The following is a 50,598-nucleotide window of genomic DNA, read 5'->3' as shown; positions in this document are numbered from 1 at the left end:
AGCCACAGATAAGTTGCAATAAAGCAGTATTAATCTTTGTTAATATCTACAAAGGCTACTGAGTAAATTTTCATATAGGTCAGACACCTGAAAATAACAGGCTCGTTGGAAACAAATCCTTCTACTATGAAACTGCTTAAGCAAACAGAAACTTGATTTGGACGCTCTGTGCTGAGTAACTGGACAGCTAGCTCCATTTACCTGGACTCAGAAAAGCCGCCTGCATTTAGACACAGAGAAAACCAAATGTACAAACTCCTAGAGACTAGGGAGAGTAACTCAATTAGTTTACAGTGCTCAGAAACATAAACCATGTGTTACTGAAAATCTGATTCTAAAATATAAGTTTGATACGTTCAAAAGGTATATTTCAGGATACTCTAACACCACGCAATCACTGAATAAATGTATGCTGCTAGCTTTTTGTGTACAATGTTAGTGATGTCAAAAAAAAAGACACACCCCTCCTTTTTGTTTTCAATATATTAAAAAGCAACATAGTACAAATGTTGTAGTTAATATTAAAAAGAATCCAAATTTTTCAAGGAATTAATTTTTATAAACAAGTTCTACAATGAAAGGGAAACGGCATATTGATACATAAAAGTTTTGTTAAACAAGATTTTAAAAATTTTAAATCAAAGTGTTTTAGACTAAATTCTTTCAAATGTTCAAACAAAAAAGAACCCTGTACAATCTCCATAATAAAATGTGTCCTTGCACTTTGAAAATGTTAAAAGTTTAGAAATTTGAGTGATAAGAGGCGTCACTTAAAGGTTTCATGAACCTTTTTTCCCAAAAAAGAATACTTTCAGTAAAACATTTTACTATTTTATCTGACTATGCATTTACATTTTTGTTCTTCCAGAAAAAGATTTACATTAACACTGTATTTTTACTGTAAAAAAAATACATTTAGAGATATTTAACTTCCTGAGTGACTTCAGTCATACATCGAACATGTTTGTTTTTTTTTTTTTTTTGTGGTATGCGGGCCTCTCACTGTTGCTGCCTCTCCTGTTGCGGAGCACAGGCTCTGGACGCGCAGGCTCAGCGGCCATAGCTCACGGGCCCAGCCGCTCCGCGGCATGTGGGATCTTCCCGGACCGGGGCACGAACCCCTGTCCCCTGCATCGGCAGGCGGACTCTCAACCACTGCGCCACCAGGGAAGCCCATTGAACATGTTTTAATGAGCAAATTCTAAAATTTTACAATGAAATAGCATGTGTAGATGTATACTTGTATGCTCACTTACAGTAAAACTCAAGATCATGTCACAGAACTTACACTTAAGTTCTCTAAGTTAAATAATATGATTTATCCCCAAACTTGACCAAAAGGTTTTCTCAAATATTAGTAAAATGAATCACTGAATTTACATTTTCTCGTTTAGTAACAAAATACTGAGTCATTTCAGACTATCAACTTGAATGTTTTCCATTATATACACCAAAAATCTGATTCCCTAACAAGAAATTTCTTGTAATACAAAAAGGTAACAGATAATTAAAATATTTGCTTCATAATACAATTAATCCAAATAATACATCCCTTCCTCAACTGTCTAAAATGATTAGGAATTGTGCACTTTCTTTAGCATAAAACCCTTTCCTCTTCTTAAAACCCTGAGGTGAAAGGCTATTAATGTAATAAAACTAGAACCACAATTCTCATTTCTGTATTGGACTGCAATTAGGTTTTAAAAATTTTATAAAGAAATGTGCCAACTTGTAAAGCTGCTCTATAGACTTTTTTAAAGAAAACATTCCCAGAAACAACTTAACAAAAAGGGCCTAGAATGACACTATGAAAACATCCTTTTAACACTTGTTAGTGTCGAGATGAGCGCCATTTTCCATCTCTACCACTGTCTCTTCTGTTATCATAGTCATGGCTCCAGCCATCGGGATTTCTCTCTTCATAGAAGAAATCATCTCTGCTTCCTCTGTAATGATGGTCGGACCCATGATCAGTGTAACGCTGTTCACGGCTATAATGTCTATCCACTGTGTAGGTATGAGAATTCTGTCTGACTTTTCGCTGTGATAATGGTGTATCTTGGCGCCACTGGGAGGTTGAAGACCGGTTAAAAGTGTGATTATGTGACTGAACTGATGGGGAAAATCCTGATTGATCCAGATGTGGAGAACCAAATTTCCCTCCATATGACATCTGTCTCAAGACACTGTTCATCTGAGCGAAGAGAAAAAGAAGGAAATGTGTTAACCACAAATATTTCTAGATAGCAAAGGCAACAGGTATCAAGCCATGGTCAAACGAACACAATAATGGCAAAGCAAAATCATTCTTGCCTAGCTGAATCTTAAGGTAAACACAACTAAAGTAGTACCATAGCTTCATTCATTCCAATGCACCCTACAAATATCTGTACTACCACTCTTTGTCCTCCAGAATATAATTTAGAAGGGAAGAAGTAATACAAAACGACTATAATGTAAATCACTGTATGATGAACACATTAAAAGCAAAAGCGCAGTATCTTTAGGAAGGATTTAATGAAGGCGACATATGATCTGAGTATTAAAAGTATGGATGTAATTTTTTTTTTTTGGCCATGCCGCACGGCTTGCAGGATCTTAGTTCCCCAACCAGGGATCGAACTCACACCCTCGGCAGTGAAAGCGTGTAGTCCTAACTACTGGACCACCAGGGAATTCCCTGGATGGAGTTTCTTTAAGGAAAATATTTTAAGGGGGAGGTATGTCAAGGAAAGAAGACTGCACAAACAAAAATAACAGGGAAACACAGAATAGTTCATAGAATAGCAAGTAATTCTGGCTAAGACAGGTTATAGATCTCATGAGCCATGACTAATAGATGGTAAAGCTAGAAAGGTTTACTGGAATCAGATAATGGGAGCAAAAACACAAGGCTAGGGCTTCCCTGGTGGCGCAGTGGTTAAGAATCCGCCTTCCAATGCAGGGGACACGGGTTCGAGCCCTGGTCCGGGAAGATCCCACATGCTGTGGAGCAACTGAGCCCATGCGCCGCCATAACTACTGAGCCTTCACTCTAGAGCCTGTCCTCCGCAACAAGAGAAGCCACTGCAATGAGAAGCCCGCTAGCCGCAACTAGAGAAAGCCTGCACGCAGCAACAAAGACCCAATGCAGCCAAAAATAAATAAATAAAATACGAAATTTATATTAAAAAAATCACCAGGAAGATAAGCAAAACAGAGTTATAATAGTAATTTTGAAATGGTGTGTGAGATGGACTAGCGAGAAGAAAATAGATACAAGTACTAAGTGACTAGACGAGTGGTTCCCAAATTTTGCCTGTGGACAGACATTAGCTAATGATGATTTTTTTTTTAATGGTCTACAGCAAAATAAGAAAAATATATAATATGTTTATAAAAGTTGATATCTCTTTATATTGGTTTCTCAATTTTATTTTATTTCACTTATATTTTTATTCTGTAGACCTGTGCAATACAAAAGCCTAGGGACCACAATTCAAGATTGTGATTTGGGCAAAGAAGATAAAAAGGAAGAAACAAATGTAAGAAAAAGAAAAGAATGAAGGATCTGAGACTGATCAAAGACAAAGATGCAACAGCAAAAGATACTTAAGATTTTATCATTGGTGATATCATTACAGAAAAAAATGGCATGTTCACAAGGGAGGTGGTCTAGAAGACTGTAGTATATTAACGTATTAAGTATTAAAGACAGTACGTGATGAGAAGTTACTCGGCACAGGTTGCAAGAACATCGGAGAATGAGTATCCAATATTTGCAACACACACACACATCACACCAACAATGGTTAAAGAAAAATACAAATGTGACAAGCAGTTCTTCTTTTTATCTTCAATCTTTTAAATATATATTTCAGCCCAGTGAAAACTAAAATGAGTGATCTACAAAGATCATGCTAGTCTAACTAAAATTTAAGAAATGAACTTAAGAATTAAGAATGAATGTTTTAACTAAGTACGAGTTTTTTAGCAACTCGAGTTGAACAATCAGCTTACCACTGCTTGTCTCTGAAAATTTTCTGAAGAAGAAAAAGATCTTTGAATTATTGGTGTTGATGGAGTCATGTTATCCACTGTCCTTTCGTACCTGTGAAAAGTAAGAAAACCAACATATAATCATTCATTCAGTAAATGTTTACTACATACCAATCCTGAGCAAGACACAGTCTTCAAAGACAGGAATGAACAAGACCAACAAGGTATCTGTTCTCATGGAGCTGGGGTAAGGATTCAGACAAGACAATTTCACATGGATATAAAGACATAGTAAGAAATGACTAAAGAGCAAGTTGAGGTGAGAGAGATAGGCGGTTCTATTTTAGCTCGACTGGTCAGGACTGGCCTTTCTAAAAAGGAGACATTTGAAGTTACAGCTGAACAAGATTACCTGGAGGCAACACACTCCAGCTGAGGGAAGGACTAGTGCAGGGGGAAGCAAACTATAGCCTGTGTGCCAAACTCAGTTTGTGTAAACAAAGTTTTACTAGAACTTAGCCAGGCTCTTTTGTTTTGGTATTATCTGTGTGGTGCTACAATGGCAGAAGAAACTAGTCCTTTATAGAAAAAAAAAAATTGTGTCAATTTATAGAAAAAAATTGTCAATACCTGGGCCAGTAATACAAAGGCCTAGACTGAGAACTAAAATGAAAAGGATTTGATCAATTAGACATAACAGGTGCGGGAACCAGAAGAACTAAAAGATAAAAATCTAGATTTTTGGCTTGAGCAATTAGGTAGACCTCTACTGAGATAAGAAGAAAGAATAATAGGTTTGGGGGAGTAAGGAGTTCTGTAACATAAAAAGAATATTAATCTTAAGGACTTAAACCTTATTCCTCACTTCCTATAGAGGTAACTTGCTCTACAGAAAAACTCAGAAAGGTTTTAATTTTATTTTAAAATATGCCTTTGGAATCAAATCACCAAGATTTGGAATTAAATCACCAAGAATCAAATCATCAAGATTTATCTTACAGTTTAGATCTTTTTATTTTGGGTTTTCTTCTCTTTTTTAAGCAGAACTGATTTTATTTGTATGCTGTAAAGAAAGCTACTTTTTTTAAAAAGAACTTTTATTCTTTATATATATGTATATAAATATATATATATAAAATAAACCCGTGCCCCCTGCAGTAGAAGTGCGGAGTCTTAACCACTGGGCCGCCAGGGAAGTGCCGTATTTGGGTTTCTCAAATCGGATTACGTACCTGTATGCTAAGGGGATAAAAAGTATAATTTTACTTACAGAGAGTATAAAAATCAGGTACACTCTAGTGTTTGATTAAAACTACAGTATTTACTTGCATATTTCTTTCCCCAAGAATTTCTAAGAAGGGTTAAAAACTCTTTTTTCCCCTCCACCTAAGATACCTTTCAAGAGTCCATAAAAGTGGTTAGAGATGCTTCGAATTCCAACTACACTGAAAAGCATTTAAACACAATTAACTTCAGCTGGCAAGAAAAGACTCTAAGAGGGTACCCTTTTCACATTACTGCTCTCTTACAATTTTCACCTTCCAAACTCTTCATATCCGCCCACTTCTCTCTAGCTCTTGGCACCACCCTAATCCAAAGCAGCAACCTCACTCCCATAGCTTCCTTGCTACTAACACCAATACCTTGCTACCAACAGCTTCCTAGTCACCCTTGTCCCCTTCAATCCATTCTCTCCCAGTACAACCAACTAACTCATTAAAATACAAACCTGTTCCTCTTACTACCCTACTGAAAACGGTTCAATGTCTTCCTACTGTTCTTAGGGTGAAATTCCAAAATCCTAATTATGGCCTATAAGAAAGACCCTGTAACTTCTGCCTCTATCTACTTCAACAGTATCATCTACTACTCTCCATTTTCTATTCATTATGATCTAGGTACACTGCCCTCTTTCAAGTCCTCATTCACCTACCTCTCCTTGTTAAAACTTTCTAGAAACTTTCTACTCGTATCATGGTGGGTGTGCTCAATCACACTGCCTGGGTTTGAAAACAAGCCCACTGCTTATGAGCAGTTCACGCTTGAGCAAGTTAACCCCCAACCTTCATTTTCTTCATACATAAGGTAGAGATAATAATAATCCTTGCCTCATAAATCTACCGTGAGGAATAAATGAGATCATAGGTGCAAAGGACTTGGTGAAGAACCCGACAGGTGACAGGTATTTGTTAACTCTTTCTTGAATGAAGCCATAAATTGATAAATAGCTCTATGGACATACCGGGAAGAAAACGTCCCTGGCAAAATATCAGCCTCCCCAAAGAAAATTATTAGTAAATATAAAGATGGTACCTCTTCCAATCCTCAGTAGCTAAGAGGTATTTCAGAGATCATTCAAATCAACTTCTTTTCCTTACAAATGGAAAGACAGGGACATAGACTAGCTCAAGATTACACAATTGGTAGAGACAGATCCAGAATCCGATTCTATGAACTCTTAGTCCAGTAGTCTGTTTACTAACAGGTATTTTTAAACTGCAAGCAACAACCATTTAGTGGTCATAAAACTAATGTGATTTTTTGAAAAATAAAATAAAATAGAAAATAGAGGATACTACAAGTAGTAAGGCTAAGTAATGTTTTGAGAAATTTCGTCTCAGTTATATACATGTATGTGGGTATGGGTATGTCTTTACAAATGAACATAAATATAGTTATGTACGTATCTATTTTAAGGGAACTATATATAATGGGCCTATAGTCCCCTTAAAATAGATACATATATAACTATAATCCAACATAGCAAATATAGCAGAAGAATAAAGAGGTAGGAGCATAAAGAAAGAAACCAATCACTCATTATGCATTTTGAAGTCACTGCCTAAAAAAATTCCTGATAAATGATTTTAAAAATAGGTGAGAAATATTACCTGCTAGGAGATGTGGAAGTAGGGCTTGAACTTCCAACATGATGCTGGGGATATGACGAACTGACCTCCTGTGAGGCATGGCTACTTCCTAAAATGAAACAATTTGAGAAATTCTTATTGATAAAAAACTTAATTTGAAATTTTGTATCCCTCAGCCCAATCACTCCGAAAAAGGTAGACATAGGCTAAAAGTGAAAACCTCAAATTTCAGTAAATTGCTTTATAGTTCATCAGAGTGAAAACTGTTAAGTGTTTAATACCAAATATACCCAAAGCAAAGGGTTCCAAATAAGGTACTTTCCAATGTATAAATACCCAGTCTGGCCATAGTATTCTGATCCCCACACTAAATTGTAAGAATGACTACAAGGAAAGTTTCATCCTTACATGGTCACACATCAAAATTTGTAAAAGTAAATTACAAAGCAGTCAGGAAAAGTATTTTCAGGAAATAATCCTTGTGCTTTTAGAGTGTGAACCCAAACTCAGTCATTTTAATAATAAGGTTTATGTTCTTTTCACAAACCCAAACTGAAATGTTAACTCTCATTTTAAAAGTACAGCTTTCAAAATCCATACTGTCAATGTTACCCATTTTCAGGGATATATAAAGTTTACTATTCATAAAGCTTAAAGCATTTTCATCCAAAAATAGGTTCTTTAAATAACAAAATTAAAAACAAAGCGGCAAACAACCTCTCTCCTAAACATCATCAGTGAATAGTTACCTGATCTAAACTGAATTTTGATGGGCCTTCCAAAAAGTTTGATTCCGTTAAGCAGATTCATGGCATAAGGAACAGATACTTCATGTTTGAAATTCACAAACGCAAACTGCTTTGGTTTACCATCCTTATCTTTTGGAATTTTCACTTTTATTACTGGCCCAGCCTACAGACAAAAAAAGTTTTCAGAATTTCAGTAAGGCAGTTTCAGGAAAATAATCAAATTTTACAAAGTTTAAAAAATTCAAAAATGTAACCAGGGACTCTAATTTTAAAAATGGATACACTCGGATTTCCATCTCGGTTAAAGATCCTATAGATATGACCGAAAATTAGATTAACTTACTTGGAGGGAGGGAGCCCATAAGGAACCGGAAACCCAATCACCGACTGAATTTACATTTCACAGTACTTTATGACTTTAACAAGGCCACCAACAACCATCATTATCCCACTGCGTGGAAATTAACCTTTATCAAGAGAAAGTAGTTTTCTTGGACTAAAAATTCACTTTTGTATCGACTAATCAAACATTACCAGTTGTTGAAAGACAACTGGAGGGAACAGGTTTAACGCATCTTGATACAGATTTTAATACATAAACAGTACAGTGCCGCTCTCCTACAGAGTATTTATGAGTCTGTCTTTGCTGCAACTTCGTAAGAAACTTAAGTGGAAAACGGATACTAAGAAAGAAATTGAAATAAAATTTACAAGCGGAAGATGAGAAAAGCAGGAAGAGGAAAAGCACAGCTCAACGAAGGACCCACGCGTACGAGGTCGCTTAAGAGCACTGACTCTTTACCACGTGAATGCCCGACAGAGGACCCTCCACCACCTTTAGTCGTTACTTCGGCCTGAACTAACCAGGATCCTTCTAATAAAGCGACACGTAGCGAGCGCCTCCCTTTCTAAGCGCGACCCCCACCTCCAGCCCGCCCACCTGTCCGGTGCCGGGACGAACCGTGCCGCTTGAGCCAGGAAAGCGGGGATGGCCATTGGGCCGGGCCCTACCCGGGCCGGAAAACGAAAGGGAAAGGCTGATCCCAGCCGCTTACCTGGTGGAAAAGCTCGAAAAGGAGCTCCTCTGTCACTTTCGTTTCAAGGTTGCCCACAAAGAGAGTACGATCCGCTTCCGCTGCCGCCGCCCCCATCTCAGCATCGCCCCCTCCCGAAAAAGGCCGAAGGGTCGCCGCCGACGCACCCACTGCGCACTCTCAGAAACCCCACGTCCTCGCGCTCCCAGGCGTCACAGACGTAAACGTCAATCACGTCGGCTCTCAGCGGCGTCAACGTGCGCTGACGGACTGCGCATGCTCGGGAGGAGAGCGTTGGGTTGAAGTGGGTCTTTGATCTGCAGACGCTCAGGTGATGGCTTCCGATGAAGTCGGTCTCAGTGTTGGAGACCGGCTGGACTAATCAGTGGAGCCGCGAAGAGTCTGCCTTGACCGTGGGACGTAACACAGATACTGCGGGCAGTGTTTGAAGATGGCCCTGAACTATGTGTCCCTGTCTGCCGGCGATCGAAGAGGCCTGGTGGCCTACCGCTCTTCCCACGGCGACCTCAGCTCGTCGGCCTTAGCGTTGGCGATGGTCTCTGGAGACAGCTTCCTCGTTACCAGTCCCGAGGAGATTCTTCCAGAACCTATTCTTCGGTCCACTGTGCGGCTGAGCTTCCGGACCGAGAGCCGTCGGGCGCCTGGTGGCGGAGGGAGCACGACCCGCTTTACAGAGGGAAGGGAGCAGGAGGCGCGGAGCCGAAGCCGCCAAGCCAGATTCTCACCTTACCCGGGCCGTGGGGTTAAACTCGACCTCCTAAGAAGTGTCCTGCAACAGCGTCTGGTGGCACTCGGAGGTGTTAGCGCAGCCCGTCTTTCAGCTTAAAATGAATACCTCTTCTCCGCCCCTCAGCTTGTGAACAAGGCTTCTCTAAAATACACTTTTGGTGCAACCGAAGTCTTATTTTTAGAGGACGTCTTTTCAGTTTAATATAAAAATGCGTGGTAGTCCTGTTACTCTAGCCTAGCGCAAAGTAAAATGTTTACAGTTACTTGATTCAGATGGTTTTAAACAGCCATGATGATGAGATCGGAAGGGAGGAGCAGCAGAGATTTTTTTTGAGGTAGTCACAAAGGATGGGATCATCCTTCCCAGAGGTCAGTAATCCTTTTATCCTCCCAACAATGGATCCAAATTTGTCTTGCTTTCCACAAGTCTTACACCTCCTCCCTGGCAGATTCTCCTACTTTGAGACTTATATTTCCGAGTTTCCTTACATGCCTACCCTTCTACCTCAGATTATTCCCTCTGCCTTTACTTCTGTTGGTTTATTACTGTGGCGTATCCTCCCACCTATGGCCCAACACTTCTATCATCTTGTCTTTAAGACTTCTTCCATTCCCCTCCTCCACTTTTTCTTAAGGAATATCTACAAACTTCAGTCTCTACTAAACCAACAAAAGCAAAACCTAAACCTTGCTCCTCTCTCAAATTATTAAACCAATTTACATTTCTTTATTTGCCAAAAGTTCCAAATGAATTTTTACACTTATATTTGTCACTTTATTGCTCACATTCAATCCCAGCTTCCTTAATCTGAATCTTGTCCCAAACTATACAAAAATTGGAAACCTTCATCTTACAGTTTCCTCTTAGGAAGCTGCTCATCTGTTCACTCTAGCATCTTCCTTAAACTTTCTCGTTTGTCTTTTGCCATTCCACTATTAAATAGTATTTGAAGATCTCCTCAGTGCTAAGCACTGTGGATGAACTTTACATAGCCCTGCTATCAAGGAGATCAAGGAGTGTACTCAAGATGGAGAGGCTAATAATCACCACACTGGACTGTTCATTAGGTGCAGTGATGAAAATAAACCTTGGTTGCCATGGCTCTCCGTAATACTGCACTATCCTGGTTCTTCCCTTATCTGGCTGATCGCTCCTTATCTGCTCATAATTTTGTCTTAACCATACATTCTCCAAGGTTTAAAGGGTGGTATTGGGAGAAATCTAGTGGGTTTTGTAAGTGGCAACTCTTTATGTAAGCAGGCAGTGTAGCTTTTTCCCAGCGGACTGGGGTCTGTAATTACGTTCAGATAAGCAAAATTACCACACACCAAACAATTGAATTGTGAGAACTGCATTTTAAGAATATTGACAAACCAGAGAGCTTCTGTAAGAGTGATCAATAGAGTGAGAGGTCTGGAAACCAGGTCATAAGAAAATCGTTTGAAAAGATAGTAGCTATGCGTAATATGTGCAAGGCAATGTGCTAGAGGCGATTATTCATTGTTTATTCAGATATTTATTGAGCACTTACTCTGTGCCTGCTAGTAACTGTGCCTCCTAGTAAATATGTTAGGCACTTAGAATAAAGTGGTGAACAAGATAGATACGGTCTCTGCTCTTATGGAGCTTTATGTATGTCATCTAGTTCTCACAACAGCCCATAACAAAAGTATTATGCTTTCATTTTTTTGCCAAGAAACCAAGGCACAAAGAGATGAAGTAAACTTTCCAAGGTCATACAGCTAGATAGAGCCTTGTAGCCATTCAACCCAGGTTGCTCATTTGAATCACGAAACACCAAAAATGACTTGAGTGACTTTTCTCAATTCTCGCAAAGATAGTAGCTAACTAATGCTATTCTATCAATAGATATCTGAAAAGAAGTTAATTCATAATATATGGATTCCTTAGGCTGGGTGTGGTTGAGAAAGAATCCCAAACCTACATGCTAAGAATTTTAGATTGGGAAAGAATAATAAAATTAAGGCTGAAGGTAAGAAGGATTTTCATAAAACTTAGAGATGCCTGATGGTGGAAAATACCACCTCACAGGGTAATAACTCTCCAAAGTTCACGTAGAGGCTAAATTCTGTCAAGTATGAAATAAGACTTCTTATTTTATAAGATGAAAAGTTATAAATGACTTCTTCAGTTCTTTCCCATTTAACCTTTAATTCTATACCTTAAATCATGAACTTGATTAAAATTGAAAATGGAGAATTGGGGGGACGAGAAGTGAAAAATGAGGTATACATTTTTGTATAGGATGTATACATCCAATACATAGGATGACCATATTTACTGTGTAAACCAGGGCACTTGAGAGGGGAAGGCAGGCTATCAATTAATTATGCTTAGGCAATAGGCATAAATAGGGGCTGCCCTAGGCAGCCACGTTGGATCATATCACCCTAGGAGATGGTACAACATTAAATACACCTTTGAAGCCATATTCCTTAGCTTCAGGGAAAGAAGGCTGAGATTTGTAAACAAAGGAGCAAAAGTTTGGCATAAACGTGCACAAAAGCACACAAGAGGAAGAGGATCCAGTGGGAGTGACTTGATTTCTGTTTGTTCTCACATAGGGTCATCAGGAGTAGGGCTTTGATTGAATAATAAACAGTGTATATGTGCCAGAAAGAAAATGATATGAAAAAAATTTGTTTGATGAGAACCTTGTTCACATTAATGCTCCATCATTTTATTTTTTTTGGCTGCAGCACGCGGCATGTGGGATCTTAGTGCCCCGGACTGGGATCGAGCCCTCGCCCCCTACAGTGAGAGTACGGGATCTTAACCACTGGGCCGCCAGGGAAGTCCCGATGCTCCATAATTTTAAATCTGAGCCGATGGATGTCTAAATTCTCCTTGTTCTTAACATCTGCACTGGTGTCCAAGTTACAGCATCTGCCTAGAGTCACAAAGACTATTGTGGAAGCAAGGACCAACATAAACCTCTTTAAATGAAACAACTAAGTTTTCCCAAGAGTAGTCCATGTTATTAAAAATCCATGTTAGTGTACAAAATTACTTTTAATTTAATATCACTGCTTAAGTATAGCATGTTGTCATTCTAAAATAGATGAATTTTCTAAGACAAAAAATAGTCCCCCAAATTAATACTTCCATAAGTTTTTAAAAAGCCATGGTAACTTCCTTTTTGTTCTAATTGGCCATTTTTTTTATATCATACTAAGCAACTGACTAGTATGTGTCAAAGGGAAGTCCTATTAGTATATTTACTTCCTCTATTCATCAGCTCTAAAACTCTTAAAAAGAATGCCCATTTGGGGTATAGAAAAAAAGGAGGCCAAGGAGATTTTCCCTTAATAGCCAGATTTGGTGCTAAGCCTAATTGTAAGAGGGGTAACTCAGCAGGAAGAAAAGAAAGAAAAGGAGGAAAGTCCTATGGGAGGGAAGAGTAGGTAGACTTAATGGTGAGGCTCAACTGTATTTCGAACAAAATTGTGTCGTTTATTCCTTTGATGAACCTGTCTAGATCCCACTTAGGTGCAGCTTTTGTCTTCCTAATTTCCATGAAAAGTACTCTCATTTTCCTAGCCAACCAAATGTGTAAGTTTGAGTATCTACAACTTCATACCACCTATTTCCTATCTTTATCGCCTGTGTCAATTCGACTGCAAAGTCCTGCTCATTTTATCTTCACCAATGTATTTATGTTATGTTTCCGTATATACTTTCATCACCTGGACCGTATTTACCTGGACATCTATCCCGTTTTGTTTGCTTCTGTCTCTCTGCATCCTAAATATATATAGCTCCAGATCAATAAGCCCAAAGCATCTCTCTCTGATCGCATAGTTAAACTATAACTTTACAGTACCATAAACTCTTCCAGTGTTTCCCATAGTATATTCCATAGAACCTCTACTAGAAATACAAGATACTCTTTGGAAAAAAGACGAGGTCGATAAAATTGACAAATGCATGTTTTATCACCTTCTTAGGGTGCCATAATGTGTAATAACATGTTAAAGGGTCTGATAATTCCTTTAGAAAAGGAAACCTGTGTAACTTCATTTTAACCAATGATTCACAAATGTATTTGTCCATAAATTAAAAAGTTTTGCATACTGCCTATCTTCCTGAGGAGCCTCAGTTCTACAGAAACAATTAGAAATGCTGCGTGCCTAAGAAGCTCCATTGGCTCCCCACGTCAGGTATTAGAAATGGATTTTTATATGGTGTGGCAGAATTTAATAAGTTTCCAGAATGTTATGAGTTATGCAAGTGGGTTGGTTTCCTCACTCATGATTTGACAAAGTTCAACCCCATCTTTATTCCACATGGTTTCTGGTACCTGTCTATGTCCTTGGCGATTAGGTGGGAGGATGGAGGCAAGCGTGCAGCTGCAGATTCCCAGCCACTGAGGATCAAGGCTGGCTTTGTCACTAAGGAAAGGCGTTAGGAACTTCCCCTGATGAATACGGGTAGGTGCAGTTATTAAGTATGCTAATAGTGTAATGTTAAAAAAATAATTGTTTACTTGGCTTTTATTTCACTGGAATATCTGAAGGCAGCCCTACTTCAAAATACACTTCTTCTGAATCAGAGGGGAAAAATAATTGTCTTCATCTTCCCAGAGACCTGAAAGTAACTGAAGCAGTGCAGCTTTAAAAACTGCACACTCTATAAACAGACTTTTAAGACTTTCCATAATCTGACCAAGCTATATTGCCAGCCTTCTTTCATGTTCTTAATTCGCCCGGGTGGCTGCTGCTCTTTTCTGCCTCTGTGTCTATGCCTATCCTAGACCTTTTAACTAAGTTGCTTGTCCTTCTCATTTTCTGCCAGTTAAATTTTTATCCATCCAGATTGGTTAAAGTTTTTACTGTTGCAAAAAATGGACTGTATTGACTCACAGAACTGGTAAAGTGTGGTGACTTCTGATATTCTGTCTACCCAACAACTAGTTATCCTTCATCTGTAGGAGCACCTTGGTTTTTCCTTTCCTTGGAAACTTCTGCCTCATCCTCTGTTCATGTATTTGGGGTGAGGCTTCACACCTAACTCCAGGGATAGAGGTATAATCTATTTCTTACCTCCCCTACTACATTGTCTGAGGGCAGACAACTTGCCTAAATTTATCTTTGTATTTATTCGTACCTATTAAGTGCCCAAAGAGTAGATATTTCATAAATGCCTGTTAAATGAATGAACGAACTTCACAGATAGGCTATTTCTCCTTGGAATCAAAATCGCAAAATGGAACATTCCAGGAAGGCAAGTGCAGGAATAAGAGTAATTGTGATAAGATAAAATAAGCTTTCTTCAATTAAAAAAAAAAGCCATGCCTTTGTAGCTTACCTGGTTTTATCTTGTTAGACTGAGAACTACACTCTTTTCACTTTCTGTATTTTAATTGGAGGCCAAATGTGAATATTATTCTGACCTATAACTATACCATTTATTTAACCATTCTCCAAGAGCTGAGTATTTAGTATTGTTCTAATTTTTCACTATATTAAATAAACACCTCAGTTTATAAGTAAAAAAATAATAAGTTTTGTTTAAAAGTGTGCTTTGATTTGAAATCAACCTGCCTCTAGGAACATAACCTAATACAAGATGTGGACAAATATTTATGCACATAAATATTTAATGTATTAATTTTTTCCCTACCTATAATTTTTTTAATTAATTAATTTTAAAATTTATTTATTTTTGGCTGCATTGGGTCTTTGTTGCTGCATGTGGGCTTTCTCTAGTTGCTACGAACAGGGGACTACTCTTCGTTGCCATGCGGGCTTCTCATTGCAGTGGCTTCTATTGTTGTGGAGCACAGGTTCTAGGCGCATGGGCTCAGTAGTTGTGGCTCGCGGGCTCTCGAGCACAGGCTCAGTAGTTGTGGCACACGGGCTTAGTTGCTCCGTGGCATGTGGGATCTTCCTGGACCAGGGCTCGAACCCATGTCCCCCTGCACTGGCAGGCAGATTCTTAACCACTGCACCACCAGGGAAGCCCCCCTACCTATAATTTTTAAAATAGGGAAATTATGTGTCCAAAATAGATGACAGGTAAAGGAAAAAAAAGAAAAAAAAAAAGAGTGCTTACTACATGCCAGGTCGCTACTGATTATTTCCACAAGGATTATTTTATTTAATCCTCACAGTCATTCTATGACAGGGATTGGCAAACTTTCTATAAAAAGCCAGGTAGTAAATATTTTAGACTTTGTAATCCAAGAGGCAAAATTGAGGCTATTATGTAGGTATTTATGTAACAAGAAAAATTTCTGGAAAATTTGTATTGATGAATTTCAAAATATAATAATTGATACAATTTTTTGTAATGCTAATGTAACCGGGGAGGACCCTATGGGGCCTTCCCAGGACAGACTCCTCCCCCATATCCTCTGCTTTAGATCCTCTCTGAAGTACCTAGATAATAGTAACTGATGCATACTTCCTGAGTTGTTTTACAGATGCTAAAACCACCAACAAATGGAAGAAATTAACTACTTGATGATCCTGAGCCCCAGACCTACTGGAACCTAAGGATTGGTAACGTTAACCCCTGTGACACAGCCCTGTTACCACATCATAAACCAATCAGAGCATTGTGCACGAGCTGACCACATACCCTGTGACCACCGCCCCCCTCACCTGGCCTTTAAAAATGCTTTGCTGAAACCCTTTGGGGAGTTTGGGGTTTTAGAGCACAAGCCACCATCCTGCTTGTATTAGCGCATTTACGATAAACGCTGCACTTTCCTTCACCACAATCCAGCGTCAGTAGATTGGCTTTACTGCGCACAGGCGAGTGGACCCAAGTTTGGTTCAGTAACACTAATACTGTTAAGGAGAAGATGGAATTCTTTTTGCTTAACTGGAATTCAAAGTTGGTATTCCCTATCATCAAAATCAATAGCAAATGCTCATCTGAAAATGCTGATTTTTAATGAAGTTTATGTATTTTATCTTTGAAAATATCTTTGAAATTTTCTTTTCATGGGTACTGCCAAATACTGATATCGGTCCATGAACATATGGTTTTAATTGAGCATATTCATTGCTTGGAAGGCATTTATACAATTCTATTAAATTCTGATCTTTGCCTTTAAGCATGTCATTACATTGTAGATTAATTGCTTTCAATTGAAGTTTAGGTGGAAGCTCCTCAACTGCACAGTTAAATGGATTTTGAAATACGGGCATTTTCTTTGCACTTAGATCTAGGTCCCGAAAGACTGTTGAACAGTAGTCTGAACTCAGAAAATATATCTACTGCAAATTTGTTTGGATATGGAGATCTTACTTCTTAACTTATTAACAGCATAGTAAAGTATATAAACCAGCTTGAGATTGCATGTGATTCAAACAAGGTTAGTTGTTGAAATGAGTCTACCACAGTATAGGTATGGTGTAGAAATGCTGTTTGGCTTTACAGCTTTACGTTTAATTCATTGAGAAACATTATCAAGCCTGTAGCAAAAGCTAATTTCCAAAGCCATTTACAGTTCGATAACAGTGGTCTAGGGCAGTTCTTCTAACCACTTAAAAATGTACAATCCATTCTTAGCTGGAAGGTTCTATAAAAATTGGCAAAGGGCTGGGTTTGATCTTTGAGCCTTAGTTTGCAGAGAATTTTAGTAACTGCCCAAGGGCACAAAACTGTTTAGTGGTAGAGTGGAGATTCAAGTTTGACCAGGCAGCCTGGCCTCAGAGCCCATACTCTTGGTGACTATGCTATACTACTTGTGCTAAGGTAGCCAGCTAGCAGCTCGTGGCCAAATCCAGAGGGAAGTTTTCTTTAGCTAGCAGTTTGGGCGTTTTTTCCCCTTTAAAATATGCAATAATACGTACAAGACAGTGTAAGTAAAATGCAACCAATACCCATGTGAATGAAAAACGTTGCCTATCATATCAGTAAACGAAGGATGTTACGGCCATCAGGTCACTGCAGCCACACTGAACAGTGAGCCCTAAGGGAACTCAGCGTGGAGACAACCCAGCTGCCTACTGCCAAGTCTTTAGCCATTGCAGCCCCCTAACGGTGCACCCAGAGGAGCCTCAGGATGGGAAAGCACGGGATACTGGCCCTAGATAGCCAAGGTGCATATCAAAGGAATGTTTTCAGTGAGCCCAGACTCTTACATCTTCCCATACATAGAAAAGTGCTAAATTCACTAACTTGAGATATCTGGTTTTCTTTAATTAACAATAATCTTTTGATGTTCTGACTACCTGGTCTTTATTGCAAAACTCCTATGTATCCTTGCTCCTCCCTTACCTCTTCAGAGCAGTCCCTCAGAGCTATCTATCTGAGAGGCTGCCTCTGGGGCTTGAAGTCCTCAGAAAGTCTGCCAAATGAAACAATTCTCAACTTTTAGGATGTGCATTTTTTTCAGTCAACACCTGGGTGCTTACTACCCAACTTTAAATATTACCCCGCTCTTAAAAATCTCTTCTGTTTATCTCGCTTTGATAACCTTGTGCTCACATCACTTCCTCCCACCTGACATAATCACTGTCCTGAATTTGGCGTTTTGCATTCCCTGCTTTACTTTTTAGAACTACTTTCATTACATGTGCATGTCTAGCGTATCTCTAAGTGTAACACAGAATTGTTTTACCTGTTTTAAAACAATATAAATGGTATTGTACTGTACATATTCTTCTGTGGCTTGCTTATTTTCTCCACTTGATTTTGCTGTCATATATTTAAAAATAAAACTAAATTTGAATACCTTTGGTGGGATATATGTTTTCAGTTACCCCCTATGTCTTATACCCTTACATTTCACATATTTTAGTTACCTACCTGGCCCCTTACACCATTTGAGCTTGCAACCTCTGACTTAAGATGGCATTCCATTTATCCGTTCAAATATGAAGTTTTAGATAACATAGGAATTTATTTGTGTAATGACATTTATGTTATATATGACAAAAGCTGGATGTAAAATTGTAAATATGATATGCTCTAACCTATATAAACAAAATATATAGAGAAAAGACTAAGAATAGTTGTGCCAAAATGTGATTTTTGGGTGATGACATTTTGTATAATATATGCTGATTCTGTTTTTCTGAATTTACAAAATAATTGTTAATTTTTATCAAAAAATTGTTTAAATAATCTGTAAAGTATTTTAATAAAGACATTATTCGTCTCTTTATTGTTTAATCATGTTAACTTCAATTAGGTTATGTTCATATTTTTAACTACAAGACATCAATCAATCAATTCCTGCATTGTTCTCCTGGTGGATCATTTCAACATAATCATGGATGATAACCAGGTACAAGGGATACTCTAGGGTAATGAACAACTGTATTAGCTCTGCTGAATCATTTGTCTTAAACCATATCAAACAAAGATTGCATTAACAGAAAGGATAGCCTACGTGGTATTTCTAAAAAAACAGTTCAATAGGTAAGAATTTGCTTCGCTTTCTCCTATGAAAGGAAGAGTGTCCGCCAATGTAGGAACATGAATATCTGATCCATAGAGAAGAATACAAAGCCAGATAAAACTGACAAGTGAGATCCATTAGCTCTCCTTGCTCTGGCTCCAAGCTGACCAAGCAAACATCTGTGTAGCATGTCTTTAGGAAGAGAATGTATTCATCAGCCCACCTGAGCTTTACAAGGTCCTGTGATTATTGGCACTCTGCTTTACGCGTTTACTTTTTGTGGGTTTGGTTAGCATGAAACAGCCCAGAGAATCTAATTACATTTGGAGACCCTTACACAGATTTCCTTGATTATGAAGCTGAAGATTAGATCCTAGAACGTGAGGTCCATATCAATGTACCGCTGTTTCTAGGAAGTCTTATCTAGACAGTCCTCTGGGTCAGCATCTCTTAGATCACAGTCCCTTCACACTCCCTTCTGTGCTTCACAGCTTCAATCTGATGATAATACTCAATTCTATCTATCTCCATTTTTCAAACTATTAACAAGCCTATATGTCCAAAGCGAAGACTTGGCGATCACAGGTGCCAATTTAAGTATATTCCAATAAAATCCTACCATTTACCTCTTATTAACTGAGTAAATGAACACAACGAGGTATTTTTCGCCTGGGTTATCTGGTTATACCTGACCTCTGACAGTATTTCACATATAAAGTATTATTCATAGCCTACTTCCTTTCGGGTAAAGCAAAAGATGTTGCCATAGCACAAAGAATTTTCAGATTGTTGTGGGGGAATTCTGTAAATCTTGCCAAATTAGGGCATACCAGCAATTTTGAAAATAATCCAATATGTTGATGTGGGAAGACTGTGCATATAAATTCTTTAATTATCTCTCCTTTTGGCTTAATTTTAGCTTCGTGGTGTGAGAGTGGCTCTGCATTTTGTACTGCTGCCATAATATTGGATGGCAGTTCCACTTGGCTCCTTTCTCGGCCTGAGTTCAGAGCAATACAGCAGTTATGTGATGTGGACACAGTTTCTATGCTAACACCATCCATTTTAATAAATAAAGGTCTAGCCCACTGAGCCTAGTTGAATACAGCTGTTGCATTGATCTCTTCGGATGCTACAGCCGTTGAGTTCATTTCCTTAATCACATTTTCCATACGGGTAAAAGCATGAAACTGCTTGGTATCTTCCAGAATGCATGCATTCTAATTTCAGAATTTAATCAAATGTAACTGGCTTCCTGACAGAGTAAACAGAGCAAAATACTGCATCCAGACCAGCTGCCGAGCTAGCAGCCTGAATTTATTTTTCCTTTGCTTTGCTAAATGCATCTCGAATTTTAGAAAACATAGTCCAGGTTCAGGAAATTTAGCGTTTTTGAACCAAGACCAGTCACCTCTAATATTCTTCCGTAAATACATCCATTAAATTTCAAAAGTCAGGTAGCTGAGTTAATCCTTTCTCACATGTTTATGGCCAGAGAAGAAAACATGTTCCTCTTTTCTACTGAACACAGGGATTGTGTACATAGACCCTTGTCATTTGGGCTAATCTAATAGTATAGAGTACCTGTAAATATCTATACATTTTTTTCTGATTATTACTTCTGTACTTCACACTTGAGTCTTATTATCTAACCCATATCTAAAATCTTTCTAGATATTTTCTATGCCACTTTTTATATATCATTCCATATATAAATGTCAAAACTTTATTTTAGTATAGACTCAGTGTAGCAACCAGGACGCGTAGAAATGAACGAGTTAGCTGGGTAGACTACCTATTTTTCAAACCACTTGGCTTGTGAAAAAGGGCTTGAGGAGGTACAGAACACATTACCAATTCCTTTGTTATTGATAATTCTAATTTTTCCCTCTGCAAAACAGACTCCTTTGTTGCATGTGTGTCTTTTATTAACCGCACACATTTTATTTATATTTCTGTTTCAATTTCATTTATCCTTTAATACCAGGAATGGCCTTTGGAGGGGGTGCCTGTATGGACTGAGAACTTTATCATTCACTCAGGAGATACTTAGAAATACACATGGCCTCAATTCAAACAGATACCAGTTTCCACAAGTAGTTTATTTACACCCTAAATTCCTGAAGTCCCTGGAATTCCTCCCTCCTCCCCCAGCCCAGTTCAGTTCATATCCCCAGCTCCTTTTCCAGACTAACTCCCAGTCCCATACCAACATTTAGTTCAGCTATCCCTTCCTCCCAGAAGCCTTTCTTGTTCTCTTGTCTTCTTCACATTCTTTCTTGGTTTCAAATACCATCCCTATGCTAAGGACCCCCAGATTTAAATCTCCAGCCCAGCTCTCTTCTGAGTTTCAGACATTTATGTATAGTTGTTTACTCAATATCTCCACTTAGATGGCATCTTAAACAAAATATGCCCAAACCAAACTTACCACCCTTCCTTCAAAAAACCCCAGCTGGGCACTAATGTTGAATTAGTTATCTAATGCTGTGAAAAAGACTACCGCAAAATCTAATGGCTTAAAACAACAATAAACACTGATGATCTCACAGTTGCAATGGGTCAAGGATTTGGGGTTAGCTCAGCTGGGTGATTCTGGCTCAAAGTCTCTCATGAATTTGCAGTCAAGAAGTTGGCCAGGGAAGCAGTCATCTGAGGGTTGAATGGGGATGGAAGATCCCCTTCCAAGATGGCTCACTCATATGACTGGCAAGTTGATGCTCTCTTTTGGTGGGAGATATCAGTTCCTCCCCACACAGGCCTTCCTCTGGGTGCCATAGAGAGGCTGGCTTCCTCCAGAGCAAGGTGATCCAAAAGAGAACAAGGAGAAAGCTGTTATATCCATCATGACTTAGCCTCATAAGGCAAACACCATCAGGTTCTCAGTATTCTATTGGTCACCCACGCTAGCCACGATTCAGTGTGGAAGGGTACTACACAAGGGTGTGAATACCAGGAGACAAGGATCAACAGGGCCATCTTTGAGGCAGGTTACCACCACTGTCTAATCCACTGCTCATATCAGAAACCTGAGAGTCATCTTTGACACCTTCCCTCTCTACCACCTTCAGTCAATACCAAGTCTACCTCATCTATGCTTTGAATCCCTTCTCCTGTTATCACTATGTTGTTTTCATGTGATCAGATCCCACTGAGACTATAACATCTCACTGCATGAAGCCAAGTGCTGAAGGGGAAAGTGGGAGAGAGTTTGATCTCTTCTGTAATGCCACCTTTTTTTTTTTTCCTACGCCACATGGCTTGTGGTATCTTAGTTCCCCAACAGGGATCGAACGCAGGCCCTCAGCAGTGAAAGCGTGGAGTCCTAACCACTGGACCGCCACGGAATTGCCTGTAATGACGCTTTATATTTTATTATGGAAACAGTCCTGGACCATAATTCAAGAAACCACAGTGTTGTTTGTCTAAATGGTACTACTCCCTCCAAATTCTTTACCTACAGGATGTTGGAAAATGAGGGAAATTAATAATTATTGAGTGCTGGACACTTAACATGTGTTATAGCTTTTAATTATGACACCAAGCCCCCAAGAAAGGGCTTTTTAGCTCCATTTTACATAGCAGGAAACTGAATCATGAAGTAATTAGCCCATGCTGTCACAGCTAGTGAGTGGCCAAGCCCTGGCTCCGGACCCAGGTCTATCCACTGTGGATCTTGTTTCAGGTTCTGCTTTCCCAGAATTTCTCCTTCAAGGCACCTACCTAAAGTCAAAGCAGGAGCCTGTCTGATTAGTGTGGTCTTTTGATAAGGAAGTTTCTATCTTGATATAGAATAAGGTGAAAGTATGAGTTAGAAATAGGCTTTTAGATCTCCCTTTCCCCTCTAAAGAGGTAAATAACATCTGCCTCAAAGAAAGGTCAAGTGATCATAGGCTAGGAGGAGAAACTGGTCTTTAGGAGAATCAAGGCCTACAGCAGGGGGAGAATTTAAAGAAAGATCAGAAGCTAACATGAGTGTGTCAAATTGAAAGTTGGAGGGAAAGAAAAAGATTTCTGCTTCCAAAACCAGTCTAAAGCATTCAGACTGTGCCTTGTTTGGTATAAATTCGTCAGTAGGTAGATGGCATGTGAATCAAAGGTGAAGTTTTTTAGAGGGAGCAACAATGGTGACGTGCCCAGATCAGAAACATGCTGGTCTTTTACTGCATTCAGAGGTCTGCATTCTTTTTTCTCTTTAGCTCTTTCACACTGCTGGGGCTACTGGAAAAGAGTCTGTCATTTGTACAGCTCGGTGACAAACAGGAAGACCTGACGAAGAGACAATGAAACAGGGAAAATAAGACAGAGAATTCTCTGAAGCAAAACTCTGTTTCTCGGGAGGTTAAGTTGCAGTTCACAAAGGGGGTTTCAGAAATTGGACCCAATTAATGTTCTTGACTTGTGTCCTCCTCAGCTCTGGGGACCAAGTGTGATAAGATGGCAAGAGCCTGCCTGGGCTTTAGGGTGGGAGAGAAGTGGGTTCCACTCCCATTTCCGTCATTTGTAGCTGGGAGTTCTGTGTGCCCCTCCCCCAAGGGCTCAAAGCCTCCATTGTGATTCATCAGCTCAGGTGATAATGAAACACGTGGGGCCCCTCCCCCAGGGCTTGTTGCATATTCCAAAAAGAGAATTCCGGGGAAGTACAAAGAAATGAGTCTTTAATCTCTGACAGTTGAAATGCCAAGTACCTTGGCCCAAGACTGGGCAGAAAAGACACTCTTTTTAGGTAGACAGTGGGCCCAGCAGCCTCGGTCAGATGCAGTTGCCCAGGGCAGCTGTGCAAGTTCTGTTTTGTTCCCGTAGGTCCCCCTGTGGGCTGGCTCATTCCGTCCTCAAACATCTGCTTGCTGTCATGTTAGGAAATCTGCACCTGCTTTCTCAGGGATGTTGGGAGGGTTCGTGAAGGGCTGTAACGAAGGGAACTGGTAGATTCTCAAGATAGATATTGTTTAATTGCTTAAATTGTGTCTGTGAGTAAGCTCAGGTGTGGAGAGCTGACAACTGCCCAGGGCATCAGCCCAGGTTCTTGGCAGTAAAGGGCAGGCCCAGGTGAGGTCTGGTTTGCTGAGGCCACTTTGCTGAGTGATGGACGTGAACTCCGGCCATCCTCATATGAGGCTGAGTGTGCGCAGAAGCAGAAAGAGGGGATGTGGCCCCTCAGGCTTTGTGGCCACTACCTCCAAGACTCCAAGAGAGATTTGGTGTTAACAGGAAGACAGGATCCGATATGCGACACCCAGACAGCAACATTGTGTCTGTTACCCTTGTTTACTTTGCTCTGTGTAGGAAGATTAGACTGGATAATCCAGTTTGGCAGTTTTTCTGAGTTTGGGGTACTTTCAGTTTTTCAGAATTCTTCTGTTGATGGCTCATTCAATTATGTGGCCACCGTAGTCTGTTTGTAAATCACTTGAGTTCACAAGGGGATGTCACATCCTCTATTTTCTTTGGCTTTTGACAGTTCTGTGAGATCTACACAACTTGGATAAGGTTAAACTTTAGGGATCCCCAAAATGCAATAGCTCAAGCAAGACACCTATTTCTTCCTCACATAAACAGACTAGCTCAGCAGGCTGCTTGCCTCCCTGCAATTATTCTGGGCCCTGGGTCCTCTCCATCTTGTTTCTTTGTCTAGTTTTGAGTGGGCACCTTATCTGGGGTGCAGCCAATGGAAAGGGGAAAGCATACGACCTCGCCTGGTCTGGTCTCAAGGCACCATGGTGGCTGGGAATGGGACACATCACTCCTGTCGCACATTACTGGAGAGAACGTAGTCACATCTGCACAGAAGGTGGTGAAAGGCCAACTAGCAGCTCAACCTTGTACCTTGCTACACTTCCATTACTCTGGAAAAAGGGAGAAATGAAAGACAGAAGGCTGTGTCATCCTTCCATAAGATTGGTATTAGTTCCTTTTTCTACAGACAAGGAAACAGATTGAGAGAGAGAAACTTCCTCAAAGGCATGCAACTGGTTAAAGGCAGCACTGGAGCAATAATATTGGTAGTTTGGGGCTCCTCAGTTCTTTTCTTTATCCCTACCGCTCTCCCAGGACAGTGAGAGAGATCATTTGAAATTAGCGCTGCCCCAAAAAGCTAGGGTGTGTAATTAACATCAATATATGCAGCCATCGGGGTAAATGCTAGCTAGTGACAGAACTGTATCCAACTCCTCTGCCTTCCTTCCTGACTCTCAAGCACAAAGACTCTGAGGTCATAAGTGCTCTGCCTGCTGGGGTCTCAGCCCCCCCGAGAGTGGAGGTGAGCGGACATAGAGAATCAGACAGTGTCTTTACCCGCCTTCTCAGGTTAGCTACCTTTGCCACAAAGGTTTTTCTGTGGCCATTCCTGTTCCACTGGCTTCTGTTAGTCCAGAGCACCTCATGCTCTTGATTGCTGGCTTCCCCAATACGATCAGTCTGTGGAGAGTGTGAATTCAATGGGCAATAGAGACCCAGATTGAAGCAATTCCGCTCGGCCATCTCCTGCATTGGTGCACACAGCCATCACCCACCCAGCCACCTGCCTCCTGCCGGGATGCCTACAGGAAATCAGCGATGTTGTGTAGTGTGACTCAGATCTCTCTAAGCATCACCAGCCTGTGGGCTCAAGCTTGGCTTTCCTTAGGTTTCATACATAAATCTTGTAATTCTTGGCTTTGATGACTCATAAAAGTAATTCTGGTGGGTTTTTTAAATAAATTTATTTATTTATTTATTTTTGGCTGCATTGGGTCTTTGTTGCTGTGTGCAGGCTTTCTCTAGTTGCGGTGAGCAGGGGCTACTCTTCCTTGTGGTGCGCGGGCTTCTCATTGCAGTGGCTTCTCTTGTTGTGGAGCATGGGCTCTAGGCGCGCGGGTTTCAGTAGTGGCATAGGGGCTCAGTAGTTGTAGCTCATGGGCTCTAGAGCACAGGCTCAGTAGTTGTGGCACACGGGCTTAGTTGCTCTGCGGCATGTGGGATCTTCCCCGACCAGGGCTCGATCCCGTGTCTCCTGCATTGGCAGGCAGATTCTTAACCACTACGCCACCAGGGAAGCCCTGTAATTCTGGTTCTTTGTCAGATCGCAGCCCCAAAGCCCTTCTGAAAGACTTGGAGTTGGCAGGGGGGTGTATTACATGTGTTCATGTTTTAGGGCTAGCCTCTCTAGCCTCTCTTGCTCTGACATGTGCCGTCTCTGTGGGCCTCTGCCCTGCTGAGGTAAAGATGCTCAGCTCCCAGCTGTCTGAGCCTCAAGCCCCCTGATCTGCCAAGAGCTGGGATGGAGAAACATCCCCTCCATCTGTTTCACCACAGCAGAGTTGCTTGGGCCCCAAGGTGTTGCTGAGTCCAGTAAGATGGCTTGTAGTTACAAGCACTTCCAAGAGTGTACGAGCACTCCTAGGATGACAGGGCCTGGCCAAGTCCAAGAACCAAGGGTTATGTATGTGTGCATGCCTTCACAATGAATTCTGTGCCCTACCTTTATCTGGAAGTTGGATCCCTTAGAGAGTCCTTCCATCCCTAGTTTGTCAGACAATTCAGTGTGTATCTGATTCCCAGGCATTGACATGATTTAAGCCTTTTTTTTCCAGGAGAAACCTTGACTATTAGAGCCTAGGGAATAAGGCAAGAAAACCTCAACCATAAATTAAAAAATATAAATAAATAAGCAAATTAAACCTCACCCAAAACTGTAATCCAAATCTCAGCTCAGGTCATCACATCTTCAGTGCCACCAGGAAGCAAAAGTACCACCCCCGCCAGTCTCTGGCCACTGCTGAGGTGAATGCTTTCCTGCGATCCAATGCTTTATTAGTGTTTTAGATGTGTGGCATTTTAGTCACAGCTATTGCTTTATTTCTAGGCCTCATCCTCAGATCTCAGACACGCTGAGACACGCTGAGATAAAGGAAGTATTTATACACAAATTTGTGTGGCTACAGAAATGACCAGGTAGCCCAGACACCTGTCTTTATGGAAAATTATTAAATTGTTCTGTCAATCCCCCAAAAAAATGACTGGAAAAAACTTCCGATCAAGCAAAGCTAAGTTTATTGAACTCACTGCAATAAAGGAGAGGACCACCTTGAGTGTCTTAGTCGTAACTCAGAGGAGGGAAATTGGGGAAGGATATTTTTAGTGTTTCAGAGCCAGGGCTGGATGATTTAAGGCAGGTCTTGCAAGGCAGAGAACTAGTTTGGATTGAGCAGAGTTAATGACATGAGAGCTTTGGACTGATGACCCCACAAGTCAAGGGTCTTAGAGTATCAACAGGCAAGCTGTTAATCTTGACAAGTGAGCTATTTTATTTAGTTAGTTAGTTAATTTATTTTTAAACATCTTTATTGGAGTATAATTGCTTTACAGTGGTGTGTTAGTTCTGCTGTATAACAAAGTGAATCAGCTATACCTATACATATATCACCATATCCCCTCCTTCTTGCGTCTCCCTCCCACCCTCCCTTTCCCATCCCTCTGCATGGACACAAAACACCGAGCTGATCTCCCTGTGCTATGGGGCTGCTTCCCACCAGCCAACTATTTTACATTTGATAGTGTATATATATGCCCATGCCACTCTCTCACTTCGTCCCAGGTTACACTTCCCCCTCCCCATGTCCTCAAGTCCATTCTCTATGTCTGTGTCTTTATTCCTGTCCTGCCCCTAGGTTCTTCAGAGCCATTTTTTTTCTTAGATTCCATATATATGTGTTAGCATACGGTATTTGTCTTTCTCTTTCTGACTTACTTCACTCTGGATGACAGTCTCTAAGACCATCCACTAAGTGAGCTATTTTAGTTGTTCAGTACTAACTTCCAGAAACCAGTCTCTCCTGGAACAAGTAGCTAAGTTTCTTTTGTCTAGCCCCAGGCCTACGTAGCACAGAAACAGGAAAATAAATTTCAGTTCCAAAAATGTCAGTGCCTTTGTATCACACATGTAACTATAGGTTGTCTTGTCTTTTTTATTTCATGCGTGTCTATCTTATCTCCTTGGCTAGATTCAGAACATTTTCAGGACAGTAGCCATAGCTTACATTAGGTAACTTGACTGTATATAGCACAGCGTTGAGCACAAGTATCCCACTCAACAAGCATCACCTCTTCCTTGAAATCTCCCATGATGCCACCTCCAGGTTCTCAGTCATTTCACAGGACTGTGTTCATACCATGATTTTGGTGCCTGTTATCTGGGGCAAGATGGGCCTTTCTTCCCACATCTTTTTCTCGTTCACACTTTTTTGGGAGAGGGTCTTTGGTAAAATAGAGTGAAGAGTCAAGGATGTGGGTCATAATAGTTCATTGAAATTAATCCATAAAAAGCAATCGTATTAGCAAGAGAGGAAAGGTGTATTTATTTAAGAATGTGAAGGAAGGAACGAATAAAAGCCTCTTCAGCAATTTGAAGACATGAGGGATTTGATTCTGCCTCTCCAGGTGGAGCTGGGTATTGGGGGAAATTGGAGAAATCGAACAAAATCGAGGATGCTGTAGGGAAGAACAGTGAGGGAGACTGGAGGAAGAACGGTCCGCCTGATCCTGGCAGGTGACTCAGTGGGAAAAGCAGAGGAATGTTCTGCTTCAGCCTTTGGAGCTACATCCAGCTAACCCGTGTGTCTGCCTATTCCTTTGCTAGATTATGAGATCCAAGAAGGAGGGCCAGGACTATGGCCTCTTCATTCTCATGTCTACTGCCTCCCAAGGTGACATCTCTTCACAGGGGGTTTTGAACAGAATTGATCATGAGACTGACTTCCTCCAGTTACGGAGGGAGAATCAGCCTACCTGTCAACTGCATCACAATTTGATATATTTGTTGTTTCGATGTCCAGATGTTTGTAAAAATGATCGTACCCCATCGTATCTATCTTCATGGTCTAAATTTGGCAGTCATATACATTAGCCAGCCTATAATCCCCTCTGTTATGTCCTTCATTAAGTGTCTCTTCAAAATGTCTTTTGAAGTGCAGCATCACTATATCATTTTTATGGATACCAGTCTCAGGACCAGTTTTCCCTCCAGCAGTTTCCTTAATTGGTGATTTGGCAACATTGGTTTTTTTCCTCCAACCTGCCAGTTTCCTTCATTTAAAGCAAAGTCTGTCAAATGAATAAGTGGCCATAGCACAATTACCAAGCACAAAACGAAACTGCAAACATGCATTAGCTTACCAGGGTAGTGCCAAGAATATTAAAAAGAAAGAGATAAACATAAGAGATTGACAAGAGAATGGAGCATTTCATTTTTTCATTCTGTTTTATTGTTGCAATATCCCATTTGATGGCCTCCAGCTTTCAGAGCATCAGCTTCCTGCAATGACACTAATGAAGAAATGTTGCTTTTTGTTCATTCTTTAACCAACTGTGTTGCTCCTTAATGGGAATATAGCACTTTCCCCCCTGTTCATGCAGAGTTATGAACAGTCTAGTCTCTAGGGTACCTCTGATGTGTAGAGCACTCTTTTCCCTTTAGGATTTCTCTGATTAGATGGTAAGTACACTTTCCATCAATAAATTCAATGTTCTAGATATTTCAAAATATGGGCAGAAGGGCTTCCCTGGTGGTGCAGTGGTTGAGAGTCCGCCTGCCGATGCAGGGGACACGGGTTCGTGCCCCGGTCCGGGAAGATCCCACATGCCGCGGAGCGGCTGGGCCCGTGAGCCATGGCCGCTGAGCCTGCGCGTCCGGAGCCTGGGCTCCGCAGCGGGAGAGGCCACAGCCGTGAGAGGCCCGCGTACTGCAAAAAAAAAAAAAAAAAGGGCAGAAACAGGAATATTTTTCCAGCTTGGAAAAAAATTAAAAAGCCCAAGGGGGAAGAGTGATCACTTTATTTTTCATCCCATTTCTCTGCTTTGTAGAATATATTGTTTTCCTTTTAATTATTTCCTAATCATTTTCTTCCATCCTCATTAAGTGTTCTTAAGTCCTTATTAAATATTCTTCAGTTTCTTATCAAAGCACCTCCATTTATAACCACTTTGGTTCATCATTCGCACGTGACTGACTTCTAAATAGTTTTTCATTTAAGCAGAAAGTTATTCTGCCACTTGGACTGAATGTCCACACTGGCTTGATTTCCCACGGAGCTCAGTGAGTTTCTTCTCTGTTTTCTTCTTTGGGGTTCCTTCTGCTTGCCCAGAAGTGTGGAATTTGATCTTATACCAGTTCTCTGAGACTCCAAAATAAATGAGGGCTGGGTTTAAGCTTCATAAATGGTGAGGGCAGTGAGACGCACATACTGATTCCCTATCATGAAATCTAATTGAGTCCTAGGTTAGCTGATTCCCTATCATGAAATCTAATTGAGTCCTAGGTTAGCTCTGAACTGGCCGGGACATAACCTAAAATCACTAACAAAGCAGACCTGCTTCAAGATCAAGGAGCAAAGAGAATATCTTCTGGAGAGTAGAAAACAAAGTGGTCGCCCTCCGACCCCACCCCTGGCCTCCTTTGGAAGCGTTTTATTTCTAAAGGATAATGGACAGATTTTGATGTTACCACACAATAAACGAGTCTATCACATGAAACATCAAATTGAATAGAAATAGGTATTTCAAAGGAAGTTCTCATATTATATGAAAATAGGTCAATAGATTAAGAAATTTCAATTGTGGAAAAAAGTTGATACGATGTTTTTAAATATGACTTTAGTTTTCAAATAGTACTGAAACTGTTGAGTGTTAATGATAGCAAAGGTTTGCTAAGATTCCTACCATGATTACTATTGCTACTATTAACAATTCAAATCATTGAAGCACTGTTAGAAAAGATGGCAGGAAAATAAAGGAAAAATTAAATGGCATGGCCGGCCTTTGAATTAGGAGGCCAGCATGACCATGTGGAAATAAACATATAAATGGCTAGAAAGAAAGCAGGGTAGAATGGCCTAAGTTCTAAGTAGGCTACATAGAGGAAGGAACAGGTCATTCCGACTTGGGGTACTGGTGAAAGAGGCCATACTTAAGCTTGGTACTGAGGTATGTGAAAGGTTTTTTTAAAAATTTATATTTTATTTATTTTTATTTTTGGCTGTGTTGGGTCTTCGTTGCTACACGCAGGCTTTCTCTAGTTGGGGTAAGCAGGGGCTACTCTTCGCTGCAGTGCGCGGGCTTCTCATTGTGGTGGCTTCTCTTGCTGCGGAGCACAGGCTCTAGGCGCACGGGCTTCAGTAATTGTGATGCACGGGCTCAGTAGTTGTGGCTCCCAAGCTCTAGAGTGCAGGCTCAGTAGTTGTGGCTCATGGGCTTAGTTGCTCTGTGTCATGTGGGATCTTCCCAGACTGGGGCTCGAACTCATGTTCCCTTCATTGGAAGGCAGATTCTTAACCACTGCAACACCAGAGAAGTCCGATGTGAAAGGTTTTTGGTGGTGAAAATTTGTTGGATTTTTAGATTGAGGGAACTGCATGACCAAAGCCATAAGGGCAGGAAAGTAAAGCCAGGGAATGATGAGTAGCCTGGAGCAGAGGGTTGTAGAGAAATACGTAGGGAAACAAGGCTGGAGACATGGCTTTGGGCCCTGAGTGCCATTCCATACTTTCTATTTTAAGGAGGTGCTGTGATGGGCTACAAGGAGACTAGCAGAGTGGGTAAGACTTCAAACCCCAGCTCTGATACTTGATAGCTTCGTGCACTTGAGCAACAGTTTTTTGATCCATAAAATGAAGATAATAACAGTAGTTACCAGCTAAAGTTGTGAAGATCAATGCATGTGAAAGAACTTAGTACATTTCTAGATGTAATATAAGCTCTCAATAAAGGGTAGCTATTATTATTATAAGTACTTTAATATGATAGATCATTATAGCAGATATTAATTGGAAATACAGGAAAGATAAAGGAAACAAAAAGAATTTTTTTGGAAGTTGTTGCAATGGCCAAGATGTTAAAGGAAAGGTCAGATGAGGGATAGAGTTAACAAAACATGGTGGCTTATAGGACGTTAAGGGTGAAGAAGAGTATAAAATGAATCCAACTTTCTAGTTTGGATGAGCAAGACTGTAGACTGTAATGCTATTATTTGAAAAAGGAAGTTAGGAGAAGAAGCAAGTTTGGGTTACTGGGGAGGAAAGGGGGCATTCTGTTCAGTTTGGGACATGATGAATGTATCCATTTCCTAGGGCTGCTGAAACAAAGTACCACAAATTAGGTGGCTTAAAAACAACAGAAATTTATTATCTCATAGTTCTGGAGACTAGAAGTCTGAAATCAAATGTCAGCAGATCTGTGCTCCCTCTGACACCTGTTGGGGATAACTCTTCCTTGATTCTTCTAGCTTCTGGCATTTGCTGGCAATCCTTGGCATACCTGGTCTTGTAACCTCATCACTCCAATATTCACTTCCATTATCACAAGTTGTGTTCTTCCTGTGTGTCTATGTCTCTTCTCTTCTTATAAGGACACCAGACAATTGGATTGAGGGCCCAACCTACTCCAGTATGGTCTCATCTGAACTAATGATATCTATAATGACCCTATTTCCCAATAAGGTCACATTTACACATACTGGAGGTTAGGACTTCAACATATCCTTTTAGGGAACTCAGTTCAACCTACAACAGTGAGTTTCAGATACCTATGTCCCATCAAGGTAGAGATGTCCAATGGGCAGCTGAGTGGTGCTGGTCTGCAGCTCAGGAGAGAGGTCAGCGCTATAGACGTGTGGTTGAAAAATCATCATCTTAAGGTGACAGTTGAAACATGGGAGTGACCATATGAAATTGGTCAGAGAAAGAACATAGAGTAAAAAGAAGGAAAAGGATACAACCTTGTATAATTCTTCTCATAATTAATGCCAGCCTCTGTTCCAGGACAGGCCAAGAATTATTGAGGGTGGGTTTGGTGGTACATAGTTGTTGAGTAAGGACTGAAGCAGAACTGGCGTGGGATAAAAGCTAACACCAAGGATAAGCCCTAAGTGGTCTAGCTAGGTATATGGGGTTGGATTGCAACATCAAGATTTCTGGGTAGGGCCTCCCTGGTGGCGCAGTGGTTGAGAGTCCGCTTGCTGATGCAGGGGACATGGGTTCGTGCCCCAGTCCGGGAAGATCCCACATGCCACGGAGCAGCTGGGCCTGTGAGCCATGGCCGCTGAGCCTGCGCCTCCGGAGCCTGTGCTCCACAACGGGAGAGGCCACACAGTGAGAGGCCCGCGTAACGCAAAAACAAACAAACAAACAAACAAAAGATTCCTGGGTAATAGCAAAGTCACATGGCATAGGTAACCACATGCACAACAGAAAGCCAATTTCTGCTTCCTGGAAAGAGCAAGACCAATAGTTATCCAGAGCAGTCATTTCCTGGACCAGCAGCAGCTGGTCCCAGGTATTAGAAATGCAAATTCCCAGGCCCCACCCCAGACCAACTGAATGAGAAATTTGAGGCCAAAGCCCAGCAATCTGTGCTATAATAAGCCCTCCAGGTGATCCTGATATGCATGAAAGTTTGGGAACCACTGATGTAGAGAGCGCTAAGCATCAGTTCACAAACTGAGAAATTAAAGGTAAGAGGAATATTGCTGAGTGGGGCATTTCACAACAAGCTTTTGACCAGAAGTGAAGTTCAGAGCTTTGAAGATTATTTTCTCTTTAAGTCAGAACAAAGAAGAAGAGTTTTAAGTTAACAGAATGATTAATAACAGCTGAAAATTAGTGCAATGGCATCTAACTGTATCTTTGTATATCAAATTATTGTAATATAATGGCAATCATAGTTATTATAGATTAGCCTTTATCATGTTTATTAGTATAAACAAGGTCAATATTTTATTAGGGACATAGTATAATGTAATTAGGACATAAAGCCATTCTTTTAGAAAGCAGAGGTGGCATATTCCTGGAGGTGTGCAACATCTTCCATTCGGGGGCTGAAAGAATATGTTAGGACTTACATATCTTAAAAAAAAAAAAGAATTAATCCTTAATATGCAAATGGACCCTGGCATCTTTGGTTAGTCCATCTGTCAATGGACACATTTCTCTGGTTTCCTAGAAGGAAAGTGGGAATTCCATAAGGTGAGGGGTTTAACAGGGTAGCCCTCATTCACTCTGTCCCATTCGTTAGATGGCAGTATACTCTAGTATATTGCATGCATCTAGTTAAGTGGAGTTTTGGACCATATTACTTAGTTTTACCTAAGGTCACCATACCCTAAATAGACAAGTATCTTTCAAATATCCCTAAAAAGAAAGTGTGGACTGAAGTTTAATTATAATAGTGAAAGTTTAAGGGAATAGCAAAAAAGTGGGAGAGGCAGCCTAGTTCAGTGGATAAGAACAAGGATTCTGGAGCCAGCCACCTAGCAAAAGTGTGGCTTTAGGCAATTTACCTAAATTCTCTGTGTAAAAATGGGTAATGATAGTACTCACCCCATAGGGCTTTTATGAGAATTAAATAACATTTTTGGAACACTTAGGAGAGGGCTTAGCAGAGTGCAAACAATATGAGCTTGTTAAAATGAAAAATAGTTTGAATTCTTTGCCAGTAACATTACAAGACATAAATAAAGATCTATTTGGGTCTAATAAAAAGTTAGCCAAACAATCTTGAAATTACCAGGAAGACCAATTAAATTATGGATTTAAATCCACTGTCATTAACTGTGAACCTAGCCCTCAGTATATAGTGTACTTTTAGATCTTAGCTAATGATAGTATGAAGTCATCACAATTAAAATTATACTTGAAAGCACTATTGTATCTATATCTCATTTTTTAAAGTTCTATTTTTGTATATGTTTTATTTTTAAAAAATATTTATTTATTTACTTATTATTTATTTATTTATTTATTCTGGCTGTGCCAGGTCTTAGTTGCAGTACATGGGATCATTGTTCCAGCATGCAGTCTCTTTAGCTGCAGCATGTGGACTCTCAGTTGCGGCATGCATGCGGGCTCTAGTTCCCCAACCAGGGATTGAACCCGGGCCCCCTACATTGGGAGCACAGAGTCTTACCCACTAGACCACCAGGGAAGTCCCTGTGTATGTTTTTGTTTGTTTGTTTTGTTTTATAAATTTATTTATTTTATTTATTTGTTTTTGGCTGTGTTGGGTCTTCGTTGCTGCGTGCAGGCTTTCTCTAGTTGTGGCGAGAGGGGTCTACTCTTTCTTGCGGTGCGAGGGCTTCTCATTGTGGTGGCTTCTCTTGTTGTGGAGCCCAGGCTCTAGGCACACGGGTTTCAGTAGTTGTGGCTCGTGAACTCTAGAGTACAGGCTCAGTAGTTGTGGCGCACGGGCTTAGCTGTTCCGCGGCATGTGGGATCTTCCCAGACCAGGACTCAAACCCATGTCCCCTGCATTGGCAGGCGGATTCTTAACCACTGCGCCACCAGGGAAACCTCCTGTATATGTTTTATAATATACAAAATATATTAGCACATTTGTCCTTGTATATAATTTATACATAAATAAACATTTACTGTGGATATATATTTTAAAGTGTTTTGGGTTTTAATGTGTGTTTTGCTTTGTTTGAACTGATAGCATACATAATCAAGAGCATTAGAGACAACTTCTATAGAGCAGGGCTTAGCAAACCATCTCCCATGGGCCCAATCCAGCCCACTGCCTATTTTTGCAAATAAAATTAATTGCAACAAAGCTACACTCATTCGATGTGTGTATCTACTTACACACTACAACTGCAGAACTGAATAGTTGTGACAGAAGCTGTATTTCCACAAAGCTGAAAATATTTACTATTAGGTCCTTTACAGAAAAAGTTTGCTAACTCCTGGTCTAGACCACTCCTTGCCTGCCAATAACTTGGCTGAATTGTAGACTTCAAATCTAGGATGAATCAGGTAACCTCAGAAAATCAAGCCTTGCGAGGACAAACCTGCGAACTTGAGGCAGACAGCACACCACCAAAGGTTAAGGCTGTGACACTGTGGCAGGGAACACAAACATCGGTTGTCCCCAGCCACTGGCTTCTCCTTGGGAGGAGAGCTACTCCAGCAACTGGTAAATTGCAGAGAGAGCTCTGCACCAACACAGGTTTTTCCCTGAGTCTGGGAAGGTTCTCCCTAAGGACGTCTTTCATATTCAGCCTGCAGGTTATCAGTCACAGGACAGTGATCTTCTGCTTGGACCACATGTAAGGAAGAGTTGGAACAGAAATGGACTGTTGGCAGAAGGAAGGTTTGCTCCTGTCATTATTATGGTACCTGAGGTGTCAGACTAGAAAAAACATGCCTCAGCCTTTCTTTGGGTCATTTATTAATAGGACAGTTCAGATCACAGATAAAGTGTTCCACCACTGTTTACAGACGATCGAAGATAAACTGGAAAGAGAGGAAGTGAGGCTTTTGGCCACACCTGTGCGTGTTTCAGGGAATCTACTGTTTTAGAGTGTTTTGTTTTCTCAGTGGCCTTGGCCTAAGAAATCAATCAAACAGAAAGCAAATATGAGTTCATTGCCAACAAAAGGATTGATGATTCAGTAACTGATGGATTGCCAGGCGGCGTGACCTTTGGGTGACTGGGGAAGTGAACCAGCTGAAGGACTTAATTCAGTGGTACCATATCCACAGTCTGGGACTCCTGAGAAGTTGGTCCTCCAGCACTCAGGTAAATAAAACCACAGGAAATTCACTTGAAAAGTAACCACCATTGGAATTGTTCTTAATCACATCTTTCAAATGTTAGTAATAGAGTGGTTTCATTTTTTTGTCAAAATCCATCATTTATTAGATCACAGATCTACAAGAGACCGGTTTTTTAATGTATATGTTCTTTATTTCAAATTTAGCTGTACAAATGGAAATATTGAGAATCAAGACTTCACTTAGTCTCAGGATGCCACAGAAAAGATTATCCGTGACATAATGACAACCCAATTCAGCTAAAAAGCATGAAAAGTAAAAACTCTGGGACTTCCTGGGTACCAGACATGACAAGAATACTGTTTGTGAATCTTACAAAAAATCAACAACTCTTTTTGCACTGGTCTAGGGGGCATGCTGTGTAAACTCAGGAGAATACACCAGAGCTAGTGTAAGAGAAAACTTACATATCAGGCATAAACGGTACTCTAGAAGGGCACTGTTTCTTAGGCTCTGTCAGCACAGGGAATGGGCTTTGCTCCTGAGAGAAACTGTCTGCTGTTTGTTCCTAATGATGGTTAATGTATGAACAAACCAAACTCCCAGAGCTATAACTGATATCATCAAGGATGCTGGGACCAAAAGGCGCTAATGAAACGGAGTCATGTGACTCGTGCTTTGAAAATGCCTGTGGTGGAGGGGGGAGAGGGAGAGTTTGGCTAAATGAAGTCATTTCTAAGAGCAGTAGATAAAAGGGCAGGGCTAGAGCAAAGCAGCTGAAAACAATTACATATTTAAATTCCCTTCACCCTGTGTGGCAGGAAAATTTTATTTTATCGCTTTCTCCTCTGACATGTCAAAATACGTAAGCTTTTGCGTCCTTAGGGCCTCTGTTCTCCGGTGGAAAAAAAATAAGAAGCTGGATAGCCAAGCGGGCATTTTGGTACCAAGTGATGGACAGGTAGGACATTCAGGAAACAGCTCTGTCGTTCATCTTTCCTCCTTCCGTGGAGCTGACTGCATACGTCATCTGTGCCTGTCTCTCTGCTTAGCTAACAGCATGTTCCATGTTGATGCTGCCGCCTCAGTGACTTATTCTGCCCAAAGGCCATTACAGTTCTGAGGGCTCCAGAAACAGAGCTGTTCTATGGGGCCGGGGCTGGGGGTTCGGGAGAAAAAAAGGAAAACCTGAATCTCTGCATGTTTTGCCACTCAAAAAAAAAACGCTGTCCCTAATTACACAAAATGATAGAGCAGTTGACAAAAACCACTGCAAATGACCGTTATTTCTCTGAATAGCCTAAAAGAACAGATCACCCTAGCTAATACACTAAGTGTACTTCTCTGTATATGCAATTTCCATCACATTCTCTGAATGCTTGGGTGTTGTGCTGGCTGACATCTACGTTGAGCAGGGAAAGAGCTTTTTTTGTCTTCCCGTGCAAACTTCTAGCAAGGCATTTGTATATGGGCTCCATGATTTGTTCCAGCAAGTAAGTCATGTATCTGTGGTAGGAAGAAGAAAGATAGTTTTGAATTAGAAAATGAGGGCTATACAGGCATAAACAGAGCCGTATCCACGTAACAAAATCTAAAGAGGTAAGAAGGGGGAGGCATGCACCTCCTCTCTCTGTTTGCACTCCACATACAAGATGATCGAGAATTGTCAAGTGTTGGTGTTTCAGCCCTCTTCATTCTAATCTACTGGACAAGAAAGTAAGGATTGTGCTGAAAAGCGGATCACTGGTTGATTTCAATATCATCTCAGTACAGATGCCTCGCCTGGACCAAGTTTCTGCATGTGCTACTAGATCAGAACTTGGCTAGAATCAAACAAAACTCCAGTCCTGTTTGTCACAGAAAATGCAGTGGTGGTGAGGGGTTTAAACACCTCACTCTTGTCCTCTTTAGGTCAATGGCTCCATTTCCAGGAACATCAGCGGTGGTCAGTGTGGGCTGGCTGCCTCGGGCGAGGTCCCTTTGTCCCTGGGGACACAGGGCCCTGGTGAGGGTCCCTAGAGAAGGTGCCACAGGAACCGATCTAGGGGTGCAGCTCCTGCTCTCCAGGGCTGCACAGCGGGATCTTTGGGGTGATGTTTGTTACCGGCCAACTCAGTTCAACACACGTACTGAGCGTCTGTTATGGGCTAGGGATGGGGAGAGATTAGAACAATAAACATGTTTTTAAGATAGTGTTTCTCAAGTGTCACTCAATATGCTCCCCTGTTAAGCAAGTGCCACCTGTTACTGCCTCCAGGGGAGGTGTCCCACTGAGTGGAGGATAGTAAAGAACATAATGATCCCTGCCACTAGGAGCATTAAGTCCCGGATGTCAACCCGCTGCATGGTTTGCAGGTGTCAGTGTTGCCAAGAAAGACACGACTCACACAGGCACTGGATGGAATGATGCTTTATTCACCTAGAGAACAGACAGAGCGAAATCAGGTTCAATAGTGTGGGCCAGTCTCCCATGGCTGGCAGGTCTCATCCCAGAGCAGGGAGATGGTCTGCATGCACCCCTCTTGTCTGCAGGCAAAGGACCCCGTTGCCTCCCACTAGCAAAAGATATAGCAGTGGGATTAGCCCGGTGCCGTATAACACACATGCGTAGGCACAACAAAGGAGCACACAGCAAGCCCAGAACAGGGAAAGATTCTCCCAAGCGAGGCCATGAGGGCTTCTTAGCTCCACATAAGGAAATGTTCCAGGCCCAAGGCACACTCTTATGCAGCCATGCGAGGGTGTAGCAAATTACACCTGACTGCCTTTCCCATCATTCCCCCACACCAATGAGTGGTAAGTTGGTGGGCAGGATATATGTAAAAAAGATATTAATTTTTTTTTGTAATATAGACAACAGAAAGTGAAGTTCAATGTAGGCTTCCTAGCTGGTGAGGACAGAGGCAGTGATACTCACGGGGAGTGTTTTATCCAAAGCTGGAAGAGATACTATCTAGTGGAGGAATCTAATAAATAAACCAATGGAGGACAGACTGAAATCAGGGCAGGAAAATTTTGCCTCAGGAAAAATATACAATTAAGTATCAAGAATGCCTTTTACAATGATTTTTAATAGTAAATTTTCCAACAATAACACCCATCAGGGAAAAGAAAAGAGAGAAAAACCTGTGCACTATAATATAAATATACGTAATTCTGATGAGTTTAAAAGAGTAACCATGAATCCTCTCTTATTTTTTGTATTTTTTTTTTTTCAGATTCCAGACTTTCTCACTTTTTTCTTTTTTTTTTTTTTTGCGGTACACGGGCCTCTTACTGCTGGGGCCCCTCCCGCTGAGGAGCACAGGCTCCAGACGCGCAGGCTCAGCGGCCATGGCTCACGGGCCCAGCCACTCTGCGGCATGTGGGACCTTCACGGACCAGGGGAAGAACCCGTGTCCCCTGCATCGGCAGGCGGACTCCCAACCACTGCGCCACCAGGGAAGCCCCGAGACATTCTCTTTATTACGTGTTTGATCCAGAGGAGAAACTATGTGCGGGAAGCGGGGCTGAGTGGGGAGGGGCCACCTTGTCTGGGAGCCCACTGATCGCCACCCTCTTTGGGAGCCAAGTCTTGCCCTCCCCTCCCCTCAGAGCACCCTGGCTGTAATCCTCTCTAATTTAGTTTTAAAACTCATCTGCAATCTCAAAGACTTTATCATTAGTGTCAAATTTCTGGGGAACTCTCACTGAAAGAAAAGGACAAAAATGATCGGAAAGACATAGCCTATCAACAGTATTTGAGTCCACGTTTCTAGTTCCCGTGGTGTCTAGCACATCCTTGAATCCAGAGATTGTTCCTTGATTCTGTGAACTACCTCATTATCTTTCCAATATATTCCATTTGGGGCTTAAGCTACTTTTCATTGGGTTTCTTTTCTTTCTTTCAAATAAAAAATCCTGAATAACAACACATCTTTATAGATAAGCCTCTTAATTCTGGGCTGCGAGTTAAGACGCTCTAATTCTAGTTCTCCTTCCAGTTGTAGATCATTACAAGTCCCCCAACCTCTCTGCCAAAGTCTACTGGCTGAGGAGAAGTCCACTTGGTTTCTTATAGATCTATAATCCTGTCATCTGTGAAGCCTCATCTACATACTCAGTTAAGGAATTCTGACATTCTAGGATGGACAATTTAGAAGCCTGCTTGCATAAGGACCTAATGTAGGAGCTTATAAATCCACATTATACTGGGAGAAATTATCAAGAGGACTTTGAGACAGATGGTTAGGCCTTAGAGCACCTGGATGAAGACTTTATTGAGTTTCTGCTCCATGAACATGCTATATCTCTCCATTTGTTTGGGTCTTCTTTAATTTCTCAGTCATGTTTTACAGTTTTCAACAGAGGTATTTTGCATGCCTTTTACTACATTTATCCCTGAATATTTTATTTCTTTTTGACACTATTGTAAATGACTTAAAATTTTTCTCAATTATTTGCTGCTAGTACATAGACATATAATTGATTTTATGTGTTGACCTTGTTATCTTGAGACCTTGTTCACCTTAATGTTTTAGGTCTAGCAATTTTTAAATTTTGAATCCTTAGGACTTCCTACATAAACAATCACGTTGTCTGCAGATAGAGAATGTTTCACTTCTTCTTTTCCAATATTTGTGTCATTTCTTTCTTCTTCTTGATTTTTTGCACTGGTTAGAACCTCTGGTATAACGTTGAATGGAAGTGGTGAGAGCAGCCATCCTTGCCTTGTTCCCAGTCTTAGTGGGAAAATTCAGAATTCAGCTAATTTGATGTTAGCTGTAAGTTTTTCATAGATGCTTTTCATCAGATTGATGGATTTTGTTTCATTCCCAGTTTTCTAGGAATTTTTTTGTCATAAATGAATGTTGAATTTTGCTAATTGCTTTTTCTCCATCTACTGAGATGTTGCAGTGTGTGTCTCCTTTACTCTGTTATCATATTAACAGATTACATTGGATTACACTGATTGATTTCAAATGTTAAACTAACATCAGTATTCCTAGACTGAACCCCACTTTGTCATTATGTATTCTCTTTTATGTTTATTGCCAGATCTGATTTGTTAATATTTTTGAGGATTTTTGTATGAGGAATTGTAGTCTTTAGTTTTCTTTTCTTGTAATAAGGGCTACATTTTTGTGAATAAGTAATACAGAAGTGCTTGGGCCTGGGGGGAGGTATATTGAGGTTGGTGTACTTTTTGGTGATTCTCAAATTATACCGGTAGACAATTAATCAGCCCCTCTACTCTGAGACACAATTTATTTGCTTAAACATTGCCATAAAAGTATAGCTGGTGAAGTGTCTTAGGTGATTTCAAATGACTCAACCCAACTGACTGCACAGCAGTTTGATAAATCAGGCATAAAAATGTCACTAAATTGGCAGAACAAAAGATTCAGCCAGATGGATAGATGGATGGATAGATAGATAAATAGATAGATGGATAGATAGATAAATGACCCCCCCCATTTTATTATCATTTTCTTGCATTTAGATTTCTAAATGTCAAAATGAGGAAATTCAACTTATTGGGATGGGAAGAGAAAGTTTTTGGGTCATCTCAGTAATCTTTATGCAGAGAAGTTTCTAAACCATTGGCAAATTCTGGCTGGCAGGTCCTTATTAGTGACAATTCTCGACGGTTTTTTTTGACAGTTCTTGGTTTAGTTTTCATTTGAGGACCTCCTTTTAAAGGCCACTATCCCACATCACTGTCTTAATGGGAGGATAAAAGATACTTACATCTGGCTAAGAACTATCAGAAGGATAAAAACAAATTGATGGAAAAGAGACAAGATAAGTGTCTCACATTGTTTTCAGATGTGAAGACAGTGGGCAGAATATGGCACTAATGTGTTAAAAACACATATATTTTGACAAAACTGACACAAGATCTTTGAAGAGGTCTGCCTCCTAAGACAAAAAGCAACCTCGTCCTTATTTAAGAGGAATAATTTTGAAATCAGAAATATGGACAGAGACATATGTATAAGGCTTCACTCTGAAAATACAGTTATGATAGCAAATTTTCTAACAGTAGCAGAATGGTTAAATAAATAATTGTAGAGCCATATGATAGGATATAATGCAACCACTTAAAGTCATATTCATGAAGTACGTGCAATGTTATAGGAAGCACCCATAAGAAAATGTAACCAAATAATCCAGATACACATACATTCAAATATGGTAGCTCAATGAAAAACAATTAATTAAAAGTAGTCGAATGAACAACCCTCAGATACGAGATATATGCATAGAATAAATGCTGGAAGGGAATTACTAAACTGGTAATGGAGGTTATCTCCGTGTAGTAACAAGAATATATGTGATTTGTTTTTCTTCTTAGAATTTTCTGTACTTTTAAATTCCTTTTTAAAACCTATATTATTTTTCTAATAAGAGAAAATATTTTAAAATAGATTTTTTTAGACTTGGTTTGAGACATGTGTCCCATGTCATATATACTACAAGAGAGTAATTTCCCACTCGGCTTTCGAGATATACTTGTGAAAGAGCCAGGGATGTAAGATCAAGGGATAGCTGTGTTTCAGTACAGGCAACTTACTTGGTCTCTTAGTATTTCGGTGATAGTTCCCATGAACTGAGTTTGGTTTTTGAAGGAAGGTTCAAGTAACCACGTCCTAACAGCTTGACCACTCTCATTGCTGGCACGTAGGGTTGCCAACTTCCCCACTCCCAGGCCTCTGAACGCTAATACTGGATACTGTTTTGCACACAGGCCAGGTGTACACAAACATGTGTATACATGTTTGATCCTGCTATCTAGACAGTATCTATAAACAGTATCTATACAGGGGTGAGAAAAACACTGGGGGCTTGGCAGTGGAAGACCTGGATTTGAGCATCTGCAGGACAATGGGCAAATTCCTAACTGCCCAGGGCCTCACTCAGCTCATCTATGAGTGAGTAAATTAAATGATCTTTTCCATACCTCAGTGGCAGAATTGTTGTGAATTTCAAGAAGTCTATGTGTGATATTGACAAACAGATTCTAAATTTTATATGGAAAAGCAAAAAACCCAGAATAGCCAACACAGCACTGAAGAAGAGCACAGCCAGAGGACTGACACTATGTAATTTCACAACTCACTGTAAACGTTAGTAATTAACACAGCATGTACTGGAGAAAGAATAGACAAGTAGGTCAATGAAACAGAATAGACAGCCCAGAAATAGACCCGCACAAATAAAGGCAACTGATCTTTGACAAAGGAACAAAGTAAATGCCATGGAGAATGGATATCTTTTCAACAAACGGCCCTGGCACAAAATGGGTGTCCGCATGCAAAAAAAAAAAAAAAAAGAATCCTAACACAGACCTCACACCCTACACAAAAATTAACTCAAAATGGATCATAGACCTAAATATAAAATGAAAAGTTATGGGCTTCCCTGGTGGCGCAGTGGTTGAGAGTCCACCTGCCGATGCAGGGGACACAAGTTCGTGCCCTGGTCCGGGAAGATCCCACATGCCGCGGAGCGGCTGGGCCCGTGAGCCATGGACGCTGAGCCTGCGAGTCCGGAGCCTGTGCTCGGCAACGGGAGAGGCCACGAGAGTGAGAGGCCCATGTACCGCAAGAAAAAACCCACAGATTACCCCCAGAGTTTCTATTCAGTAGGTCGGGCTGGGGCCTGAGAATTTACATTTCTAGGTGATGCGATGCTGCTGGTCTGGGACCACTCGTTGAGAATGACTGATTTAGAAGAACAGCAAAAAGACTTATTATTAACAACTCTGTTCTTGACTTACACCCTCACATTCCACAAAAGTGAAAGATTTTTCGTTTTGCGCATGTACATCCGAATTAAAAATCATATTACAAGAAAATGAAAATAGAATGCTTTTTCTAACTATTAGATGATTTCTTTTTATGATATAAAACATGGAAGAAATTCAAAGTAAAAAATAATGATGGATAGAATTATGTATATAAAAATGTAGAACTCTGAAGCAAGGGAATTTTTCAAAATTAAAGCAAAAAGAGGTGTAACAGAATAAGAAAAATGTTTGCTGTAAATGTTTCCCATAAATATGGCAGCATATGTAAAGTTTAAAATGTATCGAGTCATTCAAACGAGGTTCCCAGTGGAGACAAAGTCTGGGACACACACAGGCAGTACGTACATCAGGAACACCAACATAAACCAGCGTTGAAACACTAAACCTCAAAAGTAATTAAGGAAATCCAAATGAAAACAATTACAAGGGACAGTTTAACACATATTAGATAACAGTATAAGGAAGAATGATAACATTTAGTACCTGGGAGACTAGTGGGAGATGGTTGTTGGCAGAAGTATAAATTGGTTGTTTTTTTTTTTTTTTTCAGTAAGAGCCATAAAAATGATCATACCAGAAAATGTATCCCATATAAGTAATTCATAAGAAGAACAAACCTATAATTATAAAAATATTTATAGCAGAATTATTTATGTTAGCTAACAAATGAAATTACCAAAATACTCAATAGCAGGGAAATAATAAAGCAAAGTTATATTAACCTAATATTCAGTCATTAGAAATGAAAATGCATGAAGATTCTGTAGACCAAGGGAGCTGTATGCTGCATTGACATGTAAGGGGGAAAAAGTACTGGATTTGGAGTCAGGAGGCCTGAAACTAAGTGACCTTCTGCTAAGGATTCAGACTTTCTAAACTTTGTTCGTCTTTTATCAGTGCAGTTTTTCTCCAACCCAGCAGTTTTCAAACATTTTGACCACTATCAAAATGAAGAAATTTCACATTCTGATCTGCTATAGTCCCCTCCCGACACCACCCCCCACCCACTGTGATTAAAACATGGTGATCTATTCTATTCCATGCTATTCTACATTTCATTCCTTTCCACCCCATTTTAAAATGCTGGTCACCGAATTGTTTGGAAACCTACTAATCTATCACAACCAGTAGTTCATAAAACACCAGGCTGACTTATAGGTGTGCTCAAAGGTTACCACCTCCCTTTCTCTCACCCTTCACTCCAACATCCCCACTCTCCCCCAAGCACACACACACACACAATATACCCAAAGGAAGCTCCAGTAAAGGTCATGGCCGGAATGCAACCATGCATGGCAGTAATCGTAGTAGGCATGCAATTCTTATACCCCGTTAGGTACTGGACATACATGTCAGGAAGTAGAGTGATTTTTAATGCAATTTTACTGGGTAACTTGCTTCTCAGATGGTGTTAACAGCTATCTTGAACCACTCTTAGGCCATTTCTTCCTTCCCTCTTCTCCCTCCTATAGCTCAAAACCCAGGAACCATATGACATACTTACAAAAAGTCACATGGAACAAATGTATCTGTTTCTACTGGGTTGGTGGCAGTTGGACAGGCCTGACGGATACTGATCAGACAAGGCACTGGCTGCTCATTCAGCCTCTAGTGGGGGCAAAATCTGTGCTTGTCTAGCCCAGCTCAGAAGCTCCAGTTGGTAGTGCTGAAATTTTTCTATGGGTCTTCTATGACTTACGCTTTCCAAAACAGAGGTTCTCAAATTTTAATACACTTAAGAATCACCTAGGTATTTGCTACAGTTGCAAATGCTGTGTCCCATTGATGGAGAGTCTGATTCAGAGATGTGGTAGGGGGACTTCCCCCGTGGTCCAGTGGTTAAGACTCCGCGCTTCCACTGCAGGGGGCACAAGTTCGATCGCTGCCCGGGGAACTAAAATCCTGCAGGCTGCTCAGCCAAAAAAAAAAATAAATGTGGTAGGTCCTGGAAATTACATTTTTTTAAATAAATTAGTTTATTTTATTTATTTTAGGCTGTGTTGGGTCTTCCTTGTTGTGCACGAGCTTTCTCTAGTTGTGGCGAGCAGGGGCTACTCTGTGGTGCATGGGCTTCTCATTGTGGTGGCTTCTCTTGTTGCGGAGCACAGACTCTAGGCACGCAGGCTTCAGTAGTTGTGGCACGTGGGCTCAGTAGTTGTGGCTTGCGGGCTCTAGAGCGCAGGCTCAGTAGTTGTGGCGCATGGACTTGGTTGCTCTGCGGCACGTGAGATCTTCCCGGACCAGGGCTCGAACCCGTGATCTCTGCATTGGCAGGCGGATTCTTAACCACTGCGCCACCAGGGAAGCCCTGGAAATTACATTTTTAACAAACACCCCCAGGTGCTTTCTCCATATTTGGAGAAGCCCTTCTGTGGGCCCTATTGCCAAGGTGGAGGGCTGACTGGGATCTGGGTATGGGTGCTCCTGGCCACAGCTTTCCATCAGGCATGCCCAACTAACCTTAGTTTTCTCATCTGTAAAACATAGGGAATATGCCCTATCTGTAGGCTTTTTCCAGCTTTACGCGTGTATGATATGTCTATAAATAATATTAAATGAAAGAACAAATAATTCTTTGTATATTGTTTCCAACTTTGTTTAGCAAACTATAAATATGGTTAAAGACTAGAAGAGATTAAAAATATATAAGTAGTTGCATTATGGTAAAATTGGGGAGATGCTTTCAAAAATAAGCTATTGGAATATTAAATAATTTTGAAAGAAATGGTGAACAACAATGAAGGGATGTCAAGGAGAGTGAGAACGAAGAAAAAACTTATGAATTTAAAAAAAATTTTATTTTCTATTGGAGCATAGTTGATTAACAATGTCATGTTAGTTTCAGGTGTACAGCAAAGTGATTCAGTTATACATATACATGTATCTATTCTTTTTCAAATTCTTTTCCCATGTACGTTATTACAGAATCTTGAGCAGTGTTCCCTGTGCTATACAGCATAGATTTTGAATTCGAATGTGGTGATTGTGACATCATTGGTGACTTTAGACAGAGCAACTCAGCATAGCCATAGGCATGAAAATCATCCTGGGATGAAGGAATATGTGGGTGGGCAGTAAAGGGAAGTGAAAAGAAAAAGGGTGAGCAGTAACTCAAGAGAAAGGCAGAGTGAAGACAAGATAATCTTTCAAGATGGAAGAGTTCTTTGTAGAGAAACCAAAGTCCCAGGAGACTCTAAAATTCAAAGCACATTGTAAGGAAACAGACTTAGCAAGAAGATGTGTTTTCTCATAGAGGAGGAAGAAGAAAAGATCTACTACGCATCGTTCGTCCAAGTTGGGGACATCAGTCAACTTCCGAGCAGTGCCTATATCTTATGCCACAGTGGTATATGCCCCCTTTCTATTTCCGTGGTTTCAATTACCCGTGGTCAACCGTGGCCCGAAAATATTACATGGACAGTTCCAAAAATAAACAATTCCTAAGTTTTAAATTGAGCGCTGTTTTGAGTTGCATGATAATATCTCTCACTATCCAGCTCTGTCCTATCCAGGAGGTGAATCCTCCCTTTGTCCAGCGTATTCCACCCATTAGTCACTGAGTAGCTGTCTAGTTGTCAGATCCACTGTCATGGTATTGCAGTGCTTGTGTTTAGGTACCCTTATTTCACTGAATAATGGCCCCAAAGTATAATAGTAGTGATGCTGGTAATTCCAATATTCTCTCTGTGCCTAATTTATACATAAACTTTATCATAAGTATGTATGTAGAGGAAAAACATAGTATATCTAGGATTTGGTACTATCTACAGTTTCAGGCAGCCACTGGGGGTCTTGGAACATATCCCCTGCAGATAAGAGGGGAGTACTATAGTACATTTTTATTCAAGCACATCTGGAAAAGAAAAATCTCCCAGCTAACAATCAAGGTTCTGGTGCTTGGAGTAGAAATGTTTCTTACAGAACTGACATCTGTACAAGGCCAGTTCCCAGGAGAGAGCATCAGTCCTTACATTATCAACTGGGGCCCAGTGCTACCTTACATTTGTGCTTGGTTTAACTTCTCAGATACTTTCAAATATAGAATTACATGTCATTGGCACCACTCCCCTAATAGGGCATTAGAGGACTAGGCTAGGCCTTGATACCTCCTTCTATCTTCTCTCCTCCCTTGCCCATTATCCTCAAGTCTTCACCTGGGTTCCTGCCAAAGGAAGCCATGCACAAAGGTCAACAGCCAACTGGGAAAGAGCACTAGTTTTCACAGTTGGCAGGACAAGAAGCTAATATTCTAATGCAAAGGTCTGGTAAATGCTGAATGCGGGACCATGAGCTCACTTCAAAGTGGGGTCTCCTCTCTCCAAACTCATATCCAAACGCAAGAGCTGCACCCTCAGGGCACCTGAGGCTAGAGAGCTGACTGGATTCCCCCAAGGGCTCTGCGTACCAATTTCACTACGAGAAGTGATGGGGAAGGATGTCTAGGTGTGCCAGAACAGGTCCTGACTGGTCCACTCACCCACAGCAAGGGGCTGCACCAACTACGGGAGCGGACCTACACCACCTTCATACATAACCCCGCCCTCCAGTGTAACTTATGAGTGATAGAGGGCTGACCAATCAAGTGTGTGACTCCGCCTTCCTTTGCGAAGGGCTAGCGCGGAGGAAGAAAGAGAAGCCAGCGGGGGCGGGTGTGGGGTGGAAGTTCCCACCGTTATGGGCCAAGACTAAAACATCGGACAAAGAGCAGAAACGTTCCCTCTTGAAATCCTCAACATAAAATAAACAAGGCGGTTACCAGGATCCCATTATCCTCATTTTACAGATGAAGAAATGAAGGAACAGGAAAGTTCACTGATTGAGTTATTATCATAAAACTGGTGAATATTCGTATTGATCTGCTGATGCTTCTTTCACGGTTAGTGGTGATAAATGCGAGAAGGTGGCCGACATCCTGAATCTCCACACCCCCTGCCTACCAGCTGCCCACTAGGCTAGTCCACGTGACGCCCCGTGGACTAGGAATCCTGGCCGATGCACACTGTTACTAGGGAAGGTCTTAACCAGGTGAGCTGGGAGGACACAAGTGAGCCTTTTTGTCTCTCCAACCCGGGGCTAGATTAGAGGCTGGTCTACTCCGGGCTTCCTTTCCTGGGGCCTCATTCCTGTCCTGACTGAGTCCCCAGTACTTTACCCTCCAAGCCCAGAGAAGGGAAAGTGAAGACACTTCTCTCCTGAAGAAATATGCTGTTTGGGAGCACCTGCCATCCGGTGCCTCTGACTCAGTGCCTTGATTTCCATTTGGATGTACATCCCTGCCTCACGCAGCTCATGTGCTTGAGGGGAAGCTGACCACACACTGATTCAAGAGATGGACCCTGACTGACTTAAAGTAATCTGTAGGTTGCACCCCTCCGCCGCCACCATGACAGGGATGAACATCTCACCTAATTAGGGTCAATGAAAACAAAGACACATTTTCTGAAGGATTCTGGGGAAAATGGCTTCGCTCTTCCTTTGAAACGTCCCGAAGATCCTTCTTTTTCTTTTGGATTTGAACAAGTCCTTAGTGCTCACAGCTACTTACAGCCATCTTGTGGCCATTTAGGGAAATACAAGTTGAGGAAGGCAAAGAGGAGGAAAAAAAGCGACTGGGTCCTCAGTGTTAACCTGAGTTGCTGGGTAAAGCCTTGACTGAAGCCTGGTGTTTCCAGTCCTTTCAGCATGTGAACAAGCACATTCCCTTTCATGTTTAAGCCAATATGAGTTGCATTTTCAGCAATTGCAGATTTATAATTAATATGAACCGCAACACACAAGTATATAAAGGGATCCTATTCCACTGTTTCCCCTAATCCTGCTAAAGTTTTCCAAGGGCAAGGTGATCGCCAGAGTAGAAAGTCAGATTTTCCTACATCGGTCAGATGGGATGGAAGAGAGAACCAAGCTTAAGAAAACAGAAAGATCTTTAATAACATTTCTCCAGCACACACATGTCCAAATGAAATAGGATAAGTAAAGGGCCTGGTATATAAACTCATGATCAAAGCTAAATACTATTATTACTGTTAGTAGTAGTACACTTGTAACACCTCTCACTGAATCTTCCATCCCCTAATATGGTGGCTACATTGTGTGTCTTTGCAAATTCCGTTTTAAACTAGTTATGGTGCTTGGGGGGAAAGGACAAACCTTCAACTACCTTCATAAGTTAGAAAACATGATCAATAGACCCCCACTGATACTTTAGTTTCTTCATGGACAGGGACAATCACAAAAGATACAGAGCTTTGCCCCATAGGATCTTGTGTCATCCAAGAAACTGTGCATTTTCTGAATCTTTGAAAATGAAGCCAATGCGGAAAGCCTTAGACTAGGAATCTCCAAATTCCAAAACCAAATTCTGTTACTACGAAACAGAAGTAGCCATCCCAAGCCTGCTGGACAAGGGAAGGAGGTGATAGGAATAGATAAACATCCCAGTGATCCTTTGAAACATAGGTCTGGGGCCTCGCCCCTTGTAATCAGTGATTTTTCTTACTCTAATGAAACCCAGATGCTTCCA

The 50,598-nt window shown here is 40.9% G+C and overlaps 2 protein-coding genes across 3 annotated transcripts; one reads left to right on the top strand and one right to left on the bottom strand.

The window, feature by feature from the left end:
• Positions 1-465: 465 nt before the first annotated feature.
• RBM7 (RNA binding motif protein 7) lies at positions 466-8,826 on the bottom strand. 2 transcript variants are annotated; one of them, XM_067751085.1, is made up of 6 exons: positions 8,653-8,808; positions 7,941-8,064; positions 7,598-7,760; positions 6,870-6,957; positions 4,000-4,090; positions 466-2,194 (listed from the first exon to the last, which is right to left on the bottom strand). In XM_067751085.1, the coding sequence occupies exons 3-6, from the start codon at positions 7,656-7,658 to the stop codon at positions 1,832-1,834; spliced, it is 603 nt and encodes a 200-aa protein (XP_067607186.1). In that variant the 5' UTR covers positions 7,659-7,760; positions 7,941-8,064; positions 8,653-8,808; the 3' UTR covers positions 466-1,831. The 2 variants fall into 2 exon arrangements, with proteins under 2 accessions (XP_067607186.1, XP_067607185.1); XM_067751084.1 differs by lacking the exon at positions 7,941-8,064 and having other exon boundaries at positions 8,653-8,826.
• Positions 8,827-8,875: 49 nt separating this feature from the next.
• C9H11orf71 (chromosome 9 C11orf71 homolog) lies at positions 8,876-9,632 on the top strand. Its single transcript, XM_067751086.1, has one exon. The coding sequence runs from the start codon at positions 9,083-9,085 to the stop codon at positions 9,476-9,478; it is 396 nt and encodes a 131-aa protein (XP_067607187.1). The 5' UTR covers positions 8,876-9,082; the 3' UTR covers positions 9,479-9,632.
• The last annotated feature ends 40,966 nt before the right edge of the window (positions 9,633-50,598 follow it).

Source organism: Pseudorca crassidens, chromosome 9 (genome assembly GCF_039906515.1).
Source record: "Pseudorca crassidens isolate mPseCra1 chromosome 9, mPseCra1.hap1, whole genome shotgun sequence".
Lineage (NCBI taxonomy): Eukaryota > Metazoa > Chordata > Mammalia > Artiodactyla > Delphinidae > Pseudorca > Pseudorca crassidens.
Note: the sequence above shows the minus strand (reverse complement) of the source record. Positions and strands in the feature narration are given on the sequence as shown.

Excerpts from the sequence above, each read along its gene's own strand:
- RBM7 (XM_067751084.1), bottom strand. The coding sequence starts at position 8,748 with ATGGGGGCGGCGGCAGCGGAAGCGGATCGTACTCTCTTTGTGGGCAAC. Across the intron at positions 4,091-6,869 it reads ACTTCCACATCTCCTAGCAG|GTACGAAAGGACAGTGGATA; the intron begins GTAATATTTCTC and ends TACTTTTCACAG. Across the intron at positions 2,195-3,999 it reads ATTTTCAGAGACAAGCAGTG|ATGAACAGTGTCTTGAGACA; the intron begins GTAAGCTGATTG and ends CTCTTCGCTCAG.
- C9H11orf71 (XM_067751086.1), top strand. The coding sequence starts at position 9,083 with ATGGCCCTGAACTATGTGTCCCTGTCTGCCGGCGATCGAAGAGGCCTG.